The following is a 72,089-nucleotide window of genomic DNA, read 5'->3' on the forward strand; positions in this document are numbered from 1 at the left end:
CACTCATGCACTCTTTTCAAAAAAATTTTTTAAAATAAAGGCAGGGGTGATCTAGGCAGCCAAAGAATGACAAAGACCTAAAGGCAAAAATTGAGCTTTGTACCCTCTTTAGGAAAATGGTCAACATGTTCTGTCATAAGCCAGGAATCTGGTTTCATTACTGCCTTTACGTCAAGATGAAGTGTGGTTTAAAGAGATGTTCACAGGTGCCAAACACACAAGCGGGCGTCGACTGTAATGTGTTCACTTGGTCAGATGACACACATTACAAACGCTTCCACTGGCTATTTCCACTCAGAGTGTGCCACAGGAGGTTTCCAGAGACTGAAGGGCATGGCAGAAGAGGAGCCATCGCCATTTTGTAGCTCACACACATTGTTTCTGGTCTGCTAATTCACCTGTTGGCCAGAGTCAGCAGCTGGCCCTGCCATGTCTCGACTTTATCCTGGATTCTCCCTCAGTTTCTCTATCTCATGGATGTTTCTGTTTAGCCCCATGAGGCTGGGCCCTGTATTCTGCAGATACCCTTGTTACCAAGGTCAGAGGCAACAAGAATGGTAATGCATTTGTTTGTTCCTTTGGGGTTCCAGATCAAGTTTGTGGGTTTTAGTCCATGAGTTTTCCCCCCACCAGAGTTGAGGTGACAGCACCCTTTTAGAGACATCTTAACCACATTCCACAATTGGATAAATAAGACCAATTTTTTGTACCAGCATCACCAGCAACAACAACATATTCATCCCCTACTTTTTCTGCATCTCTAGTTGACTGATACAGACAGGAGGATGACTAGATCTTTTTTTTTTTTTTTTTTTAGATTTTATCTATTTATTTGACAGAGATCACAAGTAGGCAGAGAGGCAGGCGGCAAAGAGGGGTGGAGCAAGCTCCCTGTGGAGCAGAGAGCCTAATGCTGGGTTTGATCCCAGGACCCTGGGATCCTGACCTGAGCCAAAGGCAGAGGCTTTAACCCACTGAGCCACCCAGGCATCCCTCAGGATGACTAAATCTTATTAAGCCTCCTTATATCACTGGCTTCTAGAGTCTGGTAGTCTTCCCTATGCTGATATTTTGTAGATAGAAGCACCTTTGAATTTCATCTTTTACAATTTGTTGTTCAGTTCAACGTTTCAAATCCAGCATAAACAAATACCATTACTGATTGGCAATGTCTTATTTCAAGTGGCTATAACATGATACCACAGACATGGTGGCTTAAAAACAACATAAATTTATTTCTTGCAGTTCTGGAAGGTGCCAGTCTGAGATCTAGGTGCCAGCATGATTACTCCAGGTTGCAGACTGCTCAATTCTCATTATGTCCTCATGCAACAGAAAGAGCACAAGAGAGCTCTCTGGGGTCTCTTTTATTAAAAATTTAATCCCATTCAGGAGGGCCTCACCCCCATGACTTAGTCACCCCCCCAAAGGCCTGACCTCCTAATCCCACAACCCCACAATGCACAGCCTCCCCTACTATGAGCATCCCCCTCCAGAGTGGGACTTGTGTTACAATTGATGGACCTGCAATGGCGCATCAGTACCACCCAAAGTCCAGAGTTTATGTTAGGGTTCAGTCTTGGTGTGGCACATTCTTTGGGTTTGGGTAAATGTATAATAACATGTACCCACCCTTATAGTATCACACAGAGTATTTTCACTACCTTAAAAGTCCTCTGTGCTGGGGCGCCTGGGTGGCACAGTCAGTTAAGCATCTGAGGCTTGGCTTTGGCTCAAGTCATGATATCGAGGTTGTGAGATGCAGCCTTACATCATGCTCCCCACTCAATGTGGAGTCTGCTTGGGACTCGTTATCTCCCTCTCCCTCTTCCCCTGCCCCCATGCTCTCTCTCTCTCCATATTAAATAAATAAATAATTCTTTTTAAAAATCCTCTGTGCTTGGTCCATTCATTTCTCCTCAATCTCTCCAACCTCGGGCAACCACTATCCATTTTATTGTCTCCAGAGTTTTGCCTTTTCTAAAACGGAGGATAGCGGGAATCATGCAGTAAATGCACTTTTCATATTGGCTGCTTTCACTTATTAATACGCATTTAAGTTTTCTCGATGTATTTTCATACCATGATAGATCATTTCTTTTTAGCACTGATATTCCATTGTGTGAAGGTAGCAGTTTATTTACCCCCTTCACCTACTGAAGGACAATGGTTGCTTCCAAGTTCGGGCAATTAAGAGTAAAACTGCAATAAACACTGACTGAGGTGCAAGTTTTTGTGTGGCCGTAAGCTTTAAACTACTTTGGATAAATACCAAAGGAGAGTGATTACAAGATGGTATGGCAAGAGCGTGTTTAGTTTTGTAGGAAACTGACAAACTGTCTTCCAAAGTGACTGTACCATTTTGTGTTCCCACAAGCAATGAGTGAGAGTTTCTGTTGCTCCACATCCTTGCCAGCATTTGGTCCAGGTGTCGGTGCTCTGGATTTTGACCTTTCTAGTAGGAGCATAGCAGTATCTCATAGTTGTTTTCATTTGCAATTTTCTAATGACATAGGACATGAATCATCTTTTCATATACTTATTTGCTACCTGTATATCATCTTTGGTGAAATGTCTGTTATCTCTGGCCCATTTTTTTTTTTAGTTAGGTTCTATTGTTTTCTTATAATTTTAAGAGTTCTTTTAATGTTTTCAAGAAAAGCCCTTTATCGGGATGCCTGGGTGGCTCAGTGGATTAAGCCTCTGCCTTCAGCTCAGGTCATGATCTCCGGGTCCTGGGATCGAGCACTGCATCGGGCTCTCTGCTTGGCAGGGAGCCTACTTCCTCCTCTCTAATTCTCTGCCTGCCTCTCTGCCTGCTTGTGATCTCTGTCTGTCAAATAAATAAATAAAATCTTTTTAAAAATTTGAGAGAAGTCCTTTATCACATATATCTTTTGCAAATCTTTTCTCCCGGTTTGTGGCTTGACTTCCCAATCTCACGACATTGTCTTTCACAGGGAAGAAGTTTTTTTTTTTTTTTTTTTTTTTTTTAGGGAAGAAGCTTTTAATTTTAATGATGTCCAGCTTGTCAATTTTTCTTTCATTAATAGTGCCTTTGGTACTATATCTAGAAAGTCATCATCACACCCAGAGTCTTCTAGATTTTCTTCTATGTAATCTTCTAGTTTAGTCTATGGTCTATGATCCATTTTGTGTTAATTTTTGTGAAGGATCTGCATCTAAATTTGTTTGGTTTTGTTTGGTTTTATCTGTGGACGTCTAGCTGTTCCAGCACCATTTGTTGAAGAAGAGACTGTCTCGGCCCCACTGTATTGCCTTTACTCCTTTGTCAAAGATCAGTTGACTATTCTTTATGGGCCTATTTCCAAGTTCTCTATTATGTTCCATTTATCTATTTGCCTATTCTTTTGCCAATACCACTGTCTCGATTATTGCAGTTTCATAGTAAGTCTTGAAGTCAGATAAGGTCAGTCCTCCAACTTTCTTCTTTTCCTTCAATATTGTGTTGCCTCTTCTGGATCCTTTGCTTCTCCATATAAATCTTAGAATCAGTTTGTCAATATCCAGAAGATAACTTGTTAGGATTTTTACTGGTTTTGCATTGAATCTATAGATCAAGTTGGGAAGAACTGACATCTTGACCATCAAAGACTGGAGTTTTTAATTCTCAGACATGTTCACACTAAGCACCCAACAATTTGTTGATTATAGTTCGGGATTTTCTACCCCAACCTTCATCCTCATGGTGGTTTCCTGTCATTAATCTCTGCTCCAATAAACCATGACACCGTTATTTGCCTGTCTCTCCAATCTTGAGGGCACTGGTCTTCCCTGTGTCTTCCCCTCACTTACAGATCCAAGGAGAGTTGTTGCTTTTCAGACTGTTCAGGTTTTCACTTGTTAGGATGGAGTGATGCCTTCCAAGCTCTTTACATGCAGGACCAGAGACCAGAAGTCAAGGATTTTTTTAATGTTATACATCTCTCAAAAAATCAAAAATAGAATTACCGAAGGATCCAGTAATTCTACTACTGAGTATGTATCCAAAGAAAACAAAAACACTAATTTAAAAAGATATATACACTCCTCTAATTACTGCATTATTAAAATACCCAAGATATGGAAGCAAGCCAAGCATCCATCAATAAATGAATGAAGATGAAGGTGTGTGTGTGTGTGTGTGTGTGTGTGTGTGTAATGAAATATTACTCAGCCATAAAAAGAATGAAATCTTGACATTTTGCAATGACATGCATGGGTGGAGCTAGAAGGTATAATGTAAGTGAAATAAGCCAGTCAGAGAAACACAAATACCATATGATTTCACTCATATGTGGAATTTAAGAAACAAACCAAATGAACAAAAACAAAAACAGAGACAAACAAAACGACAGACACTTAAATTTAGAGAACAAACTGGTGGTTGCCAGAAGGAAGGTGGAAGGGAGGGTCAAGTAGGGAAAGAGGATTAAGAGCTCGTGATGAGCACTGAGTAATGTAAAGAAGTGTTGAATCACTGTATTGTACGACTGAAACTAATTTAACACTATGTTAATTATGTTGGAATTTTAAAAACACATAATTACATCTCATAATTTTGTATGTCAGGAATTTGAGCAGGGTTGAGATAGCACTCATTCTACTCCATATGGCATCAAGTGGAATCAGATGGCAGCTGGACTGCTCTGGAACATTTTGTTGTTGTTGCAAACTACACATAAAATCTACCATTTTAAAAGGTACGGTTCAATGGCATAAAGTTTGTGCACCATGTTGTGTAACCATCACAGAACTATCTGGTTCTAGAACTTTCTTACTATCCCAAAAGGAAACTACACTAGCAGTCATTCCCCCATTTCCACCTCTCCCCAGTCCCTCAGTGCTCGTTATGTATTTTCTGTCTCTATGGATTGGCCAGTTCTTGGTATTTCGTGTAAATGGAATCATACACATATGCCCTATCTTGTCTCATTTGCCTTCTTTCACTTACCATAATGCTTGCAAGTTCACCCATGTTGTAGATGTGTTGGTATTTTATTCCCAGCAATGTATGAGGGTTCCAGTTTCTCTACATCCTCAACACTTGTTCTGTTTCTTTTTTATTATAATCGTCCTGGTAGGTGTGAAGTGTTATCTTATTGTGGGTTTGATTTGCAGGTCCCTAATGACTAGTAATGTTGAGTATCTTTCCATGTGCTTGTTGGTGCTTTGTGTATGTTCTTTGAAGATACTTTTTTTTCCAAAAAATTTTGGCCTCTTTTTCCTTAGACTGCTTCTTTACTGTTGAGTTGAAAGAATTCTTTTTATATTATGGACATTATATACATGCTTTGCAAATATTTTAAAATACTCCCAGCCTATGGGTTATCTTTTCACTCTCTTGATAGTCCTTTGATGCACAGAAGCTTTTAATTTTGCTAAGATCAAATTATCTATATTTTCTTTTGTTGTTTGTGCTTTTGGTGCCATGTTTAAGAAACCACTGCCAAATCCAAGGTCATGAAAATTAGCTCCAAAATTTCCTTCTAAGAGTTGTATGGCTTTAGCTCTTATTGACTTTAATTTTAAAGTTAATTTTTGTATATAGCATGAAGTGGGTATACAACTTCTGTTACTGATTTCTAGTTTGATTCTATTATGGCAAAGAGAATACTTTATAGGGGCTCCTGGATGGCTCAGTCAGTTAAGCATCCAGCCTTTTGATTTTGGCTCAGGTCATGATCTCAGGATCATGGGGTCGAGCCCTGAGTCAGGCTCTGTGCTCACTGGGGAGTCTGCATGAGATTCCCTCTCCTTCTGCTCCCTCCCCACCACTTGCATGAACTCTCTCTCTCTCTCGCTCAACAAATAAATAAAATCTTTTTTTAAAAGATGCATGGGGCGCCTGGGTGGCTCAGTGGGTTAAAAAGCCTCTGCCTTCGGCTCAGGTCATGATCCCAGGGTCCTGGGATAGAGCCCCGCATCCGCATTGGGCTCTCTGCTCAGCAGGGAGCCTGCTTCCTCCTCTCTCTCTCTCTCTGCCTGCCTCTCTGCCTATTTGTGATCTCTGTCTGTCAAATAAATAAATAAAATCTTTTAAAAAAAAGATACTTTGCATGATTTCAATCTTTTAAAATTCACTGAGACTTGTTTTATGGCCCGACATGTGGACAACCCTGGAGAGTACTTTGTGAGCACTTGAGAATATGAACTCTGCTCTCTAAGTGTCTGTTAGACCTAATTGATTTACAGTGTTGTTCAAGTGCTCCATTTCCTTACTGATCCTCTAACTCGTCATTCTATCCTCTATCGTTCTGAGCCTAATGCTTAACCAGAGGTGAAATCTTATGGTCCTCTCAGGCCTTTTCTGACTCTGAGCCCTGCCCCGGGCATGCACATGGTTTTCTAGATACCCAGGTGCACACGGGAACACGTCAAAGGCCTTATTCTCCAAAGTAACTCATTCCCCAGTGTTTCCTTCCCAGAGGTGGGCCAAACAGAAGCAGTCCTTCTGGGAGCCCCCAGACAGGTTCAAACAGACAAACACAATTCCTTGGGACTAAGGTCCAATCCCCTCCCTCCAGAACCAGGAACCCACACTTAGAATGCAAGCTGCCATCCTCAAGACCAGGGAGGGAGTTGGGCAAGAATACGTTCAAATCCCCCAATACTCTCTTATCATGTCTCGATGGCTTTTTTCCTGATTCAGCATTTGCTTGGTTGCTGTAAATCTTTGACTATCTTCCAGAGTCCTTCATTCCCACAGATTTTTCAGTGTGTCTGGACAGGGATTGACCCCCCAGAGTATACTCCTCTGGCATTTTCCCCAACATCACTGGGTTCTGTGAGTGATGTTTTAAGGCTTAAATCCTAGCATTAACATCTTCATTTAACAATATGCACTGTTTCCTGAAAGGAATAACACATCACAGAAAAGATAAAACTAGAAATTTCTTGGGGAAACTGGGTGGCTCAGTTGGTTAAGTGCCTTCCTTCAGTGCAGGTCATGATCCCAGAGTCCTGGGATTGAGCTCTGCCTCAGACTTCCTGCTCAGGGGGGAGCCTGCATCTCCCTCTGCCCCTCCCCCAACTTGTGTGCTCTCTCTCTCTCTCTCTCAAATAAATAAAATCTTTTTAAAAAACTAAAAAATTCTCTAGTATTACCAAACTTGTGAAAATCCATAAAATGATTTATTTTATATATGCAAACTCAAAATATCTTTGTACACTTAAATTTTTGCAAATTAATACAGACATCACAATACTGCTCCATATAAACCTTTGTATAAACATTAAAGGAACTATATACATGATTTTTTTTCTTTTAGTGCTTTCAAAGCACAGAATGTCCAAGTCCACCTGAAGACTTTCTGGCGTTACATGCAAGAACAAATGTCGGGGTTGGGGTAGCCTCAGGTGCACTTGGTGATGTCTCTAGACAAAATAGAAGAGAGTTGGAGGTAGATCGTTTGTGACTCTTCCTGCCCCCTCCCACAGAGAAATAAGTTACCCGAATAGCAGCTTTCTTACTCTTTGATTCAAACTGTCCTGAATATTGCATGGTTTAAAAGGCACAACTAGGAATTGTTGAAAACTTTGTTCGGCACGCACAAGATGACCAGTTGGCTTCTGAACACCTATTCTTTTCTGGAGGACGTAGTAAGGGCACCAAACAGTGCTCCATTTACAGGGGGCCCTTAGTCACTCTGGAAACACCCAGAACAACAAAGTTCCAAGGAGGAAACCCTTATCACATCTAGTAGGGGAGACAGTGTTTACTGAAATAAACCTGCAAAATTAACAATATCACCTTCCTCAACTGGGAAAAGAAACAACAAAACAACAAACTAATACTTTCAAGGAAAACTCTTAGGGCAAGAGCCACCTTTTACTTCCAGAGACTCATAAAATTAAAAATAATATAATAATAATAATAATAATAATAATAATAAAAGCTTCATGGCTTTTTCTTAGCTTCAGGAAGGCAATTCCCTTGGCCAAAACATTCTAGGAAGCTTTAACAATATTCTGTTCCATCCTACAGCACGGAGAACTTGCCCTTTTTTCTCCTTGGTCTTTGTATTAACACGATGATCGGCTGTTGATATGATTAACATTGTTGAGGTGGTGGTGGGAGTCTATTTTTTCTAGGACCTTCTCCAGGTACTGGATTAAGACTCGTCTTTTAAACCTAAAAATAAAGAGAAATTTTATTCACCAAAAGATAATAAAAGCACTTCCGACATAGGAGCGACAAAGTGGAAGGCGGGGGACAAAGTGGGGCTGGTGATCTCCACGAGGATCGAAAATGCATCCTCATGTAAAGATCCGGCTTAGCAAATACGAACAGTGCCAACTCAGGGAGGGCCCAAGTCTGCCTCAGACTGTGGTGCTCCCAGAAGATTCCATAGAGTTGGATGAACGAGTTGGACTCAGATACTATCGATCCAAATACCTCTGGAGACAGCATTAGCTATGAGTGAGGGCCAGGGCTGGAGAAAAGCCAGGCAGGGCTTATTCCTCCCCCGGCCCTGCACTGGGCCCTACTATTTCAAAAAAAAAAAAAAATTAAAAAATGAAGGTCTCCTCTTTACACCCACCTTGAGGCTTCCTTGATGGTAAATTCAACAAATTGTTTCTTGACTGCAAGAGGCCCTTGCACTTCTTCAAGCAAAATGAAAATCCTTTCGTACTCTGAAGATATATATATTTAAAAAAAGACACTTCAGTATTAAAAAAAAACATGAATGGGAAATAAAATTCAATCTTTATATATCCTCGGGAGTTATTCTTCATGGGTGGAAAGTTAGATATAATTTGTATTTTAAATAGTCAAATCAAAACATCCGCCCTTTAGCTCCTAAGGAAACTCATAAATACTGCACAGATGTGGCCCCCAACGTTGTCTGCCCCTCAATTCCCAGAACCTGTAAATACGTTATCCGATATGGCAGAAGGGACTTGACTTAACACATGGGATTAAGTTACGGATCTTGAGATGGGGAGGCTCTTTGTGTTTATACGTCAGCGTAGTCACAAACATCCAAATAAGAGGGAGGCCTTAGAGTTGGCATCAGAGAGGAAAGATGTCAGGAGGGGAGAAGAGGCAGGAGAGAAGGTGCGAACGAGACAGGCTCAAAGACAGAGGAAGAGGCCAGGAGCTAAGGAGGGCCGGCAGCCCGTGGAAGCTGGAAAGAGCAAGGAGACAGATTCTCTCTAGAATCTCCAGAAGGAGCTCTGGCCAGCCAGCACCTTCCTTCCAGTTCAGCGAAAACAATTTCAGGATTCCGACTTCCATGACTCTAAGAGAAAGGTGTACTGGGTCCCTTTAGTTAAAGCAAGAGGAATCGCTTTAAATGATGTGAAAACCCAATACTCCCCCAAAAATGTACCTCAAGAGAGAGCATGAATCATACCCCAAGTCACAGAATGAAGACCTTCCATTATATTATTGACGCATGTTCTTTCACTACTTACTTCGTCCAAATTTCCGAACTTCCTTCATTAACTGATGTTTTATATCAGCATTGATTCCTTGCGCCATGGCAGGAGTTATCTGCAAAGCGTTTGCTACAGTTCCCAAAGCAGATGTTCCTGAGACTTTCCGATCCTCTACAGAGACACTGCCACTTTTGCTTCCCCCCAGGATTGCGTTAGTCCCAGGTTTATGAATCAGGCCATCCTTCCTCAGACAAGCAAAGTCATCAGACAGAGAATCCAACTGGTTGTGTGGAATGCCGTCTCCTGCCGTATTCATAAGCTCTGGCAGAGCAGGTTTTGACAGGAAGCCATCAGGTGTGAGCTGACCATTTTCCATCTTCTCCTCGTGGACCTCAGGAATGACCGTAACGTCTGGAAACCAAGTGAAGAAGTTAAGCTGTGAGGTAGGTGTGTTCCAGCCACCCCACAGGTAGATCCTGGTGCTCCTCAGTTATGAGGAAATTCTTTGTTTCAGAGAGCAAGAAGATGTGCAGATGGAGTCTGAGAGCCCTCCAACTGAGCTCAAGGAGATAATACCACAAACCGTTTGCTTCTCGTCCTGGTGCTCCAAATACACATGGAAATCAAGTCATACACTACAACTAATAAACATTCTCTGATCCCTGGCAGCCATGGCCTAACGCTGCCTGTGTTTTACAAGCTGAAAAGCAGCAAGTCTCACATGATGTCATGATTCCTGTCACTGACATACGGGTTAAAGCCTCTGCCTTCAGCTCAGGTCATGATCCCAGAGTCCTAGGATCGAGCCCCGCTATGGGCTCTCTGCTCAGCAGGGAGCCTGCTTCCTCTTCTCTCTGCCTGCCTCTCTGCCTACTTGTGATCTCTGTCTGTCAAATAAATAAATAAAATCTTAAAAAAAAACACCATGCCTCACTGAGTTTGGTGCCACACTACGTGGGCCCCCTGCAACCTCTCTTTTCTACCTCAAAAGTTCTGAGGAAAACAGAGGTGGCCATTAGGTCTCAAGGCTCTATATGGACTCCATCACCAAAAACCTTTGTCTGTATATGATTCTCATCATTCCCTTCTGTGACAAAGAAGTGGGTTTCCTTTTCCTCCCAAGTCTGATCCCTGTACTTCATACGCTCAGCTTCCCCAGGCCAGGCACTGAGTCAAAGCCCGGGGATCAGCAGGGAATGAGACAGACGGAAGCAATCCGTACCCTTATGGAACTTACATCCTCACGGAGAAGGCAGACAGTAAGTGCACAATGGGCAAAGGGAATAACACACTTTGACTTTGTGTTGGGAAGGAAGGAAGCAGGGATGTGAGTGAGAACAGGATGGAAGCCTCCACGAGGCGAGGTCAGGCAGGGCGCTCCGAGGAGGGGACCCCTGGGCAGAGCCAGGAGCAGGAGACAGAGCCGGCCCGTGCACACACACAGAGGCGGCAGTCTGGTTGCCATGAGGGCCGTGCACAGCCCCTATTGGGGGACAAGCCGGGGCCATGGAGCAAAAGTCAGAGGCAGAGAGAGCAAGGAAGACATGGAAAGGACACGTGATGGTAGGAGAGGCTGGCAGGGCCAGGTCGTGCACGGCATGGAGACCAGTCTCAGGATCGCAGACTCTGTTCTGAGTGCAAGGGGAGGGGACGATGGGTTTCGGGATGGATGTGGCACGATCTGGTTTCTGTGCGGACAGGGTCACTCCGGCCACAGGGCAGGGTATGGGTTAGACAGGGCCGAGAATGGGAAGCAGGGAAATCAGATGAGAAACTGCTGTAGTAGTTTGGGGACAGATGGTGGCAGCATACACTAGAGGGATGGAGACAAAGGGGGCAAGACAGGGATTCCATCGGGTGTCAGGTTGCCCAGATTTGCTAAGAGACGGAAGTGAGAGAAGAACTGAGAGAAATCATGGTGACTCCAACGGTTTTCACCTGAACCCCTGGGGAAATAACAGTGCCAGGGCTGGCCAGGGGCTGGTGCCCACCTGCTCGTTGAGAAGGGATTGCGCCCGGCTCCTCCTGGCCTGGCTCAGTGACCTCACGCCCAGGGCCTGACCTCAAGAATGCTGGCATTATTTACACTGCAGAAACCTGCAGACACTGTAATCCAGGGTTTCACTCTCCCAGCCCCCACACCCTCCAACGGCCGGCCGGCTGTCACACAGAGCTTTAGCAGCACACACTGCCAAATGGTGTCACTTAAGATTAAGCGTCATGCCCTGGGGACAGCTGTGGGGAGAGCTGTTATGGAGACAGCAGAGGTGGGGCTTTCCCAAGAACCACGTGAAGCCCACTGAGTTTTGTCTGCCTATCGGACATCTCAGTGGAGATACCATGTCCATCGACAAATTCAAGTCTAGTTTTTGGAGCAAGCTGTAGTCCAGAGAGGTAAATACGTGAGTTGTTGACACGTGTATCTCTTGGAGAGCCCAAGACTTTACGGGATCACCTAGGGAGGGGAGAGGGGCCAGGATGGAGCCTCGGGATAGAGGCTGTACACTATTTACAGCCTCTATTTACAGAGAGAAGGGCAGGTACCACAAAGAGAGGATCAAGAGGAGCTGCCATAAAAGGGCAAAGAAAACCAGGGGCTGTAGTGTCTAGGAACTGGAGAAAGTTTCCATGGGGAAGGGAGCAAAAAACCACGTCAGATGACACGAAGGAGCAATGGCCACGGGTGGCAGACATGGGGGACCCTGATGATGCCCGTGGCAACGGAAAGGCAAGGCAGATCTGGACTGCACTAGGTGAGAGCAGGATGGGTACATGAGGCCACAAAGGCAGCCCAGACCCAGCCGCGGTCTTCTTGAGCCTGTTCGCTCCTGCTGCTTCAGAAACCTGCTGCCTCTTTCTGATTCACGCAGCAGACCTGCTCCCACCACCACAAGCAGGACCTCCGCTCCCCCACGGGGCACCTTGGGTTTAATAACAATTTACTTAACGACCGAAAAGCACATGCGAAAGACATGAGTACAAAGGAAACGGAAAGTTGCTTAGGGTCTTAGTCCTCTAGGAGCCATAAGGAAAGCACAACCACTACTCTATACCTGTATGGACAAGGGTGGGTTTTAGGAGGTTTGGATAAGATGGTAACCACGAGGCTGAGGGTGGTCCCTTGCCGCCCACGTGGTTAGTTACAGTAGGTGGTGTTTGTGGTCTCGCCAACAGCAGGGACATACTCCGCCTTCTCTTAGATGACAGAGGACTGCTGGCTTCTCCCGGGCGCTTCACTTTGTTTTGTGGCCCTGCTACGAACTCATCTGCTTCATCAATCATCATTCCCTAGAAGACATCAACGAACGCGTTCCATTAAAGACCACATGTCCCACCCCCAACACAGGCCTTGCCACTCTGCTCCAGCAGAACGGGGCGCCAAGGTCAGACACAGTACAGTCATGATCACACAGAAAGCTTGAGGAATGAGCGACTCGCATCAGCTGAAATGACCTTTCTGCGGAAGGACGAACCATTCAGAACCAACCTTGGATAAAGGAAACAATTCCCTTTTGTGTGCTTTTGCACTTTAAACGCATCATTAGGAAATATTGATTATCCCTGTACAGAATGCTGCATGGAGATGGTGCGCGGCAGGCAGATGGAAAATGTCATTCCCCTGACATGCTCACAGAGATTCAAATATGTCCACCGTGGGGGCTTTTCACTCTTGGGGGGTACAGGATGAGAGCAGACATGTAAAAGGGTAGCTAAAAGCTGTTCTCATCCAAGGATAACCCAAGAATATGAAAGTATTTTCATAAAATCATGAATGATATTTCCAAGGCACTTTCCAAAGCAAGACTACATGCCAGGTCGTGTTGGAAAATGGTATTACATGCACTCACTCAACACTCCACAGGGCTTTGTTAGTTAAGCATAACAAGCAGCCCCAGCGCTACAGAGGAAGAGACCAAGGCACAAAAAGATTAAGAAAAACTCCAATTAATTGAGGATAGGGTGAAGTGGAATGCCTTCCAGTCTTGTTTTGTTACAAGAGAGATTACTGTATGGTCTGTACCTTAATACCAATTGTCTTCTCCATGTGTGCAGATATAATCCCCATGAGTCCTCATCCTGAAATGGTCAAGTCAGCATCTCTCCCTCCCTCTCCCACCCCCACCACACTCCACATTAAGATTCCAGTGGGACAATCCAAATAAAGCAACATCACCTAGTACTTCCTATTTCAAAAGGAACAGTTAGTTCATCACGGTCTAGATAGAGCATTAGCGATCTGAGTCATGGAAATAGGAAATAAATGGCAATCTCAATATTAAAGGAATTGGTGTGTAAAGGTGGGAATGCATATAGGCTCAAAGCTGGAAAGATGTGAGTTCAAATCCTGACTTTCATCAGCCGTGTTAGTTGACTGTTGTGAGTCTTGATTTCTTCTTATTAAAGGGCAGATGGGAACGCTCATCTACACTGCGAGCACAAGATGCGATCATTTGAAACGCCAGCTCCTACTTGGTACCTAATTAAGGCCTATTATTTTCTTCAAGCAACACACCTTCACATCCATTCACAAAGAGCCCTAGAGTCCTATTTTATTTTTTAAACAGAGGGATAAGCTCTGATTTATATTCATCTTGCCCAAAAGAAAGGAAATGTAGCAAGGATATCACAAGGTAGGCAAACCTAGAAATCGGCATCTTACCTTCTTATCTTGTTTGAATGGGTTGCCAAAAGTATGCAGTCTTTTTGGTTGATCAGGATCAATCTCTCGAAGGGGGGAAGCCAATGTCTTTAGATACTCCTGATAGTTACCCATTTGTGCCACTGGAACGCTATGAAGGGAATCTGTAACATCACAGGAAGAGACAGAGATGCTCTACAGTGCCAATGCCCTGTTTTGAGAAGACACGATCCTAGCTGGCTTTAACAATGTGGACCTTGGCATCCAAAGCCTAAAATCTCAAATCCAAAGATCCAAAAGCATCTCTCTTCATCCCACTCAATACTCGGGGTACCATCACTACTGCCTACAAGCTCCAATCACTAGGATGACCACAACTCCCTTCTCCATCCAACTGGGTTTGAAAATGGGCTGACATTTAATATGCCACCACCCAACCTGGGGTGCCATGTTTGTTCTGCATTTCAAAGAGCCTAGGCTCCATGGTTCTCTCTCATCATCCAGAGAACCTTGGATAGTAGGCCTTATGTTCTTGGGAGAATGTAATTAAATCTACAGGCTCTCTTCCTAGTGAGTCTTTCTCCTCGCCACAAAACTTGGTGTATGATTGCAAGAGATGGGCTGACTAAGATTTGCTCAGTTTAATGGACAAATGACTCCTTTTAAAATGAACAAAAGGGAGTAAAGGGGAATTGTACACCATCACCAATTATCCTAGACACTCTCCGGTTCATTCTTTTCATCTAAATGAGGAATTCTGGATCGAATTCATCATGGCAGGCCAGGTTGTACAATTTCCAAAATATGACAGACCTAGCTCCTGCCACTTTCCAACTCACGAAACCTGGACTTAGCTATTAAAATGCTCGTAAGATGGAGAGAGAGAGAGAGTCAAAGCAAGAAACACATTCCTAACCATAGTGAACAAACTGATGGTTACCAGAGGGGAGAGGGTTGGGGGGATGGGTGAATCAGGTAACAGGGATTAAGGAGGGCACTTGTGATGAGCTCCCACTCTTTGGATGTAAGTGCTGAATCACTAAATTGTACACCTGAAACTAATATTACACTGTATGTTAACTAGACTGGAATTAAAACAAAAACTTCAAAAAAAAAAAAGATGCTCACTCTCAGTTTCCATGTCCATAAAATGGGCATAAAAGCAGTATCTCTCTCATGGGACTGTTTTGACGCTTCAAGAGCTGAAGCCTGCAGGCCGATTAATGCACACCTCCCCTAAAACCTGAGGACAAGCAACTTGTGCCTGGGGAGTGTAGGGATTTAGCAAAAATGGGCATTCTAAGCCTTTAAAGATTACAAAATAAACCTACCAGTTATGCAGTAAGTGCCTTCATGTAAGTCAGGCTTGACGTTTTCCTAATCAATAAAAAATACTGCTTTGTTCATTTACCTTCATCTTGTCCCACAATAAACTTGTGCATCTTCAGGAGATTGGATCTCATTCTCGTTAACTGGTCTAACAGACCTCTACGCGGAATATCATAAGCATTTCTATATGTCTGAGGTTTCAAATCCTATTTGAAAGGGAACAAATAATTTCAGTCACTCCTGAGGCTTTTGGTGTAGAAGTGTCATTCTTAACTCTCTTAAAATCTTGGGGAAGAGAGAGAGAGTCAATGTAATTAACTTATGGTAGAACTAGGCTGGTGGCCAATTAGACTTTGATGGCCTTGTTCTGAATTCCAATATACCCACACAGTATTCAAAGCACTGGGAATATCCTTTTCCAAGTATGTCAGCTGGCCTGGCCAGTTCTACCCAACATGGACCTTGTCTATGGGAAATCGTGGGTCCAGGGGTCCGGGCAAGGCTGGCCCAGACTCTCACTGGTGCTCTGCTGCCCGAGTCTCTTCATACCTGATCCTCTTCCTTGTCCTCTCCTCTCACAGGGGCTAGATCAGCAGTCCAGCCTGAAGGCTCTCCCTGCCCACTTCTGTCCTCTCTTCCCTTTATCCTTGACAGACATTACCCACCCCACCCCCTCTGGAATGCATCTTGTGCATTTCATGCCATATCGGCATCTGCTGGCAGGACAATTCCTAGACTGGTCCGTACGGATAACCATGAAGTCCAAAACAGGATCGTAATCATTTCAAAACGAAAATAATACGACATAAACGTATCAGACAAGTTCAAACAAACACAAATGATTTATGTCACGGTTTACCTTGTTTAAGAGCCCTAACTGGAAGCCAGCAAATTCTTTGGTATTCAACTCTGTCAGTCTTGGTGCACTTTCCCCTATGATTTCTTTCAATAGTTTTCTAAAATTTTTACTGTGCGTCAAGGACACGCCAACTCCAGAATGGTTTTTCACTCTGATTCCAATTTCCTGGGGAGGTTTCTTCCCCACGGATGCTAGTATTCGTTCTGACTCTAGTTTGGTCTAAAATGAAAGTACATAATATGTTAAGAAAAGATCTACATTATCACAGTAGTTTTGACTACTTAAGAAAGGTAATACTTTAAGAACCCCACAGAACAACTTTTCAATCATAAATCACAGAAAAACTGATAATTAAACATTTCCCTGTGCTTCTCTGTGCTAGCACAGCAAACAGGGAGGGTAGAAAGGTAAATAACTTACTACATTTTTTTCTCTTGTCTAGTGTCAAAATTTGATTGAATCATGGACAGAATGGAAACTGTGGCTAAGATTTCCGTTCATAGACATTTAAAATCACATTTTGTTGTTATAGAATCTAGTCTAAGTCAACATATTTATTTCAGATCCAGACATAAAGGTTTAAGACTCTGAATGTATAAATGTAAACTAGTGCTAAAATTTGGATTACATAGATTGGCATTACATCTGGAAAAATTAAACTGTTTGTTTCTAATATCGGACTGCCCCCAGAAAAGTAACGCTTAATTTAACAAACATTACCATGTAAATAATATGGAATGTATATACTCAGTAATCTTCTAGCTAATTGGCAAAAAACACCCCTCTTACTAGACACTGTTAAACCACATTGATAAATATTGCTTGACAGCGTATTATAGGAATATATTGGGCATATTTTGGGATTTACATACATCTGAGATGGTTCAAGGAACACTGGCAACATAGTTATTAAATTAGTAATTAAATTAGTAATTGGAGTAATTATAAATTAGTAATAATCTTTTTCTTTTTCTCTAAAAGAAGGAATCCTGCCAATGACCAGTAAGCCCAAAAGAATTTTGAGTTTCTTATGATTAGGTCAGAGATACCCACTAATTCTCACTATGCTTGGAATTAAGTACATGTATTATCTTTTGCAAAAAATTAAGTTATGAAATAAGGGAGAAGAGCAAATGAAGGGTCTGTTTCCAGAAATGGTCCCCAAATCCCATTCGGAAAACTACACAAGCAACGTGTCTCAGAAGGTCCCAGAACTTGCATGAGTTTCAACTCTGCTCACTATTCTTCCTTGTGGCCATACCCTGCTGACACAGCCTTAAAGGCCTAAGGTAGACATCAAATAAAAAATATATATAAATCAACAGGTCAATCAATCAATAACCAAAACAAAACATTAACAACAACAACAAAAATCTATTAGCAGAGAGGAAAGGGGCTCGTGGGGACACTCAGTAAACCAGAAATCTAGGTTTGCCTTTACTGTCTCTTGCATTTATGAGCATGCTGGCCGGTCAAGAGCTGGTAAGCCCCAGGCCGTCCTTCTGTCTAGGACAGGTCCTCGCCAGGAGTGTCAGTATCCCCAACTGTGGAGTCATTTGGGTTCTTTAGTGAAATCTGACACTCTTTTGCTTACTACTGTCTGTCTCCTACAGGCCCAGCTTCCAAACATGTCTGACTTAAAGCCTGACAGCCACTACAAATGCTAGCTAGTACTGGTCCCTACCTGGGAAAACCCTTGTGCAGAAGAAGAAAGTAAAAAGGCAAAAAGGCTGCATCACCTTGTCATATAACGTAACACATTTGTATGGCAGTAAAGCTCTAACTCAGTAGTTCTCAAATATTTCCATCCTGCAAGAATGGGCTAGGTAGAGGTGAGAAGTATGATAAGTAGGGGTGAGTGGAGAATGAGGTACTAATAGAGGTGAATAATGGTAAATGAGGTTGGGGGGGATAAAGGAACAGATGGAGGGCAAGAAGAGGGGAGGCTGAACTCCACTCTTCAGGTTCCTTTGGGGCCCGTCACCCTCCAGTGCAAGGAACACTGGTCTCATCTCCCCGTCTCCAAGAAAAGGCATCTGCGTATTTATTGCCTAAATACGAATGTCAGGCAAGACGCTGAATCACACCATGCCTCCGAGGGCTGACCTAAAGAAGGTGGGGAGGGTGCTCTAGCCCAATGTGACTTGAGGAGAAATTAGGTTTAGGACAGACAAAATGTGACCCATGAAATAATTTGACTAAGCCTCTGCCCCTCTTAGGCCACAAGGTTATCAACCAGCTTGTGGGCAGCACAAACCGGCGAGCAAAAGGAGAAATGGCACAGTATCCAATGACACTGACAGACCCTTAACCGTAGTTTAATGGTGAAGCTAGAAGCCATAGAGAATCACATTATTACTAATCCATAAAGTGGAGAAATAGATACACATTTAATCTGAAAAAAGTACAATTACACTAAAGAATAAGGAAATGCACTTCTGAGGGCAAAGGATTTTTGTTTGTTTATTTTTACCAATACTACCTGTTGGCTGAGTTTTTTAAGGTAAGAGATAACACTGTAACTAAGTCCACAATCTAAATTATCTGATATCAGATTTGGAGCTCCCATCATCCTTAGTGCTTTCTTTAATGGCTATAAGGAAACAAAATACACAACAGTAAGAATAGAATAAATCTTAAAATACTCAAAGTTCAGTTATAAGGGGCAAAGGGACACGATTCATTTCTTAGAAGTCAAGGTGCTGCACATAAAACCAAACATGGAACATTAAAAAGTGGCAATGAATACAGCAGAGGAGTAAGAAGCAGAAAGTAACAAAATCAGAAGACAGTGGGATAAGAAGAGCAAGAAACAGCAAATTCAAACAGGTAAATTGCTTTCAGACTTAAGTCCCGAGTCATAAAATCATTTTCATATTGCATTTTATCGTGCACCCCGTTCCTGCCATGGTAAATACTAACACACCCCAATTTCTCCTCCCAGTGATACCAATGGTACCCTTTAAGATTCTGCCTTTTCACCTCTAGAAACTTGGCTCAAAGTTTGCCATATCCGCCTCTGAAATGATTTTGATCATCTTGATTTCGATTATACAACCAGTTCAAAATCATGACTGTTTTTTCCCAAATTGTAGAAACCCAAATGAGGCCAAGTAGCTTTTTGTTCTTTTTGGATTCCCCTCCCCCAACCAGCACCCTTGCCTCGTGCTGTGTCTTGGACACATTTAACAGGCAGAACGTCCATATCCAGCCTTCCGAGTTGTTTTTCAGAGGGAAACCCCATACTGAAAATTTCTAGAGTTAAAAAGGGAAGTTGATATCATACATGAATCCAGACCTATTTTTCTTAAATCCCCAAATTCCACTTTCATAAGGTTACTTTTCATAAGAGAAACACAGATAGACGTGTTGTTATTAAAAAAAAAAATGGCAGTTAAAGGCAATAAAATAAAGAAACAATTCTCTTACACATAACTTGAGAAGACAGTGGCGATACAAATATTTAGCAATAAAAATATTGAGCTTATTTCAAGGGTCCAGTGTTTGGTTCACTGACATTTCTGGTGACAAGAATCATCACTGATACAGCTAATACATATATATACACATAAATACATACTAATAAGTAGTACGGAGGCAGAGTTTTTAAGTAGCTGTCAAAAGCCTGTCGCCACTTCAGATTTGCCTTAAGCTTGTGAACTTTAAACAAGTCATCTGTAAGAGAAAAACCAAAGCATTACGTGATTCCAGTCCTAAATTCCAAGATCGAAACCAAGCAACCTGTATCCGTTATATCGTTTTCTAGACATCTCAAGTTTTATATACATTAGCTGAACATTCATTGATCTGATTGTCTTTTTTGGTACTATTTACCAAAATTATATAGAGTATTTTTCTAGAAAAAAAAAATCTCAGGTTAGATATTCCTCTGCCATCTGTGAAGCTACTTAAATCATATTTAATCATATTAAAGCCGACTCCGATCCACGTGAACTTTCTGACCTGTTACATTTTGGTAACACGGCTGTACTGATTTCCCGTGAGGGGGACTCCATGGTCACTGGCTGATAAAATATTTCTTTTATGCGAATGGAGGGTGGAAAGGCAACAACAAAACCCCGAACTCAGAGAGGCAGAGAACAGCTCACTGGTGGCCAGAGGCCAGGCAGGGGCAGGGTAGATGAAACGGCCAAAAGCTGTCGAATGGTACAAACTTCCTGTTACAAAATAAGTAAGTCCTGGAGGTGTACTGCACAGCACGGTGACTCTAGCTAATGATCCTGTATTGCCTATTTGTAAAGCTGCTAAGAGAGTAGAGCTTCAAAGTTCTCATTGCAAGAAATTTGTGGTCGTGTGTGGTGATGGATGTTAACTAGTGTTTGCAGTGTTCTTTTCACAGTATGCACAAATTTTGACTCATTATGTCGTGCATGGGAAACTAATGTTATGTGTCAATTATATGTCAATAATTAATGCATACATAAATGGAGGGTGTTGTAAAGAAACTTTACAAAGTATATGAGAACAAAAGCGAAGCCTCTAACTTCCAGGCAAGAACAGTGAGCTCTAAATTATGCTTTGGATTCACTTTTTTCCTATTCCACACCCAACCCCCACCCTTCATTTCTTCCATTTCAAGCCAAACATTGGGTCTGTCAAATGTTAGTTAACAATTAGGTCATGGCACTAGTACATGCTAGTGGAGACGTTAGGTTGAAGTTGGAAACTCTGTACAACTAAGTATGTTTCTTGAATACCATGCGCATTAATACCCCTAAAGATACTGTCCTTAAATAAGCAGACATCCCTTACCTTTCTCAAACTTAAATTTAATTGTTTTAAGAATCTAAATGCATAAACTACAGAAAAATTTCCAAACCATGTCATTATCTCCTTCCAAGGGTACGAAAAATGTATTTTTATATATTAATTCAAAATTGATATCGTCAGACATCAACAGAAACCTGCCACACTTAATACAAATGCCAAAGTTATTTTGAATTCATCTTCTATTTTGTTTCTTCAGGTTTCATTGGCTCTTATCCAAAAAAATCCAAATGCTTTACTTCCAAGAACAAAAGCATCCCTATGCCATATGCATAATTTCTCTACAAATAGGCCTATTCTTTGAAATGCTGAATTACTTTAGTTAAGAAAAGCAACTACACATTTTCTTCCTTTTACTGCTATAATAAATTATTCACCCCTGCCGAAACTAATTTAAATGAATTTACAAAGTCATAAAATGTGGGTCTTTTGTTCTTTTGGCGCAGGGTAGAAAGAACAAAGAAAAACAGATCTGAAGAGATTTCTGGCCCATTGTAACATGCAGGTCCTTTAAAGACCATTCATATCTAGATAGAAAGCAACGCGAGACGGTGGAAATATGCTGTTATACTTGGGTCTTTATGTGGAGTCTGTTGGGAATTAAGCAGATTTTTAGAAACTGACAAATTGAAATACAAGACTGGGGAGACATTTAGATATAAATAGATTAGATAATGAGAGTCAAGAATAGTCTTAGAATTTCAAACAATGCCAATTGCAATGATTCCACCAATTAGTCTAACTGAGTCTAATTATTTCTTGCTGGAGTTTTTGAAATGGGGGAGGAAGAAAGAAAATGTTCCGCAGCCTAGATTAAGGGTAGAGAGCTACGGGGTAAGGGCCACTTGAGTCACATTCTCCATGGGGCAGGAAATGATGTTCATGGCGTTGTATGAGGATGGGCCCATGAAGACGTCATAAACACTCAGCTAGTCAACATTTGAAAGACAAAGACATCAGAGTGTAGGAGAGTGAAGTGATACTGCCCACACCTCAAAAACTAGTAACATTTTCCCTTCCATTCATTTCTCCCCATTTCCTGCTGAAAAAAAAAAAAAAAAAAAAGAGGGGGTGGAGGAGGTGGGTTTGAGTTCCAGGCTCAGCCACACACTTAGCAGAGTGAGCTTAGAGAAACCACTGGCCGTGTTGAGCCTCCATTTCTTTTTGTTCTCCTGATAGAAACTGGTCTTAATATGGAGCTGAATTTTATTTTTTTTTTTTACACAAATCCCAGTTCTTAATTAAAAAAAAAAAAATAGGGGCGCCTGGGTGGCACGGTCAGTTGAGCATCCGACTTTTGGTTTTGGCTCAGGAGGTGATCTCAGGGTCATGAGACTGAGCCCCACATAGGGCTCAGTGCTCAGTGGGGAGTCTGCTGGGATTTCTCTCTCCCTCTCCCTCTGCCCCCCGCCTCCATACTCTCTCTGTCTCTCCAAAATAAAAAATCAAATAAATAATTAAAAAAAAACAGGTGAACTGACTGTGGTAGAGTTAAGAAAAAAAGTTGTTACAAATGCCTTAATTTCTGTAGTTACTGGCCCTCGATAGAAAAAAAATACTCCTTATTGAGAGATAATCTTGCTATGATACTGACATGATTCTCATGATGGCTCATTGATCCAATTAAGCCTCACTTATCCATTCCAGGTAAGTTTTAGTGCTTAAATAATTAAAGCTCTGTTAACTACTTCTGATGGAAATCCTGAATCGATAAAGAAAAAAAAATAAGGGTGACCTTTATGGACAGTTATCATACTATGCAGTAATATAGTGATGTTTCTGGGCATTAGGAAGTGTACATGCCTTCCCTTGCCTTTTTACTAAATATCCTGCCCACCAAACTGCAAAAGTATCCTACATCTTTATATAATGTCCTTCATATGGAATAGCAGTGCCTTTAAGAGCTATTAAAATAACACAGGTTTCAGGACGCCTGGGTGGCTCAGTGGGTTAAGCAGCTGCCTCCAGCTCAGGTCATGATCCCAGAATCCTGGGATCGAGTCCCACATCAGGCTCCTTGCTTGGCAGGGAGCCTGCTTCTCCCTCTGCCTCTGCCTGCCACTCTGCCTGTGCTCACTCTCGCTCCTCTCTCTCTGATAAATAAATAAATAAAATCTTTAAAAAAAAATAACACAGGTATCAATGATGACAGCAGTAATGACAATGCTAATAGCATAAATGAACAGTTACTATTGGCAATTTAACTGCATTAATTCATTTAATCCCAACTAAATGCTTTTGGGATATGTACTATCATTATGCCCATTTTACAGATGAAGTAAGTAAGGCACAAAGAAACTATGTATCTTATCCAAGCTCACAAAGCCAGCAAATGGCAAAGCCAGGATCCACATGAGGGCAGCTATGCTCTACAGTCCACAGTCTTTTCTTTTTTAAGATTTATTTGTTTGTTTACTTGAGAGGGGGGAAGGGGCAGAGGGAGAGTGGGAGAGAGAGAATCACAAGCAGACTCCCCACTGAGTGGGGCACCTGACACGGGGCTTGATCCCATAACCCTGAGACCATGACCTGAGCTGAAATCACGAGTTGGACACTCAACTGACTGAGTCACCCAGGCTCCCCTCACAGTCCATACTCTTAACAATATGGGACTACACAACCCAGAAAGCGAAGTAATGGCGGAAATGTCGAGAGCGTCTAGTTCAGAACTCAACACAAAACCCAAGTTTGGGATTCAGGGGCACAAGGACCTCCAGCCTCTAAGGGTATGAAAAACCCCATGCTCCCTGGGAAGACAAAGGTTACAGAAAAGCCCGGAAATGGGTATTTAAGGCCAAAGGACAGAATAGGAACTGAGTCGAGGACAGACTGACCCTCAAATGGATGCGTGGCATTGGGGAAGGGGAAGGATTCAAAGATGAGTCTGGGGTTCCTGGTTTGAGATGTTTGCAGAGGGACGGTGATGTTCTAGGCAGGGCTGGATCCTTGGTGTCAGAGGTTAAGGAGGACCAGGGACAGATGTGACTGTGACACATGTACCTCTTGCGATGGAAGACACTGCAGGGAGAAGGGGAACTTGGCATTTGGGGAAGAGGCAGACTAATGGGTGACAAGCAGCCGGTGCTGGGAGTTGACCTTACCTAGTACTGGGGAGTGCAAGAGTGGGCAACATGTGGCTACTTAGGCACAGCAGGTTTAGACAAAGGAAGGACTCGATGTCTCCTCTTCACCTCTATTACCCGCAAGACCAGCAAAGCCCATGCTTAGAGAGCAGTTCTCGTTATGGTGAAGAGCTGCTCATCTCAATCTCTACCGGGAGACAAGCTACCATGGTTAGGGGCACTTTCACATAATAATTTGGAAGGCAGGCTGAGTTGAGACCAAAGATGAGATCCCAGAATTCAGCCCCTAATAGTTCTACAGAAATTTTCCACTGCCCTGTGGTAATAAGGCCACCCCCGCCCCCGCGGTGTCATTGAAGACTATGTGGGGAGGAGTATCGAGGAACTCCTACTTCTCCCAGCCAGGGAGGTATCATTCTAGTGAGGATGCAGAACCCCCGCCCAGCCCCCAACAGCAGTAACGAGCAGCCCCCCTCCCTAAGAGTGTCAACAGAGGCCAAGTGGGGAATCTGGACTTCTACCTGCTCCTGGCACTAACAAGGCAGTACCTTGCAATCTCTGCCAGGAGGGTGAGAGGAAGCTGAACCAGGAAGCTTAAATAAGATCGAGACTCAGAACCCAATACTGAAAAGGCACAGGATTCAATGGAAAATCACTCGTCTCACCAAGAACCAGAAAGATCTCAAAACACATTCAAAAGACCATCAAGAGATGCCAACACCGAAGTGACAGAGACATTAAAAATATCCAGTAAAGATGTAAAAGGAGCCAGCATAAAAAAATGTTTCAACAAGCAATTTTAAACAGGCATGACACAAATGAGAAAACAGAAAGCCTCATCAAAGAAAGAGAAAGGAAAAAGCTGAAGATGTAAAGAAGAACCCAGTGGAAATTTAGAACTGAAAAATACAAAAACCAAAATAACAAACTCAATGGAGGGGCTCAAAAGCACAATGGAGGGGACCAAGTAAATCATCAGTAATCTGGAAAAGATAACACAAGAAATCACCCAGTCTGAAAACAGCGCACACACACACACACACACACACACACACCCCACCACCACCACCACCAAAATGACCAGATCCATAATTTGAAAATCTTTCCCTGTTCCGTAGCTTGCCTTTTCACTCTGCTGATTACAGCCTTTGCTGCACGAAAGTTTCTAAGTTTGATGGATCCCCATGTGTTTATTTTTGATTCTGTTGCTTGTGCTTTTGGTGTCATGTCTCTATAATTTTTTTTTAATTTCAAGTTTTTATTTTAATTCCAGTTAATGAAATACAGTGTTATTATATTCATTCCAGGTATAAAATTTAGTGATTCGGCACCTGCATACAACACCCAGTGCTCATCACAACAAGTGCCCTCCTTAATGCCCACCCCCGGTTCCCCCCACTCCTCCCCTCTGGTAACCAGCAGTGTGTTTTCTATGGTTAAGAGTTTGTTTCTTGGCTTGCCTCTCCATCTTTTTCTCCCTTTGCTCATTTGTTTTGCTCTTTAAATTCCACATAGGTGTGAAGTCATATGGTATTTGCCTTTCTCTGACTTATGTCACTTAGTATTATACTCTCCAGGTCCAACCACATAGTTGCAAATGGCAAGATTTCATTTTTAATGGATGAGTAATATTCCATTATGTATATATACCACCTCTTCTTTATCCATTCACCTACCGATGGACACCCGGGCTGCTTCCATCATTTGGCTATTATAAATAATGCTGCTATAAATATGAGGTGCATGTATCCCTTTGAATTAGCATTCCTGTAATCTTTAGGTAAATACCTAATAGTACAATTACTAGATCACAGAGTAGTTCTATTTTTAACTCTTTTTTCTTTCTTTTAAAAATTTTTTAGGAATCTCCATACTGTCTTCCCAGTGTTATTATTTCTTTTTTTTTATACTATGTGGTCTTTTTTTTTTAGGATTTTATTTATTTATTTGACAGACAGAGATCACAAGTAGCCAGAGAGGCAGGCAGAGAGAGAGGGGGAAGCAGGCTCCTCGCTGAGCAGAGAGCCCGATGCGGGGCTCGATCCCAGGACCTGGGATCATGACCTGAGCCGAAGGCAGGGGCTTTAACACACTGAGCCACCCAGGTGCCCCCGTGTTATTATTTCTTACAATTGCATGTGACTCTACAAGTATCTGAAAATAAAAAGTAGTCTTAAAAACAGAAAAATAACACCATTAACACCATTAGTCTAAGTGGAGGTTATCTAGTCTAATCCGACACTTTACAGTCAGCAAAACTGAAAGCCATAAACGATGAAACTGTGCCATTTGTGTACAGCTAAGTGCAAAAAGTTGGACAGAGAAAGGGGGAAATGTATGACTTCACTCATATGTGGAATCTAAAAACACAAAAGAAATGAATAAACAAACAAAAAGCAGAATCAGACCTGTAAGTCCAGAGACTGAACGGATGGAGGGACGGGGGGTGGGGGGATGGGTGAAACGGGTGAAGGGGAGCGGGAGGTGCAGGCTTCCAGTTACGGAATGACTACGTCACGGGAATAAAAGGCACAGTATAAGGAATGTAGCCAGTGGTATTATAACAGTGCTGTGTGGGGACAGATGGCAGCCACACTTGTGGGGAACACAGCAGAACATACAGACTTGTCCAGTCACCATGTCATACACCTGAAACTGTGTGACATTGTGTGTCAACCACACTCATGTAAAAATATTTTTACGAAGTCATTAATAACTAATAAATTTATTTGAATTTATAAATAATTTAAACAAATCCACAAAATATAGGTACCTTCTATCAGTACCCTTATGAAGCTCAAAGACATAACCTACATTTTATATCAGTAACAATCACCTTCGAGAGGACATTTCTAGACTGGACTAAGAAATAAAGTAGGTAGACTATATACAAAACAATCATATGCTAATCTATTTAGGATGACCCATTCTTAACCTGCTTAACTTGCAACATTTGAAGGAACTGCTTTTTCAGTATACTTAGTATAAACACTATTTATAGCACTAAAAATCTTATGCTTTTAATGACTTGATTAAAACACAAAGGTTGAAACTTTTGGCAAAAATTAAGAAGCCCCATCAAATAAAAATGATCCCAATTTTACAACTAGAAGGGTACCACGTGGTACGACTATATTGCTCCAAACAGATGTGGCTCTTTCAATGAGAAAAAAAAAATCTCTACACACATTTTCAGTGATATCTCGGTAGCACCTCCTAGAGTTGCTCCTTGTAGAATTTTACCATGGAAACGACAGCTTCTATGACTACAGTGATCGCAGAATTGACTCTGTACCTTGTTCCTTAACTTGCCTAACACCAATGCCTCCAGAGAACTTAAGATTCTTTTATGGGGGAATGAGTGGGAGCCAGTAACCCCCACAGAAGCCCTATTTTTTGGAGAAAACCATCAGATTCTTGGAACATTAACCCCAATAATGGAATTTTTGGTCCCAAATTAGTCTACAGAAAAGCCAAGTCTCTTGAAATGAGGCTGGGGGGATGGAATGGCAGCTCTGGTTCTCGAAGTCTGAGGAGCAGCAGGAGCTCTTTTTAGGAGAGAGGCTGTGTCTCTTTGCTCTGATTAAAAAAAAGCAAAAACAAAACAAAACAAAACAAAAAAACAGAAAACACAAAAAACAACAGCAACAAAGCGAACAGAACAGAAAACAATGTGCAAATTCTATCCTTCCAAACCCATGTTTAGCCTTTTCTATATCCCTATGTCAATTACTCTTTGACTACATTTTAAATGCTTAGCCCATTCTCCTCTTTTTCATTTCTGTTGCGTTTTAAAGACGAGGAAGTGGCACATAACTTTACTTACCTAAAAGAGGGAGTAAAACCGGGTAGTTGTACGGCATCACAAAGAGGTTTACACAAGTTAAAGTCGTACTGGCTTTTAAATAACCGAATGGATAGCCAAGTTCATTGTATTTTCCACTGCTAGTAACAAATACCTAGGAACATGAAGTCAGACACAGTCATGACAATGAGGATTTTATGTGAAACCAAACTCCCAGCAACATTTCAGAATGACATCTAACGCATAGCTTAACTATAATGTAAAAATGGCAATAGTGTTTTTAACCTGGGGTTATACCCACATAGACCATACTCAATAAAAATGTTCAGATTGTAATTCTTTTTACATTATATTAAAAACTGAACCCAGGGTGCCTGGGTGGCTCAGTGGGTTAAGCTGCTGCCTTTGGCTCAGTTCATGATCTCAGGGTCCTGGGATTGAGTCCCACACTGGGCTCTCTGCTCAGCAGGGAGCCTCCTCCCCCTCCACCCCACCTGCTTCTCTGCCTACTTGTGATCTCTGTTAAATAAATAAATAAAATCTTGGGGCGCCTGGGTGGCTCAGTGGGTTAAGCCTCTGCCTTCGGCTCAGGTCATGATCTCAGGGTCCTGAGATAGAGTCCCGCATCGGGCTCTCTGCTCAGCAGGGAGTCTGCTTCCTCCTCTCTCTCTCTCTGCCTGCCTCTCTGCCTACTTGTGATCTCTCTCTGTCAAATAAATAAATAAAATCTTTAAAAATAAAATAAATAAATAAATAAATAAATAAAATCTTTTAAAAAAAAAAACTGAACCCAGACTCTGCAGTCATCATTCGGAGACCACGGGCTCCATCAACAATTTCCAAATATTTACTTGGTTAGCACAATGGCAAACGAGGCTGAAACACCACTAAGTGATACCAGCCATGAAAACAAACAATGGACTTTAAATGGGCTTTGCTTCCTTTGGTGCCCCCATTCCCCTACCCGTTCACTCATTTTTCATCCACTAAATACTTGTCAAGTAGCCTATTACGAGCCAGACACTGGTGCTAATTATTAAGAGGCAGCAAAGAGATGCTTTGGTTCAATCTAGAAGGCATTTTCTCTTCTAAAGGATGCTGGCAGAGCAAACATTCAGTAGAGATTAAAACATTAATCTTGGGGCACCTGGGTGGCTCAGTCAGTTAAGCATCTGCCTTCAGTTCAGGTCATGATCCCAGGGTCCTGGGATCCAGTCCTTCATCGGACTCCCTTGCTCGGCGGAGAGCCTGCTTCTCCCTCTCCCTCTGCCTACTTGTGCTTTCTATCTCTCTGTCAAATAAATAATTAAAATCTTTTAAAAAGATGATTAAAAAACATTAATCTTTATTCTATGTGACTACCCCCTTATTCCTCGCTGATGATTCCTGGTTCAATATACATTATACAGTCAAGTCCCGTACACTCAATAGGCTGGGCTGAAGTTCTCTGGCTACCATGCTTTCTCTCTATTCCTTGTTTCCTCTTTGGCCCAAGTTAGGGCACCGGTATAGACTTCTAGGGACCTACATCGCTGCCTTTTCCCAACTCCTTCAGCAGGCTCACTGAAGACAAAAGTCAAACCCTGATGGCGAACAGAATCCATTCACCTTGTTAATTCCTGGTACCAGCCATATCTCCTACCAGTTGACTAAACTCTTGCAATATTTAGTCATAGCTAAGAATAAATCTTTTCTGTGTCACTTCGACCCCACAAAACAATAAGTCATGTCGGTGCTATAGAACAGGACTTACCTACTAGATTTCATGTCATTATCTGAACCACAACAGAAACAAAGAAGTGTAGTAACACAGGGTGGATTTCCCCCCTTTTCCTAAGTATGTATAACAGAAGAGAGGGGAAATCATCATAAACAATTAAAAATATTACACACAGCCATCAGGGGTCAGACCTAGGAGCCCCAGGAGAGGAGAAACACTGTTTTTTGTTCCTCTCTCTGCCTTTCTCTCTTTCTTCCCTCCTCCCTTACTTCCCCCTTCCTTCCTTCTCATAAGCCCCCTGAGTTTTTCCAAATTCCTTATCACCTGCAGATTCACAGAATTCGGGGGGCAGGTTTCAAAGGGATCATTAGAGACCATCTCATCTAGAGAAAGTATCTGCCCCAGGACCACGTAACTGGTGGCAGACCTAGGGACCTAGGGTTGGAATCCAGGCGCCACTATGATTTAGCCAAATTTTCTGGCTCCTGGTTCATCTTACTCCTTTTCACTCCCACTAATTCCTTGCCTTTACACTAAACCAAAGTCATAGAAGTTACAAGACCACAGGCATATGGCATATTTGAGGGGTGGCACAGGAACAAGGGCAGGATGTCTTACGTGTCTTGGGAGAAGCTTTACAAGAAATGTGCTATACAGAAAAATGGGCTTCTTTTTTAGGGAAAAGGTATGATTTGTAACTGTATTTGCTTTTATGGCAAAATTGGTGTCAATCCATGAAGTCAACCTCCTACCGTGGTTTTGAGTTAACATTCTATCTCTACATTGTATCTCTATATTCCTAGCGCATTTCTGGGGTATTATACTGTAATATAAACATATATTCAGAAAAGTGTGTGAGTGGAAGCACATGTGTCATCAGCACCCAAATCAAGAAATAGAACACGACCAGAAGCCCCCTGCCGGGTGTCCCTTGCAGGCCACTATTCTGCACCCCCAAGAGAAACCACCAACCCAAATTCTGATAGAGTCAGCCCACTTTGCCTCTCTTTGAGCGTAGATAAAATAGAATCATAGGATGTGGGATCCTTGATGTCTGGCTTCTTCTGCTCAATATTATATTTATGAGATTGGTCTATTTCTTACACTTCTACATTCCTGCTTCAAGTGTGTTCCTTTTCTCCTACCCAGTTTTAGCATCTTTGGAGAATTTAAGTAGCTTAAAGACAACTAGTAGCAATAATCTCACATTTTAGGATGAAACAGATGGCAGTCTAAAAGTGTTTCTTGCGTAAATAGAACCTAACAATTACTGATTGCTCTATGGTGCTGGCGTCTAGGGATAGAACAAACATACTTCCAGCATAGGACTTCCTTATTATATCCAAATAAAAGGGCTGTGTGACTGCCATGTCTGGATTTTTACAAACTAATATCTGAAGGTGAATCTATTAATAAATCAGCAAGCCCTTCCGGCTGAAGTGTAACACTTGGAAGAGCCGGTTAACACGTGTATTTGCCGCATCCAAGTGAAATCCATGTTATGTACACCGATGTGCTTTGTACAGGAAGAGAAGTTTGGTTACATGACGCTAACACAAAAACTAGTTTCAGGGCTTATGGGGTTTTTGTGTCAAAACGATCTTGTACACCTGATACTAATAATTACACTGTGCTGTTAACTATCTGGAATTTAAAGAAAAACATTTTAAAAATTGTTCTTGTACTTCTAATCTGTCAAGGTCATGTGAAGCTTCAGCTGCTGAAGCCACCGCTGAAACTTCCTGAAACAAATCCCAGATCCCAGAACGGTTACAGACATTTGGCCGACAGGTAAGGATCAGTACCTGCCAGCAGGTATGGGGAGACTTTCGTTCCAGGATGTACTGAGTTAAGGGTGAAGGTTCAAGTTCATATTTGTCAAAAGGAAGTTTGTCTATTACCATTGGCTCACAATCCACACAGGAGAACCTCACAACAGGATGAGATGTTCGTGGAGGCTAAAAGACAAGAGGGGAAAATACGGTGCGTGATCAAGGTGAGCTTAACATTTCTGACAAACCCAGAACCCCTTTTGTGTTTTGTGAAACCATTGTTGAGATATACACCAGTGCTTTGAAAAAGAGGGCATTGCCAACAGCATCCATCCAGGCAAGGCACACGGATTCTTTGGCTCTACCATCTACTTGGCATTGGGAGGAGGAAAAGTAAACTAGAACACTCGTAACTGTAATTTCAGTGAAGCAAAGATGATAAGTGCTTTGAATACGGTTAGGAAATCACTAATGATCCAAAAGGTGAACTCCAACTTTCAGATCCACTTTGCAATCCCCAAGCATGATCTGCCCTTCATTCCTTGGTACCGGGAGGTTACACACAGTCCAGATGCTGCCAGGGAAGAAGAAACCCATGAAGCTGTCTAATGAGCAAATAAGAGGGCTAGAGCCACTAATGAGCAAAGCAGAAAAACTGTAAAGCCGTGGGAAGGGCAAGACAGATACCAAAAATGAGCCAGTCCCAACACCCAGGACCACTGGAAATTTCCTTTCAAGCTGATTTTTTACAGCACTTTGCACACCCGCACACTTGCCTCTGAACAGCTGAGGGCCAAGGCTGCTCTGGGCTGGGCTGCACAGGCCCACATGCCTGGGGCACCAGAGCGGAGGGGTGGAGGGGCCATTTTATTAACAGGTTTAGTCTGTGGGGATGGAGAGCGCCAGGGAGAGAAATGGGGGCAGCAAGAGATCTTTCGGTCTAACAAGAATATGACAAAACATCTCTGTTTCCCTTATAAAGGGGGAAACCATGCTCCTTGGTCTTTGTGGTTTACACACCTACAAGATCTGTCCTGGGAGCTGAAGGAAGGAAACAGCCATCAAAGTGCTTTTAAAGCTGAAGGGATGTTAACGGGGGTGATGTCTGAGCTGGAAATTCTTTCGTTCCAATTTTTCCTGATTTCCATGTTTTTCAAAGATTTTATTTATTTATTTGAGAGACAGAGAGGGAGAGAGAGGGTGCAAGCAGGGGGGGGAGGGGCAGAAGGAGAGGGAGAAGGACAAGCAGACTCGGCACTGAGCGTGGCGTCCTGTCATGGGACTCCATCCCATGATCCTGAGATCACGACCTGAGCTGGAATCAAGAGTCAGTCGCTTAATCAACCAAGCCTTCCAGGCGCCCCCTTGATTTTCATCTAAATTAAACTTGAGAAATATTTCTGGCTTCTTAAATTTAAGCCAATTTTTAAAAAGCCATAAAGACACAAGCGAAGCCCTGTCACTAGCAATAATGACATAAATTCATAACTGAAACATTCACTCTGGGGTTTGGAGCTAAGAGCAACTGGGAGCTGAAATCCGACCAGTGTGTACCTCGGAGCCCTGAGGGAAGGCGGAAGAGATATACCCTCACCCACAGCAGGGGCAGAAGTGGCTTCAGTCCTATGTCCTCATGGCCTCTCCTAAAAGAAGGAGCCTAGAAAGGATAATCCACGGGGCACCTGGGTGGCCCAGTTGGTGAAGCGTCTGCCTTTTGCTCAAGTCATGATCCCAGGGTCCTGGGATTGAGCCCCGGGTTTTGGCTCCCTGCTCCGCAGGGAAGCCTGCTTCTCTCTCTCCCACTTCCCCTGCTTGTGTTGCCTCTCTCACTGTGTCTCTCTCTGTCAAATAAATAAATAAATTTTTTTTTAAAGAGAGAAAGAAAGGAAAGAAGGAGTAATCCAGAAGAAAATACAGTTCATGACAGAAATTTCTAAAACATACACAGAATGCAGAGTGGCTGACTGGAAAGGTGCTGAACTGAAGGCGCAGTGATCATTTTTTGTGCCTCTCCCCCCACACAAGAAGGATCGCTCTGGCCTTTGTGCAGAGGCTGGGGGAGGAAGATGAAGGCAGAGTGGGTTTCATATGCTTTCCCTCATTATCAGACAGCCCTCTCCCCCAAAAAGCCAATTCATTGTACTAGGAGCAACTACAATGTCAAACCCTCCTCTCCCAATGCAGTGAACACAAAGAAAAGCCCTCACATAGAGATCATTTTTAAAATATTGCTTAATTATCCATCATTGAAAGCTACACTGCCAAGGGAACAAGTCGATGGAGTACAAAAAGATGAAAAGCAGATCCACGAAGGTCCACTGTATGTCTAATGACTCCCTGGGAGGAAGAAGAAGAGCTTCTGTTTTTAATGTGTTTCTAGAACCTATGCGAGGTGCAAGCTAAGTTTTCATTTCCTGAGGATGTGCGCGAAAAACAATGCTAGCCCTCTTTGGACATGGCATTTCCCATGTCAATCAAGTCAGCCGCGGGGAAATAAAAACCCAGCCACAGACTGTGACGCCGTCAAAAATAATTATGCTTTGCTTTACCATCCAAAGTGGGCAGATCAAGTGGCGAAAGGCAATGAAAAGAAAGAATGCCAAAAGAGCAAGGAAGTCCTCTCTTGCTTTTTTAGGTACAAGCTTAGACTTCCAGCCAGAGATAAAAGGTGTAGCTTAAAAGCCTCAAAGCAATTTTACAAAGGTCACTGTAATCAGCAAACTGAAAATCCAAACGATGTTTACCTTTTTGTTTTATGACACTTACTAGTGAAGGTAAATTCTGATCTGGCCAAAAAGATTCTGGAATTGGCCAATGTCCAACAGGAACACCAGTCTTAGAGTTAGGTCGTACATAAATGAGCTTATGACAACTATGCCATGGTTGAGCAGCAAATGAATTGCTTGGCCTGGCTGAATCCATAAGTCCATCTAAAAGGCAAAACAACAAAGACAAAACAAGCTAAAACGGTCATTCGTGAAAAATGAAAGAACTAAAAGACTCTACTGGGATTTCTGAATGTTCTCTCTAGCATTTTTTTCATCTAATCCGTCCCTCTAATCCAACACCCCACCCCCCATCCTTAAATATGCCCGCAACATCTAGTTATATGGAAAACTATTATAAAATTAGTTTTCGGGGCGCCTGGGTGGCTCAGTGGGTTGAAGCCTCTGCCTTCGGCTCAGGTCATGATCCAAGGGTCCTGGGATAGAGCCCCACATCGGGCTCTCTGCTCAGCAGGGAGCCTGCTTCCTCCTCTCTCTCTCTGCCTGCCTCTCTGCCTACTTGTGATTTCTCTGTCAGATAAATAAATAAAATCTTCAAAAAAAATAAATAAAATTAGTTTTCAATTTTCTAAATTTGGACACATATATTACACACACCAAACCACTAGTTATTTTTCCAAATTAGGCAAATGAAATCGCTCATCCCCTGGTACAGTTTTTATATTTGGGGGATCTGACAAAAATAGGTCATAAATTCCATTTAGATTTTCTTTCTATTCCCAATTAGATTATTTTTTTTAAAAAAAGTATACCTTATTAAACAGACCCAATGACCACAAAGGCAAAATTAAAACAATCCAGATTCACTCAAAGATAGAAGGAATGCTGACAGTACAACCCATCTATAAAGTTTGGGGAAGGGAACATAGAGCAAAGGCATCAAGGGACTAATTCATGACAGTTTCCCATTGCACCATTAAAAGTCCATGGAAACTGGGCATTGTATAATGCTGAACAATGTATCCTGAATGTATTTTAATTATTTAAACTAGCATATTTCATTTGTCCCCCCAAAAGAAGACAAGGCAGAATTATATAAACTTTAATGCAATGATTCAATGGTCTATATTTGTAAAAGAAACGTTTTAATTATTTGAGTTATATTTCTTAAATTACAGGTCATTTGATTTACTTATTTAAGCATTACTTTAAACAAGTAATTACTTTACACCATAAGATTTACTAGGGTCCCCGATCTCTAGGAAATAAATGTACAAGTTTCAGGGGACCAAGAGACAACCCCTGAAGTTGAGCTCACAATTCTGGGGATGTGCCTTTTTCTGAGAGAGTTCTTAGCTTTCGTGAGAATCTCTAAGGCTAAGATCTCTGGAAAGAAAATCTGAGCTATTTACAGGACACCAAATCCAACCGGCTTTCTGTAGGGCACTTCCCAGTTCACCTTAAGGTAACGAACACAAAAGTATGGACGGAGCCATCAATCATTAGCAAGAGAACAAACATGTCCTTCCTCAATTAATTACATGAATCTCAAATAGGCTGTGAGGCTTCAGTCTTCTGTGATGGGTGTTTTTAAAGTGGAGTTCGAGAAACCCTAGAATTAAATACCAATTTGTATTTTGTGTGGCTTATGTCCATTATTCTAGGGAGAGAGGTCTCGGTTTCCAACAGCTTCTTAAAGGGTTCTGGGAACTAAACATGAAAACGGTCAGGAACCACAGGATCCATGGCTTCAGACAGAAACGTGTGTCTTTCTGAGCAGCCACCACTGACTGTGGCCACGCAGTGACAATGTATGCATCAGGTCAGACAAGCACCATGGTAATGAGGTGTGTGAGCGCACAGGCACGAGGAGAAGCAGCAGCCTTGCACAGGGCTCCCAGAAAGCCTTGCAGTGAGGGATCACATGAGGGAGAAGACCCTCCCCTTATACAAAAGTACTTCTGTGCTCACCTCTTTTGAGATGTTGAACTTTCTGTAAAATGTCACTCGAAAAGTTTCGGCCATTAAAAAGTGGCCGGGAAACTCCCAGTGTAGGATCTTACAGGATATTAGCAGTTTCTGGACAAACTTTCACAGTCTCTTGCTGACATGCAGTGACAAACACAGATTTCGTAAAGGTGACTTGACACATTTGGGGCTCACATGACCAACACTAGGTTACTGGTTGAGTGGCATTCCAAAGTGATTCTCCACATATCTCGTGAATCAAGAGATGAATAACACAGTACATCCCCAGACTGGGACCAGGGGATATGAAAAAGGTAGGGAATGGAAGGAATTATTCTAAGAAGATCTGACACTGAATTAAAGTTGTTAGAATCTGACCACCCAGCTAGTGAGTGAATAGCAGTTGTTTGGATGAATATTTGCAACCCCATGAATGTGTGCAGATAGTAAAGACCACGTCTATTATGAGTTTAATGTCCTCTCTGTCTCAGATCATTCTCCAGGGTAAAAAAAAAAAAAAAAATTATGTACTGTACCTTCTCCGACAGGAAGTGGATCTGGTCCCGTTTTTTCAAAGTTAATAACTACGCCGCTCTGAATTTTCTGAACTAGAGATTCTAAACACTGATTCAACATCCTTTGTGTTCTCACACAGTAGGAGCGACCTATACCAGAAGGAAGAACAAACAGTGTAAGTTGAATCCAATAAAATATGATTTAACAATATAAGTATATGAAATCCCACAATAGATCTTGGACTGAATCTTGGACTGATCATAACTACATTGGAAGCAGACCTCACACTCATGACAAGCAGAAGGAGCAGCGCTAAAAGATCCTGAAGGAAAGCAAGACAAGACAGAATATGGTGCTTAAGAGAAACCATACCCTGCCGTTCTGGATTCTTCCTTTAGAAATATGAGATATTGCCAATACCTCCTGTGACTTCACACATCTGTGTGATGGCGGACTCATCAGTTGGTACACTCCCTACTTGCTCTGGTTCCATGGAAGCCAATCCAGGCAAACGCAACACCAGGGCAAATAACCTTTGATCCCAACGAAAAGGTTCTTTGGTTAGTTCACTTCCGGGCAGAGGAGAATTCAAAGGGAGATGAAGCTGATAAGGGAAAAGTTGAGAAGTTTCATCATAAGAACCCATGCAACAGAAGAAAGAGTTAAAAGGGTCACTTTTCTTTCATGGACTCAGTAATCTTTCAGGGCTCACGAAGATGGAAGGTTTGATCAAACTTATTCTTTAACTGGCAACGCGGGCCTGCCACAGAAATAGCGGCATGTTCTTTGCCATTTAAACGAAACTCAAAAAAAAAAAAAAAAAGAAAGAAAGAAATCTCACCTCTTCTTGAACACCAGCAGTACTTGTTAACTTGTTTCCATCTGTGATGGTAATTAAAATAGATGGTTCTAAAAAAAATGGATTTCTCCCCTAAAATACATTTAAAAAGTATTAGAACCATATAAAGTAATAAAATTGTATTTAAACTTTTTTTTTTTTTAACATTTGCCTTGCCAGGGATGTCTCAAGTGTGTGATAAAATTTGCCTGGATAAGTAAGAAGGAAAAAATTAGGGACTGAAGTGGGTGGGACTCCAAATAAGGATCCCTGCTGAGGTAACATTCCGAATAAACTGAGGAATTCACATCATTCAGGAGCTCCCCAAACTATAACATCCAAATACTCCTTTCCAGGTAATCATAAAAGAAAGATAAAGAGATTATAAGGGCAGCAGCCTTCACACCCGTGAATCCATTCGCCTGAGTCAAAATTCTGGCACGGATTGGGGGACCATAGTGACTTATTATGCTCTGGGATGAGGACAGTGACTCTGGGTTATCGTGCACAGAGTTTTCTAGAGTAAGGACAGCAGGAGCACCAGATGCTATCTTGCCTTTCTCTTATTCTAGGGCTTTTCCATTGAATTGGGAAGAGATGAGGGGCTTCAGGACACTGAAAATTTCGCTTTAATGGCCTCATTCCAATATTTCTCAGCAATTTGTTCATCCCATTCTCAGATATCTGATGATATGATGGGGAGGCAATTTTCACAACATATGTTATGATCAAGCCACATAGAAGGACCCCCCCAACCCCGAAAGAGGGATCTTTTTTAAAGCAGATATTTAAAAGATACGGACTTCCTTTCGGCAGTTGTGAAAAGTAACAGAAAACTCCATAACCACGCCCAATTTTAACTCTTGCCCCAAGTCACCAAAATAAATTAGCTATACTCACTCAAAGTTTTTTTTACCTGTCCATAATTGTCTATTCCAGATATTAATCTATTGAGATTTAACAAATCAAATGAGGATCTTAGAGCCTGACCAAGAGTAGTCAGTCCAGAAGCCTGAAGATTTTTTAGTTCACTCATGAATGTTGCGTGATTTTCCTTCCAACCAGCCTGAAACCAAACATTTACAAAGAAATTCCCGATTATACAATGAACAATATATAAACTGCAAGTATCAAACCTCTAACAAATTAATAGTTCCTTGATCTAATTCTATCCTATGTCTTGACTGACCAAGTGGAACTAAAGCAAGCAATCAGTTTCAGAAAGATCTGTCAGCATTAATGACCAACAGCAAAGATGCAAACGTGCATTCGTCCGATCTTCTGTTCGGGTCCAATTGAACCTACCCAAACACCTCAGTATTTATAATACTTTGACAAGGATGATGAGCATGTCCTTGACAGAGACAACTCGCTCTTTGAGTGTCTGATCTCCTTGAACTTTTCTAACCAAGACTTCCTCTCAAACAATATTTTCACTTTAAATAAGAGCCAAGGGGCAATTCTAAGAATAGAGCCACAACTCTTTGGACACAACCCTTCTGGCATCTTCAAACATTCAGAAAGCCCCAAATCTAGAAAAATGGGGAGAAAGAAATTTTACGTGTCTTGGCAAAGAAGCAGCAACCCCTGGTACCCAGCCAAGAACCAAAGACCCAAGGTCAGCAGCCAACATGCTGTGACTGAATGGCTGGTAGAAGAGAAGGGAATGATCACGGTGACTGGTCGGTCACGGCCATAAAAGCAAAGCAGCACCAAATGCTAAGAAGAAAAGCCAAATGAAGACTTGGCAGCTAAGACCAGGTCAGAGAGGAGGAGGCCAGCCAGGGAGAGAGCAAATAGCACAGCTCGGCCACTTGGTGGGAGGAATGGCTCCTTGAGTCTTAGTAACCCCGCAGGCATCAGTGTGAGATGCTGAAGGCTGAAGTCATGCCAATTGCGCCAGAACAGCTGGAAGTGGAAGCAAAAGCAAATAATAAGCGATAAAGTAAAGCATTTAAATGTCATGTTTAGCTGGAGGCATCCTGTCCATGAGCCACACAACTACAGCAAACGCTAGATCTTCTTCGCTAGTTTCCCCAGTCTCCAGAAGCAGTCTCGGTCAGGATGAGTGGGAGACAGCAAGGGGGCAGGGTCTGCATGACCCGCAGCGAAACCGTTGGCTCTGAGGACCTAAATTGTATTTTCTGCAAATGAAGAGGGTTAGGCAAGCAGGGACACTGTGGGAGGCTGCGCAAAACACAACCAGAGGGAGGACTCATTCCCATTCCGATCTGTGAGAATGGTGCCCCTTGTGTCCAAACAGTCCAGAACCTGGTTATGATCCAGTCCAGTCCAATAGTCTGGGAGTCTGTGAAATTAAAGATGAGCTTAGCTGTTTTTTTTTTTTAAAGACTCCTAACAAATCCTCTAGAGCAAAGGATCTAGAGGTAAAACTTTTCTACGTGTCCTTTGGCCACACTGTAGCTATGACTTCCAGCGCCCAGGGAATAGAGCCCAAGAATAATTCCTTATGGCCCCAAGAAAATCTTACCGGCTTAGACAAACTCAACTTGACTTAAAAGAAGGCCTGTGGTGCAAACTGCCCTCACCAAATACCTACGAATAACAGCAGGTTACAAATCACACTGAATTCAAAAATAAGCTTTCTTCTTCATGGCGGAAGAGAAAGGTTCTGCAGTCAGGAGGGACAACCCCAATTCTGTCCTTCAGTCAGCACATTTGCACAGGCCCCATACGTGCTGAGGATATGCAAAGGGCTCAGCTCTTGAGGGGCTTCTGCACAGAGGAATGAGAAATGCAGTTCTGGAGGCTGAAGGGACAAGTGGCCAGAAAGGCGGGGGAGGGTTTCTCCCCAACATGGGGCATCTGCAGAAGAGCATGGGGCGTCTCGCCCTGACGGTGGGAATGGAGGGGCACACCAAGGAGAACTGAGCATCCACAAAAGGCTTGGGCTTCATGGGGAACTGCAAGTACTTTGATTACCATTGTTCTGGGTACACGACAGGAGGCAAGGCTGATAAGCAGGGCCCTGACTGTTCGGTGCTTTGTACATTGTGCTGGGTAGTTTGGATTTTATCTGTTGGCTCTGGGAATGACTTGAGGTTTTTAATTAGGGGAGTGGCACGATCAGATCTGGATTTTAGTAAGATCGTTTCGCTGGGGAACTGAAGAATAAATTGGGGAGTGGAGGGGAGACTGAAGCTCAAAGCAGGGAAACTGGTTTGGAAACTGCTGCAATAATTTATGGGAAGAGTGATGAAAGCCTGAACAAGAGCGGGGGGGCGGGGAGAGGAGGCTGCCAAGGAATGAAGTATTTCAGAGGAGGAGTCCTAAGGTCTTAGGAGCTAATCAGAAGGGCGGGGTGAGGGAGAAAGGTTGTCCATTGGGTTGAGCTTTGTGGCCTGGGCAAACCTGAGAATGGTCCGCCACTCACCCAGTCACTTTATAAAGCTGACTTCTTTTCTGGAGTTAATTTCACTGAGCAATCTTCCTTCCACACCGTAAACCCGGCATGACATCTACAGCGAGCCTTGAACTTCTGGGAGCCACAAAGCAGTTCAAGGCATGACCAGAAAAATTAATAGACACTTGATTTGGGAAAGGGCTGGGATAAGACATGGGTACCACTTAAGCAAGCACACTATAACTCATCTAAATGTAAAATAATGTATCCTGATTGTTCATCGTCTTACGAATCAATCTGTCGGAATAACTGCCCTTTGAGTTTCCCTTCATACTATGGATTGAAAGCATTTTACTAATTGTTTCTGCACCTGAATCACTGGCATTGTTTTTAGGTCAATTCCAAATCTTTGCAGTGAATAATACACAATTTCTTTGCAGTACAAGAAATCTGGATGCTCCTCCCATCTTGGAACCACAAAGTGTGGGGGCCACATATACTCTCCAAAGCAATAACCATCTTGGGAGCAGTCTAGCTCCTTCAAGAGAAAAACCAAATGTCCCCAAACGCATTCCTCACAATGCTGAAGGGGAAAAAGCCAACGAGTTAATCTCAATATTTACAGAACTTTATTCATGTGACAAATCTCTTCCCAAAAGGTAATTATAAAGAGCTAGTGGCAGAAAGTAGATGTTTATATTCCTCATTCTCATTCTCATTTTATTCTTCATTGTTTGGAGTTGACTTTTTGTAATAATTGAATTCAGGACAGCCCATTTACCTTCTTTTTTTTTTTTTAAGATTTTATTTCGGCGTCATCTCTACATCCAATGTAGAATCGAACTCAAAACCCTGAGATCAAGAGTCGCACACTCCCCTGACTGAGCCAGCCAGGCACCCCACACTGCCATTTACCTTCTTAATACAGTCTTTCAACTTACTCCAAAGGTATCCTACTCTCCTGTCCATAAAGCCTTGACTCATGATGATGAGTTCCATACACTCTTATGGAGCTTTGCAGCTTGCCAAGCACTTTCCCATTTCCCATTTGTGTAGGGCAACCCTACAAATTAGGCATGGTATTACCATCACTCTTTTGTTTTCCTAAACCAGGAAGAAGACGTAAGTAGGTCTTGTTGGGGGGGTACTGGCAGGGAGTCACACTCTGGAGTTACACTTATTTGAATATTCACAGTTAAATAAAATGCATTACTAAAAGTTTCACCTGTTTCTTTCTACTTCTTAAGATGGCTACTAGAAAACGTTACATTTTGTGTATGGCTGGCATTATATGTCTGTTGGCTAGAGAAAGATGTTCTAGAAGGACCTGGAAGTCAGGCAAGAGAGCAGAGATGCGACAGACGCATTACAGACTGCAAGGCAGGGGGAGACGGGATCAAAGCAGGGGGGTCTCAGGCAGGTCGGTCTGGCAATGACATAGAGGAAAGATTGGGGAAGGAGAAACTGTGGTCAGGAAAAAGAAACTATGGGGCTTGAATTAGTAATCTAGGCCTGAGGGCATCAGGGCCCTAATTAGGATGGGAATGAAGAGGTTAACTACGAAACATTTCAAACCAACAAGATAGGACCTGGTGACAGACAGACCATGCATGGGCCTCAGGAGAGAGAGCAGCAGAAGGTGATGACAAAACTTCAAGTCCAGGGCACGGAAGGAACAGAGGTTGGGACAAAGAGATAAGCTGGGATGAATGAAATCCTAAAGAGTTTAGGGTCTTCACAGGTCAAGTTGTAAAAGTCTCCCAGAAGTCAAATGATGATGGTGATGACGACGATGGTGGTGCTGAATGATAACGACAGGTAAATGTGTGTCTGGGCCAACATGTCAGGACCTCACTTAGGCTAAGGACCTCACTCGGGCTAAGCACAGTACCCTCCCGGTCCAGGCGCTGCCACCACCCCTGCTCTTATTTCTATTTTACAGATAAACATGCTGAGGCTCGGAGAGGATAAGCAACTCATCCAGATCCAACAACTAGTAAATGACACGGCTAGGATTTGAACTCAAGTAGCCTAAGGTTAGAGACCACCCGTTTAAACCGCCATACTAGAGAATCTTCTCGCATTCCACACATTCCACACATTCACCTCGTAGACAAGCCTTGCTATAGCAGCTTAAAAGTTCACACATTTAATGGAACTTTCAGAGTTCATTTCACTGAAGCCTCCTTTCCCTGTGTCTAAATGTAGACCAGTCAGGTGTGCGGAGCAGTGACCTAGGACTTAGAAGACCCTGGTCTATCCTAGCTGTAACGAACTAGCGAAGCAACTGGTCCAGAGGAAGTCAGTGACCCCTTACTGGGGCTGTTGCCTCATCCAAGCAGTGAAAGGGCTGAAAAACCAATTCTAAGGTCCCTTTGAGTTTTCATATCTTCTAATTCCATACCGTTATATAAATCTCACAGAAAGGAAACACCTCACATCTTAATAAATATTTTAATTCAGGTCTGGTTGAAATTTGTATAGTCAACTGAAAACGTCTTTGAATATCAACAGAGAAAGAATGGGCCTTTTGGTCTATCAGTGCCTTGGGTTCTAGCCCAGCTCTACTGACTAGCTACTAGCTATTTCTTTCCCCTCCTCAGATCACCACAGAAAGGAGAGAATATCCTCTCCCTTCCCCAGAAGGGCCAAGCCTAAAAGAAATACTCTCCGCTCTCCTCTGCCGCCTCCTTCCATCTTCTTATCTGACCGCTGGGTTTGGCAACAGGAAACTGGCATGCTCCCTACAGGCCTGTTGCTGAAACTCCTTCTAATTTTCTGGTATGTTCCGACATATGTTGCTTAAGGGGTAAGCTCTGCCCCTACAACAGACCTATAGGGGAGGTCTAGCAAAGTGTGAACACTTTGGGGAAACTTTTGGGAACACACGCCTAGGCTATGTCCTCCAGTCCAGCCTTTGTCAGGAAAATGGCCACTATTTAGAGCTCTGGCTGGCTCCTGTGTCTTACTTCGTCATTGGTTTCAATGGAGGAGGGAAAGGAGGGGGTGTCATTTAGCTGCTCCCCGACATGTCCCCATCCGAACACTAGTCCTTCCTGAACTTCATCTCATTTTGGCCAGACCATTCTCTGATTCATTGATTTTTATTTATTTTTACTTTTTTTTTTTTTTTTTTTTTAAACAAGAGAACCCTTCCCTCCCTCGAAATCATGCCAGGAAGTATAAACAAGTCACAAAGATAAAAGCAGATCAACTGTCCTTGAAGGGGATGTGGGAGTGGCACTAGAGCCCTTCAGGAAAAGTCCTGCACCATCTTTAAAGGGCACTCGTAAGCCTTTTCCAAAATATAAATGACCTTGTTAGACTTAGCCTCACGTGCAAACTTAATGAACAGGCTGTTATTCTCCCTCTCAAAGGTAACTGAAAAACATACTTAGGACAGCTGCAGCTAACCTTCCACAAGACAAGAGCCCCCCTAAAAACTATGTAAATGGAATACTTATCAATCAAGAAATAGGGGCGCCTGGGTGGCTCAGTGGGTTAAGCCGCTGCCTTTGGCTCAGGCCATGATCTCAGGGTCCTGGGATCGAGCCCCGCATCCGGCTCTCTGCTCAGCGGGGAGCCTGCTTCCCTCTCTCTCTCTGCCTGCCTCTCTGCCTACTTGTGATCTCTGTCTCTCTCTCTCTATATCTATCAAATAAATTTAAAAAAAGAAAGAAATGAGTAATTCCAATTCTCTAGGGTGAGAGCTATGGAAAGGGAATAGTGGGGAATCGTCTCAAAGAGCAGAACTATAGCTTGTCACAAGCTGAGCTCTCTCACTGGAAGGGCATGATGGCTGTGTCCCTCTGCCTTCCTGCCGAGCCACTGCACCGACCCATTTTGGACACACACACCTGAAAGCCTACTTGGACATTCCCCTGAAAAGTAATAGTTCTGCTCTGCCCAAGTCTATGTAGCTTGTTAGTAAGCCTTTCGTGATGAATAAAAAGGAGACAATATGCATTACTTCCCTCTCCTTGACAAGACTTTTTTTTTTTAATCTTTTATTAAAGGAAATGAAATCAGCGTGGTAATATTTGCCCTTCATAATCCCATACAGAGGGCCATCCTGGACTTTGGGCTCTTCTTCGAGGTGGTTACAAAGCAGATGATTAATGGATTTGAGTATTTCCCCAGATGTCGCAAGTTAAAGCCAAAGGGTTTAAATTTAGCAGGGCCACCATTTCTCCCGTTGAAAGATAAACTGTTTTCCCTTTTTCCATCTGCTCTCCTCCGCAAGTTGCGGGCAAACTGGGTGTGCAGTGACTCCGACAATCGGACTAAATCAATTTCCACCGCGTTCTTTAACCAACTTACTCTCTTCTCCCATCTGACGTTCTATCAACTTTGTCATCGCATACCGTTCTCGCGTTGGTAAACGGACAGCGAGACGGAATGACATGGAGAGTAGGAAGCCCTGCTTTTCCAATCAACTCTGTTTCTTGAGGAGACAGATGACTTTTCCCTTGGTCTTTGCCCTTAGCCTTATATGGAATATCTACACGAGTTAAAACTTTTAAACTTTTGCAGTTTTCTTCTCACAACGAAAACAGACTCTAATTCTGAGAGAGAGAAGACAAGGTCTTCTTGCCCTCCTATTTAAACAGACCCCTGTGATAGCCAAACCACCTTAAAACATTCAAACTTCTTTTTAAATTGTATTTACAGGCCACACACTTAGAAACGAGCTTGTTAAAATGCTGAACTACATACACACTAGGAAGACACCGCACCATTAAAAGAGTGAAATTGTCTTGCCTCTTGCATGTCCTTTAAAACTTTCTCCTGGTATTATTTTTTCTAACCCTGACATCTTTTCCCCCTTAAAACTCACGATTTAGACTGACTTCACTTTCGGGGGACTGAAGGTACTGATAGACTTTCAGGTCCAAAAGAGGTGGTCTATCATTCTGCATTACTAATATAGCCTTTTCTTATAAAATTACTGGTTTTAAGAATATTCAGTTCTCTTGGATTCCTAATTGTCAAAGTCTCTTCCCCAGAGGCATGTAATGTCCAGAACTTGCTAAAAGGCTCAAAGTGTGTTTATTTGACTAAATCAGTTCTCTCCCTGAGAACTCTGAATGCTACCATTCTATGTTTCGGTCCACCAATTAATTTCCATCCACGTGCTTCAGGAAATACTACCAGTCATGACCACACAAAAATTCTGGCTTATTTGAGTCCTCTACTTGTTAAAAAAAAAAAAATTCTTACGAAATTGCCCCCCTGGTACACTGCAGAAAAATATTTGACAGTCTGTAGCCTACAGGACTGTTTTTCCAGCAGACGGCTAAGGCCCTAATGAGTGTCTATTTTGTTAAAAGATTGTATGTATTTATTTGAGAGAGACAGAGACAGAGAGAGCACGAGCACGGGGAGGGGCAGGAGAGGGAGAATCCTCAAGCAGTCTCCCCACTAGGCACAGAGCCTGATGTGGGGCCTAATCCTGAGCCAAAGTCAGACATTTAACCCACTTTAACCCACTGAGCCACCCAGGTGCCACCATGAACACCTATTTTTAAGTAAACTGGGCAAAGATATAATTCACAGTTTGAGTCTACTGACACAAAATTCATGATTTTGTGTCACCTATCTCTTTAGAAGTATGAGGTTGGTTTGTTTTTTTTTAGCAGGTAGGATTTTAGTAGGATTTTTTAGTGGATAGGATTGTTATCCTAAAGACTAGTCTAAAATATCTGCAAAATGCATTTATGAGTTTTCAATTCTTACCCCAGAGAATCAGGATGAAATTATGAAGTAGCACACCCCTCACCTGAAAGCATATGATCAAAAGAAATTTGATCTTTGCCAGAGGATGCGAACACATAAAAACCAAACTTTAGTAACTTTTCTCTGAGAGTCAACTACCCTGTTACGAAAGGAAAAAAAAATACTTGGAGTAGCAAAGAATTTGCCAAACTCGGTCAGATATAGTGTTAAATGCTACCTCTCTCACTTACAGACCATTTCAACTGTAGCTATTGACCTATTATCAGAAAAAAAAAAAGTCCACTGTGCAGATCACGTGTTCAAATGTTTAGATTTTGTGTTTCGATAGGAGACACGTTTATGAACACATACACAAAATACAGATTAACAAAGGTGGCCTTGGAAAAACACAAGGACCGAGTGAGCCTAAGCCACCCACGCACTACAGAATGAATTGAACAGAGGAGACTGTAGAATGGCCACTCATGACTTAAAAAGATCACATAACATCTCTTTCCTCCAGACTAATTTTTTAAAGAGAATTTATTTATTTGAGAGAGAGAGAGAGAGAGAAGACAGCACACAAGTAGGGGTAGGGTGGGGGGAGCAGAGGGAGACAGAGTAGCACTAACCCTACTGAGCACAGAGCCCCCATACTGAGATCATGACCTGAGCCAAAACCAAGAGTCACCAAGGCACCCCTAGACTTTTTTAAAAATTATTTTGTCAAAAAATTTTATGAGCAGTTTTTGTTTTGTTTTGTTTTGTTTTTACACTATATAAGTTACCTATATTCATTGTTGAAAATCCCAACAGAAAGGAGCTTTCATGGCTCAGTCAGTTAAGTGTCTGCCTTCAGCTCAGGTCATGATTCCAGGGTCCTGGGATGGAGCCCCGTATCCGGCTCTCTGCTCAGCGGAAAGCCTGCTTCTCCCTCTCCCTCTGCCGCCACCCGCCCCGAGCCACCCTGGCTCACGCCGTGTGTGCGTGCGCCCGTACTCTCTATCTCTCTCAAATAAATAAATAAAAATCTAAAAAAGAAAAAAAGAAACACAAGGTCAGTTCCATACTCTTCAGACATAACCATTGCTGAGAATCACTGATCTGTTAGCAGCAAACAGAAATGACACCAAGATGGAGTGATATTTACCACTAAAATGGAGTGACATTCCCTGATGTAAGGAGTCAGTGTGTAAGAAAGCACATTAGGCATGGACAGGAACCATTTTTTCTTAAAATTTAAAGCAATTTTGAAATCACCCTGAATTCCATGCCTCAATTATTCCCCTGCATGCCTTTCAGTTATACAGTCTGACCTGTACTTTTTCCGGAAAGAACAGTGGAAATAATCTAGTCTAATCCCTTTATTTTACAGATAAGAAAATTGACTCTACAAAAGGGAAGTGACTTGCCCAGGGTCATGAATCTATCTAATCAGTGGCAGACTGTGGCTACGTCCTAAACTGACATCCCTAGCCTCAGGTAGGTGACGGGGCGTGGGGGGGGGGGGACACCACCAGACAGGATGTACCATGACCACTTTTTAGAAACTGATTTTTGTAAAAAGGACCTAGACTTAACCAGACTTCTAACACACAGCTCAGAAGCATCACTGTGAGGTAGAGATCCCAACGTTGACACAGATGGGTGAACTTTTAAGAAAAATAAAGACCTTTGCCCCGCCCACTCTCAGCTTTCACCTGCAAGAAATAAACCAGGACAGACCCTCACTTTCCAATGCCATGGATGTTTGAAAGCCTAGATATTCTCCCCCACAATCCTGCTGTCTACTGTCTAGTTCTGCGGGCTCCCTGGGACACAGACAAACGCTAAGAGAGACAGGGCTTCTGAGGACACAGCCATGCCTCCAGGCAACTGCAGGCCAATTTAAATCACATCTTGGTCTAGTTAGGCTAATCAACCTCCAAAGGTCATACTCTACCTCCCCCCCCTTCCTTTTGCAAATTGTCATCTTTATAATAAAGCACCTTCTGTCACATCCACCCCCTCATGTCACAGCCTTATTGGAATGCTGCCAGTTCACTTTCTCTCCGCCCCCCAATGACGTCCCCAGCCTCCAGCTATCTGGGCTCTGTGTTTCCCCCCCCCCCGCCTTTGGTTAATTGATGCTCTAAGGGCTGGCATCAGGAATGGGGAGACCCAACTCAGGGGTAGAAGAGACAGGTGTGGCTGAAGCACAGGGCTCCTGTGGGGAAATGATGCGGAATAAGTTTTATACTCACGGCATGAAGCAGATCCCAGTGGGCCTAGGATGGCATCCATAGACGTGGGGAGTCTTTGAAAGCTTGGGCGGGGAAAGGGATCAATATGATGAAACGAGCTGTTTTTAGAAAGTCAGCAGTCAGTGGGGGAAGAGTAGGAATTTGGGAGGCACTGGGGAGACCACAGTGGTCAAAGCTTAAAAGGTCAAGCAAGACCCAGCTTCAAGTGATGGCAGCAGAAATTGAGTTGAAGGAACATATGTAAGACATTTCAAAGGGATGATGGACAGGTCTTAGAAGAAATGGAAGGACAAGGTCAAAGCTGAATAGTGCCTGGCTTTCAACCCTGGGTGACCGAAGGCTGGGAAATGTGGAAGAGGGGATAGATTTGGGGCTATAGGGTCTTCCTGATGTGCTTACTATGAGCTGATGGCAGGACAGACAGCCAAGTGGAGATGCCCTGTAGTCAGCTACAGGTGCCTGGGTAAGAAGCTGAAGATGGAGAGGCATCTGTGTGGGAAGAATATTGGAAGCCATAAAGGAGGTCAGATGCGTTGACCAAGGGAGCAGATTTGGAAGACAGAGAAAGAATACAGAAGAGACAGCTTCTGGAAGGAAGGAGTATTAACAGTTCCAAACGTAGTCAAGGGCCAAGAGAATAAACATGAGTAAATTGGCCCAAGTAGCTATATAGTGAATCCTAAGACCTTGAAAAATCATATTTACTTTCCTCGCTAGTACTGTTCCTCACTTGTACCAACATAAATGGTTTCAGTCTTTTGTTCATTAGCATTTAAGTCCAGAGCTTGGTTCTTGGTACTAAGTTTACTGAACTATTCAACCTACAGGGCAGGACATAGATAATGAGAGAACAAATGCCATTAATGACAGGTATTTTCAGGCAAACACTGTTTAAGAAATGGCACTCCATTTTTCCTCCCAATGTCGGACACATCAGCACGAAAATCTTCATACACCTTTTCTCTGGTTAAGACCCCAGCGACTGAGTGGGGTGGGGGCAGGGGGCATCTCCATTCCTTCTCTGAAATCCACCTCTCCCAACCTAACTAAGCAAGAAGAAATAAAAGCTACCTGGGTATGGCAGGGGTTGGGGGTCGGGGAGACTGGGCGATGGGAAGGGAATGAAAAAGGTACCATTCGGTAAGGCCCAGGCTGATGCATAAAACAGGGCAAAGGTGGTTCTGGAGCCTTCAGATCAGATTCTGGAAGCCAATAGCTGGGCGAAGACAAGCCCATTGCTTTTTCAGGCCTACAGGTCTTCCTAGAGGGTGGACTCAGCCCGGAGGACAGGCCCTCGACTCCACCCCCAACAAAGAGCCACTATCTCCATGATCTCCACCAGCTCCACACACCGTCCTAGGTAAAGGCAGAACCCGGGGAACATCAAAACCCAAACCATTTCACAAATGAGAGCACCACAATATTCACCTAGAAACAGTCAGGAAAAAAAATAAATAAATAAAACTAGTAACTCTGGCAGTAATAATTTTCATTCATTGAGTGCTCGCTCAACTATAAATAAGAGCATGATAATTCTGTCTAAAAAACATGGCTCCAGCACGTACATCATAATGAGAAAATACCAGTGGGAAGTTATTAAAAGGAAAGCTCTCCCATGACTGGAGGAAAAGCAAAGTGGCTCATTTACTGAAGACTTGAATACAGACAGACCCGGGTTACTATTCAGCTGCATTATAAGCAAGCTCTGGCCCCGGGTTTCTCTGAGTTAGGCTGGTTGGGAAGAGAAATGGAGTTATGTGCTCTACAGTCATTGGCACATTGCCCTGTACATAGGCTAATTTACTCAAGAAATGTCAGCTGCCATTATTAGAAAGCGACTGTATTACTGTCCACGACTATAAGAGAGTAGTTATAAAGGCCAATCATATCTGTAAAAAGCACTTTCTTCCAGACTCAGATTTGAACATTGCTATTTCTTCCATAAAGGGGAGTCTTTACAGTGGCAAAAAATAATAATAACCCACATCAGGAGGACCGAGGTTAGAGAGAGGAATAATCATGGGAGTTCTCCTATCATGTGGACCTGGACGTCCCCCAACCTTTTAATGCTTCTGATGACACCCCATGATATAAGACGAGGGCTTTGCTAGGAAACACGGAGAATGCCTTCAGTAAGAGCAGGGATACAAACCCCCTTTGTTTCTTGGGTTTTATACTATGCCAAGCTGGAGAATTTATCCTTTATCCTACTTTTCTTGATGAATGCTGTTCCTAAGGATTCTTGGGCCAAGAAGCTCTATAAATCGAATCAGGGCTATGTCACATATTTCTAATACACTAAAAGCATGCAACATGTAGGGCCACTGGCAAGCACATATTACAAACAGAATTCTGCATTCCTGTGCTTACATTAGGCGTTCACACATATATTCTATTGTACTGAGCCCAGGAAAGCACTTCTAACCCAACCAGTTGGATCACCAACTGTATCCAAAAGTGTAAGCTACCGAACTGGCTTTCAATTCAAACAAGAATGGGATGCTTTCATATTTTGCTCCAAGGCCAAGGGTTATCAACCCATCGACTCTGAACTGTATGATAACCTTTCATGCACAAATGAGTCCATTATGGTGTTAATTTTAAACAGAACTTCAAGAGAAAAGAGCCTCCTTAGCAAATAGTTTCTAGGACATGAACGTCATAAATATCTTAAGAAAGAAGATACACTAACACTGCTAACAGAAATATAGTCAAGCCACATATGTCCTTTTATATTTTTAAGTAGCCACATTTAAAAAAAAAACAGAAATAGGTGAAAGTGATAGTATATTTTACTTAACCCAATATACGAAGAGTATGACTGCTTAAACTTATAATCGACCCAAAAATTGTTAATGAGATATTTTATATATCTTTGTACTGAGTCTTCAAAACCAAGTATTTAATTTACACTTACAGCACATGTTGATTCAGACTAGCCACCGTTCAAGGGCTCGACTGCCACACGTGCCCAGAGGGTACTGTACTGAATGTGTAAATATGGCTGATCTAAAATGTTAATGGGCACCTGGAGGGCTCAGTTGGTTAAACGTCCGACTCCTCATTTCAGCTCAAGTCAGGATCTCAGGGTCATGAGATCGAGCCCCGGTTGGGCATGGAGACTGCTCAGGTTCTCTCTCTCCCTCTCCCTCTCCTCTCCCTCCCTCTCTCTCTCTCCCTCTCTAAAATGTGTGTGTGTGTGTGTGTGTGTGTATGTGTGTGTGTGTAATAAATGAATTAAAAAGACTAAAAAATAATAAAACATGAATGGTATGTTTGAAAAGCTATGCCTACCCTCACTGCCACCTCAGTCCTTAACCCTCCTTACTGGAGCCCTGAGAGTGTCCCCACCACTCCCCTGGTCCACTAGCCACCAGGAGTTGTGAGGAAGAGGGGAAGGATGTGTTTTTAACAAAACCGCCCTGGAAACCCAAATCCATTTCCCCATAGAAACAATAACAAACACAATAGCTCCCTGATTAAGCAACATTAAGGGTTAAAAAGGCTTTCCTGAGAAGGAAGATCTGGGAACCTAATCACCCTTTAGAACATTGTATCCTGGAGAGAGTGTGTTCTGACCTTCCAGAACACACACAAAGGGACTGCCTGGATCTCTCATTTATGCTCTCTGCAAAAGGGAACGGGAGGCCATGTTTACAAAGAGGTTTTCACTGAAGGACTTAAATCAGCGGGGTCCTGTCTTCAGACCGGTCATACAGAGGGTCCCCCATAGGGAGGGTCCTTGAATCCTGCCCTTCTCTGGGAAGCAGCCATGTCTGCGCACTCTGGGAAGCGAAGAGCTCTGCCCCAGAAATGGTTCTAATTCTCTTCCTGAAGCACCAGCAGGCTGAGGAGGACAGGATTTGCCCTTTCCCTCCATGTGCCCTGCCCTTCTGCCGTCCCTCCCACCCCAACCCCAACCTCAAGGCCGAGAGCTCTCAAGTGGTCAGCACTAATGCAAAACGAGGCAATTTCTCCCACAGCTCCTGGGTTCCCTCCCCCCAGGGGATTATTTGGAATAATCACCACATAAGCACACACAGACAAACCCGGCACCATTGCTCTTCAACTGTCTTCTGTTTCTTCATCCCAGGAAAAATGCACACACTCTAGCTTGGAGGATTCAGAGCCCCTTCGGGATCCAGTCACAGCTCGTTACAATCCTGACTGGAGAAACTGATTCTCGCCATAGCTTGCCGACCCGCGCCCCCTCACCTCCAAGCTGTTGGCTAAGAGGCCCCTGTTCTTGACCCACCCCATCCCTCATTCACATTCTCCAGTCACCTTTTTTCCAAGGACCATCCTCATGACTCTTGATGACTTAGGACCGTGACTTTTCCCCTTCTGCAACCCCTCCCCCCCGGCCAGATCTTTCAGGGCTAGATCACAGGCCCCTAGACAGTGCTAGCAATCCACTGTCTGACTTCTCTTTTGGAAGCACCATTTTGATCCTATGACCCCAGTGGTGACAAAAGTCAGACCGCCGTTACCTGCAGGGGAGGAAGGGATTGCAGGAAGCTGCAAGAAGCTTCTTCGGGGAGTGATGGAAACATTCTGTAGCTGAGCCTGGGGCGGTGGTTACACGAACGGAGAAAGGTTTAAAACTGTATCTGGTCGTTAAGATTGATGTATCTCAGGATATAAGTTATACTCCAACCAACAAAAGAAACGAGAATGCACATACATCGGTCTTGTCAAAGACACAATTCTCCCAAATTATAAACCTGAACCTAAGTGAAAACACTAGCTGTAATCAACAATAAACACGTCAAACCATTAATAGAGATCACTCTCTTTAGGAAGAGTAGCAGAAACCAGAGTGGGGACTGGGGAGCTGTCTCACTTATGTACTACTTGAAGTCTCTTTCTCCCATTTCTTGAGTACCTGCCAAAATCTAGGCACTCCCTGCGGAGCTCGGGGCACAGAGAGAAAGAAGTTCAAATATGGGGTCTTAAGGAGCTCACATTAGCGAAGCCAGCATGAGCACTGAGAATCACCATATGACATGCTGATTGCCACAGTGGAGGTCTGCACAGTGTTGGGGGACCAGAGTGGAAGCTGTTACGCCCTTCGGAGTAGACGTGGGGCAGAGGGGCAGGGTGACTCTGGAGAATACAGAATGAAGACCCAGAATGTACAGAATGTCAGGCCAAGTTTGTCCCAGGCAGAGGGAACAACAAGAGGCAGAGTGAGTCTGGAGAAGACAGCCAGCCTACTTTGTCACTTTGGCTGGAGCCTGAGGTCCAGGAGAAGGCACAGCTAGGAATTCAAGCCAGATCATGAAGGCCTTGGAGAAGTCCAGATTCTACTCCGAAATGTACTGGGGAGCCACTGAAGGATTTTAGTAGGGGGATGACTTTATTTTATTTTATTTTTATTTGAGAATGACCAATTTAGTGGCAAGGAGGGGGAGAAATCGGTAGGGAGCAAGACCAGAAGTAGGGAGACCAGCCGAGTGGCTCCCCACCCAGTGGGGAGTCGGTTCGTCCCTTTCCCTCTGCCCCCTACCCCGCTCGTGTGCATACACTCTCTCTGAGAAATACACAAAATCTTTTTAAAAAGAGAAATTCTTTCCAGTAAACTACATTTAATTGATAGGTTGGACAAAAGTCTGTAAGCATTTACTTCACATGTATGTATATATAACTGATACATAATTATATTAGTTTCAGGTATACAACGTATTGATTTCATATTTGTATATACTACAAAATGATCATCACAATAATTCTGGTTAACACCCATCACCATACACAGTTACAAAATTTTCTTTTTTCTTATGGTAAGAACTTTCAAGATTTACTCTCTAAACAACTTTCAAATGTGCAATACAGTATTATTAACTATAATCACCATGCCATATATTACATCGCCATGACTTATTTATTTTATAACCAGAAGTCCGTACCTTTTGACCCCTTCACCCATTTTGCCCACCTCCCAACTCCCACCTCTGACAACCACTGATCTGTTTTCTGTATCTATGAGCTTGGTGTTTGTTTGTTTGTTTGTTTGTTTTGGCTTCCACATATAAGTGAGATCACAGGGTATTTGTCTTTCTCTGCCTGACTTATTTCACTGAACATAATCCATGTCTTGCAAATGTCACGATTTCCTTCTTTTGTATAGCTGAATAATACATGTATCACCATCTCTTTATCCTTCATCCATGGATGTACACTTAGGCTACTTCCATTTCTTCAGTTATTATAAAAAATGCTTCAATAAACCTAGGGGACTGGGAGTGCAGGTGTCTTTTGAGTCATTGTTTTTATTGTCTACAGATAAATACCCAGAAGCAGATCATAGGGTATTTCTATTTTTAATTTCTTGAAGAACCTCCATACTGTTTTCCAGAGCGGCTGCACCAGTCTGCATTCCCACCCACAGCGCACAAGGTTCCCTTTTCTCCACATCCCTGCCAACTCTTGTTATCTTTTGTCTTTTTGATAACAGTCATTAACACATGGGAGGTGATATCTCACTGTGGTTTTGATTTGCATTTCCCTGATGCTGAAGGATATTGAGCATCTTTTCGTGTACCTGTTGGCCATCTGGATGTCTTCTTTGGAGAAACATCAATTCAGATCCTCTGCCCATTTTTTAAGGATTTTATTTATTAATGGACAGAGGAAGAGTACAAGAGAGCACAAGCAGGAGGAGCAGCAGAGGGAAGAGGGAGAAGCAGGCCACCATTGAGCCAGAAGCCTGATACTATGGGACCCTGGGATGATGACTTAAGCCAAAGGCAGACGCTTAACTGACCGAGCCACCCACGTGCCCCTCCTCTGCCCATTTTTAACTCAGATGATTGCTTTTTTGCTATTGAGTTGGATGAGTTCTTTATAGATGTCGGACACTAATGCCTTATCTCAATATATGATTTGCAAATATTTTCTCCCCATTCAGAAGGTTGCCTTTTCACTTTGTGAAAAGCTCCTCTCCCCTTATTTCAAAATGCCCACCACCACATGCTTGCAATGGCCAATGAAAGCTGAAAAGGAAGCAAGGTCCGGGGAGACACAGTTGATCATAGAAGTTGGTGCACCCCCTTCGTGGCATTTTGAGATTCGAGTGCACCTTCTTGTCTCAGGTTGCTCTCACAGGCCCTGTTGCTACCAGTTCACCCAAAAGTACTTCCTTAGCTTCCAACCACAGTGAAAGGCTCCCCTCTAAGTCACTCTTTTGTCCAAATAAGGCCCATCACATATAGTGGGTGGGGGAGGGGGCAGGCATAGGAAAAAGGGATGTTAAAATACCAACACATGTTTGGAACACAGATCATTTAAAAAGCATTAATTTTACTTCCTAAGTCTGTAAGCCAAACTGCTGCCTTTGCTGACACATGTGGACTCGGGCATGCAGATACCAGGGAACAAAACTAGCTACAGGATGTGAAAAAGCAACACTCAAGGGGAAATTTCACTTTTTCAAGTGCTCTGTATTTTCAGATTACAGACTTGGGATAGTTCTTTGAAACATGTCTTCCTACTTATAAAAAAAACAAAACAAACAAACAACTTCTGCCCACTATTTATACATGTGTTTCAGCTATTTCTAGAAAAGTGACTCAGTCTGATGTTCAAAAAGCATTTCCTTCAACAAAAAAGAAATCATTTTAAGAAAGTAGTTTCAAACATCAAACTATTCTGAATATGTATTATATCCCCTAGTCTCATGGCTCAACTTTCTTCACTGAATAAAAGGAAATTATGATTCATAGCAAAACAAAACATACAAGACAGCAGAACCTCAGCCAAAACTATTAAGAACCAGTAAGCAAAACAAGCCCCACTTTTTAAAAACCATGTATTAGTCTTATATGATTACACTAGAAACGTCAAATATTAAACGGGGATTTTCATCCTAGCTGTGTACACTAAAGATACCATTTTGTAAAAGTAGTGTTAACACTCGTGACACTGTGTATTAAACTTGTCGACAAAGCAGTGCTTGAAACAGATGTAGCACAAAATGCTTACATTCCATATGCTTTTTATGCAGTCCCCCAATCAAACCTCATTCCGTCCCTGCCAGCCAACTGCAAGTAACAGGTATGACTAATTTTTAAAAAAGAGCACACAGCCATTCTAGGGGATGTGCAGTAAGAAGCTACTGAGTCCCAGGTGAAACACTATATTCATGTACTCAACAGTATACATGGGGGGAAAATGCGAGCCACTGTAACTTTTCACAAGATTTACTGTGAGAGCCTGTAAGTGGATATACTGGGAATAGTTCCACGCCTATTAGGAAAAAAAAACCTCCCAACCAAATGCACAACTCCTGCCTGTTACACCACCAAAAGAACTGAATCTTATGGTAGAAAAAAAAATTCTCTCTGCAGTGTTTGGAGCTGTATATAACCAACACCTGAGAAATAAGCGGTTATTTTGAGAAGAGATAATCAATGATCCTCCAACTGTAAAGCGACTGGGAAATATCAGTACACAGTGTTCTGCAGAAAAATCAGCTACCGATAAAACCCTATAATGGAACATCCCTTGGCTGACGGTGGCCCAGGCTCTTAATGAAGAGTGAGGCTGTGAGTAGGAACTCAGATGCCCACTGACAATCAAAGAACCTTTTGGTAATCTGTGTGACAGAAAACAGACCTTTCTGGCTCCCAGCTATTAGCTAATGAAAGACTCAACTAAATTTTAAGAAAAATTCACCAGATGTTCTAAAATTTCAGGCCTTCCCAAATGCCTAGATCCTAAAAGCCAAAGAACAAATAGTTACCACATGCTGAGGGGTGGGGGGAAGACAGGAGGGAGTGGCTAAGGAGACTCAGAAAAAGAAAATGCTACCAAAGATGCCTTTCTTTAGTGATTCAGGTACACACAGCAACGTGACAGAAACATCTGTGAGATCATTAACCATGAGCCATTTTCTAGCACATGGAGTTATCATGTGAGATGAAAATGAAAAACCTGAGCGAACCTTGGAAAAGCATCAAGCCTAAATAAGAAGGCAACTAATGATGGGTAATTAAAAGCATTACACAAAGTGCTTTCCCATACCTGACCTACGGGAGAAAACAGGATCAAAGTTAACTTGGAAGGACTTTTTTTTTTCCTTAAGGGGAAAAAATGTGATCTATAAAATGGCAGGATAAAATGAGCTAACAGATGAAACTTCCACTAAAAACAAGATCCAACTTTTCCCCTCTGTTCCCAGAACTATCTGGAGCCTCCAAAATACCATGGATAAGTTACGCAGCCGCTAAAAATTTTAAGTATGAAGACTATGTGGCAAGCCGAAATAATTCATGGGACAAAATAGGTGGGGAAAGAAAGAACAGAAAGTAATATGTATACGGTGGTTAAGATGCATGATGGTTGTTAAGGGGGAAGGGGTGAGACTTTCCTTTTCCTTTTCAAAGATTCTGTAAATATTGTCATGAAATGTTTCTAGAGCAAAAACGTTCAATAAGTTATCCTTTCAAGGAAAAAAAAAAAGCCACACTGCTTTGTGGCTTATACTTTTTACTACTTCAAATTAAGGAGAATTTCCAATGGCCACACTACAGATGGTGGGTTCTTATCTGCATTAGTACTCAAAGGGTGTAGACTTTCAGACTTAGGACGGACAAACATCTGCTTTTCTCTATGGAAGAAAAATGGTCACACCCTTTTGGGAAACTGACATTTTTTAAAAGCTTATGGCATTTTGAAAGTGACTGTCTACTCGCTGCAGTTTTTAATACAGGTAAATGGAAAACTGAAAACAAAGCTTCCAAACCAGAAGAGTTTGGAGGGAACCCACTAATCGAACTGTTAACCCAAACTACGAGTTAACAAGATTAAAGCCTCCCTTTGGTTTTATTTCTGAAGGCACACTCTCTGGCCAACTACTCGGTTTGGTAGGTTCCGTTCTTTTAAACACTTCCCTCGCCTGAAAACGGTTTACAACACTTAAGACTGCTGCTCTCCAGCACTACTAAGATAATTCTGAGAAAGGAGGCGTCTAGCAAAAGACGTCAAGGATTATGGTAATAATACATTTTTGAAATTTCAACATGCAAGCAGGAGTCTTATGCAGGTTGATTTCAAAGTCTGCGTTCTAGTTTATCGGGCCACTGCAGGCAAGGCAGTTCTTTATCTGCTCTCTATTCGGAACATAAATTAACCACCCCACGGAGGTTAAATCCTCCCTACTTTTCGCCTGTAGGTCAGAATGCCATGGATCAGATCATCGAATTTGGCTACTGCAGCCTCGCGCAGTCGAGTCCTCTCCACCCCTTCCCTCTTTTCTCTGCCCGGGACAAACCCCTCCGTGGCTAACAGCAACCTAATTTAGGATGTGAATAGGTAGGCCAGGTCCCTAAAAAGCTCGGGCCCCCTGTGAGTTCCGATCAGCACGTCTCCGCCCTGGCCCGTCCAGGCTCCGGAGGAGTCCGCAAAGAAACACTAACAGTAGCAGAGGTGCCTACAGGCGGGCGGGAGCGGACCGATCCCGGGGGGGGGGGGGGGGGGCCGATTGAAAAGATAAGTTTCTCCAGGTCTGGGGCTGGGGAGGCTCGCTCCGCGGGCAGATCGGCCATCGGGCGGGGTGGGGTAGAGTCCACAGGCATGCACAGGCTCCGTCTCCTATCCGAGGGCCGGTGGCTGGCTCTGCCACGCTCTCAGCAGGAAGGGGAGGGCAGCAGGAGGAAGAGCGGGAGGCGCGGTGCGGGAGGAGAGGGGAGGGGAGGAGGGGAGGAGGAGGAGGAGGCAGGGCCAGAGGAGGAGCCGGCGCCGGGAGAGCCCGCGCGCCCGGCCCGCAGCACCTCTGGGCGGAGTCGCTCGGCCCGCCCGGCCCGACCGCCGCCGCCACCGCCGCCGCCGCCGCCGCGCCCGGTGCGCCCCGAGGGGGCGGGCCCACCCCGCGGCCTCCCTCCGGGTCTCGAGCCCTCCTTCCCCTCCCCTCCCTCCCCTCCCTCCCTTCCATCTCAGCAGCGCCCTCAGTCTCCCTCTCTGGCTCATACAAAAGCAAAATGTCCGCCATGTTCCGAGGCCGCTGCAGTCGGCGCCGCCACCGGCTCGGCGGCCCCCCCCCTCCAGCCGTTTGCCCTGCGGCCGCCCCTCCCGCGTCCCCCAGCCCCGGCCCCGGGCGCCGCCGCTGCTCCGCCAGCCCTCCGCGCGCCCCCGCCCGGCCCGCGCGCCCCGCCGGGCACCGCAGCACCGCCTCGGGCGGGGGCAGGGGGCGGCAGCCCCGGGCGCCTGGCTCCCACTTCCCGCCCGCCCACGCCCTCGATGGCCCCTTTACCTTGATGCAGTACGGAGGTTCGTCGTAGGTGACCAGCATGTACCTGTCTCCGCGGCTGGCCGGGTCCCGGGCGCGCAGCTGCGTGACGAGGGATGACGGAGGGGGGCGCGAAGGGAAGGAGGGAGGAGGGGGCGATACGAACGTTACAGAAGCACCTAGCTCCACCACCACCCCCATCCCTCAGGAGCTCTCCCCAGCTCTCCCCTCCCCTCCCTTTACCTTCAAGAATAACTCCACAGCGCCTTTGGCAATGTCCAAATAGGAGGTGCCCAAGTCAGTGCGCTGGTTCATAGAGGCGGACGTGTCTATGAGGAACAGCAGGATGGGCATCTTCCCCCGCACCCCTGGCTCCGCTGCCCACTCTCCTGACCCTCTTGCCCTCACTGCCACGGACTACCACCCGAACCCTCAACTCTAGCAGAGCCAGGGTGCAGGGAGCAAGAGGAAAAGGGGGAGACGGGACGGGACGGATGGAACTGCTCCTGGCCTCCTCTTTCTGCAGCCCCACCTCCTCTCCCTCCAAGGGAACTTCAAAGTGTGAGCGTGTGTAGCCCTCGGGGCCCTCCCCCTTCCCCTCCCCTGCCACCACTACTGCCGCCGCCGCCGCAGGGACTACTGCCCAAGCATCCGTCCACGCTCACTCAAGCGCTCGCCCCAGACTGAGAGCTGTCTCTGTTCACCCACACACAACTTCTGTCCGCTCACCTACCATGGGCACCATGTGACCAGAACCCACGCCATTGGCTGCCAATTATGTGGTATTTGCATATTCATTAGATGACAGGGCAAGGGGAGGGACTTGGGCGAACCCTGGGAGTTGAAGTTTGAACCCAGGCAGGGGGTAAAGGGGGAAATGTTAAGGACCCTCCTTTAAAGGACTTGAAAGCTGTCAGGATACTTGGGTGGTTTGAAGGGATTTTCGCTGGCTCTTCAGAGATGACGATTCGAAAGGGAGAGTGAATTTGAGCAACAGTTGCTCAACACTACAGAAGCAGATGCTTGGACAGGCTGCCCAGAAGACGCTCTAACTGCAATCGATCAATCCTGCCAGTGGCTAAGACCAAAACATTTCAGAAGCACAAACTTCTTTCCTGGCAAGTCCTACTCGCATTCCTTCCAATGCCTCCCCACTCTTGATCCGTATTTGTAAGGCGGTTGCTGGCCTTGCGTTCCACGTATATCCACTCAGAAAGAAAACTAAAGCTTAAACACAGTTACCTAAACCGGCCTTTTGAATGCGCAAGCTTCTTCGGTTTCACGGAGTTTTTTTAAGTATTGCCCTGCCAGTGATAATTCCACCCATGCTTACGTCTGCACAGCCTTTACACATGGGAGGTTTGCCAACCTACATTGTGATTCAGTTCACGTTTATTGAGCACCTATGAAGTGCCAGGTACCTACATTAGCTTTATTTAATCTTTGAAACAATTATGGTAGATGGCATTATATTCGATTTTCAATAAGGGAAAGTGCAGCTTGCCGGAATTAGGGCAACGATGAGGAATATTTCCTTTTAAAAGGGGATGGGGCGCCTGGGGGGATCGGTCAGTTAAGCATCTTCCTTTGGCTCAGGTCATGATCTCAGGGTCCTGGGACCCAGCCCCCCCCCCCCCGCTTCTGCACTGGGCTCTCTGCTAGGTGGGGAGTCTGTTTCTCCCTCTCCCTCTGCCTCTCCCCCCTGCTTGTGTGCTCACTCTTTCTCAAATAAATAAATAAAAATCTTTTTAAAAATAAAATAAGGGTGCTTGGGTGGCTCAAATGGTTAAGTGTCTGCCTGTGACTCAGGTCAGGATCCCAGGGTCCTGGGATTGAGCCCCGCAATGGGCTCCCTGCTCAGCAAGGAGGGGAGCCTGCTTCTCCCTCTCCCTCTGCCATCCACCCCCCAACCCCCACTTGTGTTCTCTGGCTCTCTCTGTCAAATAAATAAATAAAATATTTTTAAAAATGAATATTCTCAGGTCTGGCTCTGTGGAGAGGCTCAGGAGGGGCCAACCACGCTTGGCTGTCTACTTCACGTAACACAACTTTTAAATTTGGAGGTGTGATTCCCAGCAGTGTGTTATAAACAACGTGGAATCCTTGATCTTCCATGAGCTTACCATTTCATATGTTCTTTGTAGTATATATAGTGTGTGTACACACACACACACACACACATACATATACCTATGTATACACTCAATAACATTTTCAGAAAAATAAGATTTCAGAAGAAGCCACGTGGCAGTATTTGAACCAGGGACAAACAAGCAATGCAAGTAAAAAGTGCAACAGAGACAATGGTCCAGTGGTCTAGAAGTTCAGAAGGTTTCATGGATGGGGCACAGAGACAGAAGGGCTGGATTCCGGGTCGGAAGGAATAGTGTGAACAAAAATTGAGCCAGTGATAGTAATATGCTTGGGCATTTCAGGCCAGTGTGGTGGGATACCCCCAGTGGGAATTAATGAGGAAATCAGGATGAAAAGGGCACTAGAAGTTTCCATTTCCATTCTGACACAAATATGGTTGGACAAGGGCAGTGTCTACATGAGCCAGGGAACTAAAAGCACAGCACCGGCTGGGGCATTGTAACAAATCTCCACAGAGTCAGCAGCGACGAACAACATGTGTGTTTATTACCTGACACTGGCCATGACTCAGAGATCTCTGCTCAATCTCAAAGACCACAATCAAGATGTGGGCCAGGCTAGGTTTTCATCTGGAGATTTGACTGGGAAAGAATCTGCTTCTAAACTCAATCAGAAGGAGGGTCTTGGGGGTCATCTATGAATTCTGCCTAACATTAGATGGGGGGGGTTATTATCCAGAAACAAACACTGCCTAGCTCACAGTTTGGGTTAGAGTCAACTCCAAGTAATAATATGCCACTTTCAGCCCATGAAATCAATGCATGGGATCGACTGGTTGCTTAGACTATGCTTTGGTTGAAGAATACAAGATTCTCCACTAAGGGGGCGCCTGACCATCAGACTGTTGATTTCAGTTTATGTTCTCAGCGTGGTGAGATAGAGCCCTGAGCCAGGGTCTGTGATCAGTGGAGAGTCTGCTCAAGACTCTCTGTCCCTCTCCCTCTGTCCCTCCCTGACTCACATACACACATTCTCTCTCTCTCTAAAGCAAATAATAAGTCTTTTAAAACAATATTTCCTATTAGGAGTTTATATCATATATATAATGTATTTTGTATTATACAGCTTAATATATTTTATAATAAATTGATATAATATATAAATGTCATTTGTGAATTGAGGCATATCATACTCCTTATCTATGATGCCACGTTTCACCAGATACCACCTTATACCAGTTAGAATGGCTAAAATTAACAAGACAGGAAACAACAAATGTTGGCGAGGATGTGTAGAAAGGGGAATTCTCTTACACTGTTGGTGGGAATGCAACAGTATGGGAAAACAGTATGGAGGTTACTCAAGAAGTCAAAATAGAGCTACCCTTCGGCCCAGCGATTGCACTACTGGGTATTTACTCCAAAGATACAAATGTAGCGAAAAGTAGGGACACATGCACCCCAACGTTCAGAGCAGCAATGTCCACAATAGCCAAACTGTGGAAGGAGCCTAGATGTCCTTCAACAGATGAATGGATAAAGAAGACAAGGTACATATACACAATGGAATATTACTCAGCCATCGGAAATGAATACCCAACTTTTGCATCGACATGGATGGGACTGGAGGAGATTATGCTGAGTGAAATAAGTCAAGCAGAGAAAGACAGTTATATGGTTTCACTCATATGTGGAATAAAAGAAATAGCATAGAGGATCACAGGGAAGGGAGGGAAACTTGAATGGAAAGAAATCAGAGGCGGAGACAAACCATGAGAGACACTTGACTCTGGAAAACAAACTGAGGGTTACAGAAGGGGGAGGTGGGTGGGCGGATAGGGTAGTTGGGTGATGGACATTAAGGAGGGCATGTGATGTGATGAGCACTGAGTGTTATATGCAACTGATGAACCACTGAACACTGTATCTGAATGAATTTAAATTTAAATTTTTAAAAAAGAAAAAAATGTAAAAAGTTAAAAAAATAAAAAGATTTCCTATTAGGAGTTTATATCCTATATATAATATATTTGTATATATAAATATATATATTTATATCCTATATATAATATCTTTTATATTATACATTTTAATATATTTTATAATATACTGATATAATATATAAATAGCATTTATTAATTGGGGCATATCACACTCCTTATTTATACATTTGTATCTATATGAAAACAGTTATCTATAGTAATAAATATAATAAATAAATTTAATTATAAAAATGTATATTATTTATAATTATTTATATTTATATTTATATTATTATATTATATATAATAAGTAGGTAGATAGACAGATAGAGCTATGTCCCAGCTCACCAATGGCATTTTGAGATGACACAAAAAAATCTTTTTGCTTTCCCCCCAAGTTTTCTACAATGAGTGTACCCTACTTGTACCATCAGGCAAGAGATTACCTTACAAAATGACATACAAAGTGGGCGTGGGGATGGGGTACCCGGGTGACAGATACTGAGGAGGACAGGTGATGTGATGAGCACTGGGTGTTATATGCAAATAATGAATCATTGAACACGGCATGAGAAACTAATGATGTACTTACTATATGTTGGCTAACTGAACATAATAATAAAAAATAAATAAAATATTTTTTTAAATGACATACAAACTCTTCACAAACAATCCCCCCAGGTGGATTAGCCCTCAGCATGAAACCTCTCTTCCTGCTCCCTGGAGGAAAATAACCGCCGTGTCATGTTTGAGCCTGCGTAGACACCTTTATTGCATTTCTTTGGCACACATCAACCCTAAATCCCGCCGCACAAGACCTTTCTCCCGTTTTTTCCTCTCCGGACCATCAGCCCACTCAGGTTATAGGTTAATGTGTGCCTTGGCTTTGCCTCCTTCTGGAATGTCAAGTCCTGGGGAGCAGCCAGAGCCTATAACCAATGACAGGTACAGAGCACAGGTTCAGCAAATGGTTGTTGAAAGAAATTACTGGCTGTCCCTTCTTTTGTTGTCTTCGTAGGCCTGAGTTACCGGCCTCTGCCTGCCACCCTCCACTGAAGCAGGACAGCTCCCTGTCCCTTGGGGTTTGGGCACCAGTGAGCCCTTTTTGGGCAAAGCCCTTGAGCTGATGATCCTCACCCTGCCTGAAAACCAACCAACCAATCAACCAACAACCCTGCCAGAAAACCAACCAACCAACCAAAAACCCTGCGGCTTCCCTGTGGTTCTACTCGAGCTTCCTTCTGCAATGATTCTTCCTTGAGCCACTGCTCACTCTCTGCTTCCCTCAGTCAAATCCTCTCCCTGCCTACTTGCCAGTCTCAGGCCCATTTTTGCCGCCAGGCCTCTGGCCAGGTAACAGGATGCTTTGTTCATGGCAGCCCTATGACCTGCACTAACCATCCTGTCTTCTTTTGGCTTTTCTCATGTTTTTGAACTCACTAGCTCTTGAAAATAGTTTCCGCTTCCCTCTTCATGTCTCTGCCCTTTATCTGCTTTTCATTCACCAGAAGCCTCTAAATCAATTCACTTTAATGCCTCACCATACTCCCCCGTTCCAGACCTTTCTACCTCATGTCTGGGGTTACCAAACAGCTCTCGGATAAAAGTTCCTCCAAACACTGCCCTCCTGGCCTTCACTCCCTCCACACCAACTGTTAGCACGCTTTGTCCCATGTTTATATTTCCTGGCATTGGCAACGGTATGGCGATGCAGTCCACCTTTGTTTTGGGGATAGCTGGTCTGACTTCTCGCTTTCCAAAGATTTGTTACCTCTTGCCTTTAAGCGGGCCCTAATCACCTTGGCATCTTGACAAAAAGACCTTGCTTAACCTGATTACACCCCGTTCCTGAGTTCTGCTGGTCATGGCTCAGAGGGGAGTAAGATCTGTCGGGCTGCTCCCACTCCCGCTTCCTCCTTGGCTGGACCATGCAGTCTGCTTTCTCTCCCCGGCACTCTTGGGAAACTGCCCCAAAGTCCCCAGGGGCCAGCTCCTGGCCAGATCTAACAGTCTGTTCTATATTTTCCTTTGTCCACTACGGAGCTATCTGTCACCTGCCTTTCTGAGCTCCCCCTCCCAGGCCAGCATTTCTTTCATCACCTGCCACTTCTATCAGCGTCTTCCTTACCCCTTGGACGACTTGCTTTCAAACTCTTGAGACTCCTAAACTCCCTGGCTGTCTCAGTCTGAGGCTACCTCTTTTCCCTCCCCCCACAGCCCCACAGAAGACTTGGCTATTTCCCCTGTTGGTGCTCATGCATTCTTTCTTTTTTCCAAATATTTCTTGGTCATGCGTGCTATATGACAGGTAACATGAATCCCTTGGTGAACAAGGGAAATGGTCTATTGCACGAGCTCAGAGCTTAGATCTGGGGGTTCGAATCCCAGCTCTGCCGTTGGCTATCTCTGTGACCCTGGGCAAGCTACTTGACCTCTCTCTGCCTCAGCTTTGTTGTCTGGAAAATGGTAATAAGAGTTGTGCTTCGTATGACTGTTACAAGGAGCAAATGAATGAATATCTGTAAAGAGTTTCTAGAAGGGCTTAGCACAGGGTAAGCTCTAGGTAGGTGTTAAACCAAAGCAACAATAGGTAGAGTCCATGCCCATGCAGAGGACATTCTAGTGGGGAAAATGATCAGAAGAGAGGATGCAGTGTTTAGGAAGTGCTGGGAGAGAGGCAAAGCATGGTGTCATGGGCCCATGCGAAGGCACATACGCTCTAGAGGGCATGGGGAGGTCAGGGGGACACACAGAGAAGGCTTCCTGAGGAGCTGACTTTGAAGCTGACATACAAGAAACAAAGTAGCTTGGAGGAGGGTGAGTGAAGGTGAGGCACGGTACAAGGGGGCTAGGGAGAGTGTTCTCGTCAGGGAACAGTGATCAGGGAACGGTGAGGTGAGCAAGATGGCGAGTGACATTAAAAGAGCCCCAGTAGGAAAAAAAAAAAAGTGGGGGGGGGGAGTTGTGTATTAAAGGGGAAGGAGGGAGGGAAAGCAGGATGGAGACAGTTGTGGCTGGAAATGGGCCTGCAGACGTGAGCAAGAGCCAGAATGCGTGGGGTCTGGTGGAGCCTGGTAGACCCTGCGGGGGGAGTCGGACTTTCATTCTGGGAGCAGTGAAGCACCACTGAAGGACTGCATTTGGGTATCATCGTTCTGTCTTCAGCTTGAAGGATGGGTCAGATGAGGTCAAATATGGAATCCAGGCCAGCACCTCAGGCCAGCAGTCTTGCGAGGGGAGGCCTATTCAAAGCATGGTGCCGGGGTAGGAAACCGCAGGCCCTCAGCTGGTCAGCTGTTGGAGCCCAGAGCCCGAGCGCTCCTTCCCGACTCTGCAGGGACAAGAGGGGATGAGACGGGATGAGCAGAGGGCGGGAGAGAGGAAGGTGTGAGCCATCCACCTGCCCCGGGCAGCACCACCGGCCTGGAGACTGGCCGCTCACCCCCGAAAGCCTGGCCTGTGAGAACCCATCCTATGAGGTCGTGGCTTTGCTGTGATCTGCCTCCTGCTGCCTGCTGATTTCCCCGGGGCTCCGGGAACCTTCTTTGTGAAAAACCTGATGGCAGGAGGGCAGTGAGGTAAGCCGGGGGCGTCTGTGATCCAGGCCTCTGCCAATCCAGGCCAGCGGGTGGCCTGGCGCAGGGGCCTGGCACAGTCCTTGTCAGCAGCTCCCTTCTGCCCTGGGCTCAGACGCAGCAAGTCGGTCGGACATTTATAGACCCGATAACTCTGAGAGGTGGCGGAAGCTAAAAGTAAAAATAGCCGGTGATGAAATTTGGCCCAGGGCAGCCCCCAGACAAGCTCCCCAGCGGGTTTTGCCACTTGGGTAACTTCCTGTCACCAGTCAGGGCATTAGGAGCCTCTGGGGTTGAGGTCCTGGGATCTTCTGCGGTGTTCCCCTCCTTCTACGTCACCGCCCTGGGGCCACCACCCCATTCCCCCATCGTATGGAACCTCAGTCAGAAACTCGCAAGGCCAGAGCATCCCCAGCCACGGGGAGCCCAAGCCCAACAGCAGGGAAGCCAGCCCCACCCCCCCCACCCCTGCCCCCAGCAATGCGGAGACCTCCCCCTCTGCCCTTCCTCATATCCCCCAAGCCACTGAGTCCCAGGGAGCTTTTACCTTATAGACATTACTCAGGTTCATTTCCCTCCTTATCCCTCCATTTGGGCCCTTGGCATCTAAGGAGCCAATACTACTGGCATACCTTTAGTTTCCTTTTTGACCTCTGGGGGGGCGGGAATTAAGGCTGTAACAAATTCTTCAACGGCTTACACCAGCCATATCCACTTAAAGAAACTGCCTCTTTTCCTGCTAAAGCAGAGATGTCATCATTTTTCCCTTCTCATCATAACACTTTTTTAAAAGATTTTATTTATTTATTTGGGAGAGAGTGAGTGAGAGAGAGACAGCACGAGCGTGGGGAGCAACAGGCAGAGGGAGAGGGAGAAGTTGACTCCCCCGCTGCTGAGCAGGGAGCACAACATGGGGGTTCGATCCCAGGACCCCAGGATCATGACCTGGGCCGAAGGCAGACACTTAACTGACTGAGCCACCCAGATGCCTCCCACAATTTTTTTTAAATCAATAATATCTAAACCATGTTAGAACATATTCCTCAAAATGCACCAGTAGTAGGACAGTATTTGTGCTTAGATGGAGGGAGAAGTCCTACACCACTTTGTCTTAAATCACTTAATTTTTCACAAATATATTAACTAGATTTCCCATTTTCCCTCCTACTACTGGGGACAGAAGAACTCTTGACAGCAGAGCTGCGCTACCCCCTTCGGAAGTCACTTACCTGGTGCTTAGTTCACCAGATACTTATTGAGGCCGGCTCTGCGGGGCACTCTGCAGGGCACTCTGCCTGGGGCAAAAAGATGAACAGGACATGGTTCCTGTCTTGGTAAGTGGCTACTCCGTGGGAGAGGCTGGTCACACAAGCAGACACTTTCAGCACAACGTGGTAAATGCTAAGCTACGGGGAGAGTAGCATAAGATTCTCTGCGAGCATGGAAGGGTAGGGGGTGGCCAGCCAGTTACCACGGAAAACCTCCTGGAGGAGGTGATATTCGTTATGCAAAAAAGAGGCAGTTGTATCCCAGGATAAAGGACTAGTATGGGGGCCCCTGGGTGGCTCGGTGGGTTGAGCCACTGCCTTTGGCTCGGGTCGTGATCTCAGGGTCCTGGGATCGAGTCCCGCATCGGGCTCTTTGCTCAGCGGGAGGCCTGCTTCCCTCTCTCTCTCTCTCTGCCTGCCTCTCCATCTACTTGTGATTTCTCTCTGTCAAATAAATAAATAAATAAATAAATAAAAGGACTAGTACGAGCCAGGGTCTGAGGTCTTGAAACAGATTAATGGGCATGATGGCCCTTGACGTGGCCGGTGCACCCTTCCCACAGCTGCTGTGACCATGGGCTGCTAAAGGCTCTCAGCCTCTCTCCCTTCTCTGGAAAATTACCCTGAGGGGTGAGAGCCACGTTGGCCCGGAGGTTAGGCACCATGCCACGTGGGCAGCCTTCCCACCTCCCCTCCTCCAACCTGCAGCCAACGACGGACGGACACGGTCTCCTTGCCTTAGAATGGGATCACCTCGTGGTGTCATTCGCACTTCACAGCGATCTGGGATCTGGCCAGAGCCAGACTCCAAATGAGACCACATCCTTGCTTAGCGCCATTCCCCGCTCCATGGTGTTTCCCTCATTCTCTTTCTTCTGAGATCTTTCCCACAGTAAATTATAATCACCCCGATCCTTGTTTCACTCAGGCTCTGCTTCTGGGGAACCCAACCCAAGATAGTATGTTTGATGAACTTCTAGAAATTTGGCATGCCTTGTATTTAGGGGGTGAGTCTAGGAATAATTGGAATATTAAACCCAAGAATTGGGCAAGGGCCAGATCATAGAGAACCTTCTGTGCCATGTTCAAGACCTGTGAGTCTTTTTTATTTTTATATTAAGCCTTTTCTATTAGACTCAATCACTCTTCCTCAATCATGCCTCCCACATTTAATGAGGAAGCCTTCCCACGTTTAGTGACTTATTTATTTAGGTCAAGGCATGGGGGACTACTGGGGTCTGTAGTTAAATACAGATCTCTCTGAAAGTAATAATCCATTGAGACATTAATAGTCTAATTCACCTCAAGGTATGATGTAGGTGTGAGAGATTGTGTTTTCCAAAGATAGCCACACGTATGGCTCTCACCCAAGTGCTCTTATAACATGGCTAATATTCTTCCCACTGGAGCTGAGGTCTATGCTCTCTGCCTTTGAATCCAGGGATGTGGGTTTGTGGCTGCACTGGCCAATGGCATGCAGTAGTGCTGTAAGATGTTCAAGGCAAGGTCATAAGGCAGTATGTCTTCCACCTGGACCTCTCCCACACACTCACGCTCACACACTCTCTCTCTCTCATTCTGTCAGAATGCTCATTCTTGGAACTCAGTCACCATGTTGTGAGGAAGCCAGGCCACACAAAGAGGCCACACGTTGGCATTCTGGCAGAAAGTCCCAGCTAGGGCCCAGCCGACACCAGCGTCGATCTTCAGACACATGAGTGAGAAAAGCCATCAGATGATTCCAGCTCCTGGCTTCTGGATCTTCCAGCTGAGGGCGCAAACATCATGAGGTAGAAACAAGTTTCCCTTACTATGCCTCGTCTGAATTTCCCACTCACAGAAACCATACAGATGATACATGATTATTGTTAAGTTAAGCCACTAAATTTTGGAAGAACTTATTTTGCTTCAACAGATAACTGACACATCTACCTAGATGCTTTCCCCTTCAAAATTACTCACCTAGTAGGGCACCTGGCTGGCTCAGTTGGTAGAGCACATAACTCTTAATCTCAAGATTCTAATGTTGAGTATGGAGCTTACTTTAAAAAAATAATAATAAAATAAAATAAAATTTTAAAAATTCCTCCTCTGGGTTCTCTATGTGGGCAATTAGTATCCCCAGCTTCTTTCAGTGACTGAGCTCTCTCCATTTGCATACAATGAGTTATTATTAGGTCCTATAGATTTTCCTTTCTAGGGTGTCTCTGCCATTTGTCCTTTCCCTTGGTTCTTGTCTCCCCAGATGAAACTAAAGCCAAGCCGGAATCATGTTCGAACTCCTCAAAAACTGCCAACTTTCACAAAAGCACAGCTTCCAGATGGAATTATACAATTCCAGCTGCAGTTTATATATTCCAAATAGACATATATTCTGAATATATACATATACTTACAGAAATTATGCTTTGCTTTTTCGCTGTAATAAATTCAGATTTGTTATAATACAATACAATACCAAAAAAAGTGAACTTATCGCTCAACAAAGGAAACTACTGTGAACATTTGCTGTTATATTCCAGACATTTTTCTAGGGGTACATGCATGTGTGTGTGTGTGTGTGTGTGTGTGTATGTGTGTGTATTCTAGGTATGTGTGTATTCTGCCTATTCTAGATATGTAAAAATATATACACACATACACATGTTATATACACATATATGTATATGTTATATACACATGTTATATACACATATACAGTAGATATGTTCAAGAAACATTTTTTTTTACAAAATTAGGATCACAACACACACCATGTCCCATAATTTTGCTTTTTTTTTCTTTTTGCCATTTTACTTTTTTACCTAACATTGCTTCCTGGTTATCCTTCCATGATAGCACATACAGATCTAATTCATTCATTTTAAGAGTTACAAAGCAGGGGGATCTGGGTGGCTCAGTCAGTTGAACATCTGCCTTTGGCTCAGGTCATGATCTCAGGGTCCTGGCATCAGGTCACATGTCAGTCTCCCTGCACTGTGGGGAGACTACTTTTCCCTCTGCTTGTACTCTATCTCTCTTTCTCTGGCAAATAAATAAATAAAATCTTAAAAAAAAAAGAGTTATACAGTATATTACACCATCACTTATTTAACCATTTCCCTATCAAAAAACATCTGATTGTTTCTACATTTTGCTACCAAGTAGTGCCACAAGGAGTACTGTTGTGCAAATGTCTTGATGTACTTGTGCCAT

The 72,089-nt window shown here is 43.8% G+C and overlaps 1 protein-coding gene and 1 pseudogene across 6 annotated transcripts; both read right to left on the minus strand.

Moving 5' to 3' along the window:
- LOC106004288 overlaps positions 1-4,978 on the minus strand; it is a 15,524-nt pseudogene extending 10,546 nt beyond the window's left edge.
- Positions 4,979-7,112: 2,134 nt separating this feature from the next.
- INTS6L (integrator complex subunit 6 like) lies at positions 7,113-60,687 on the minus strand. Of its 6 annotated transcripts, XM_013048917.2 has the most exons (19): positions 60,642-60,675; positions 60,220-60,305; positions 60,001-60,078; positions 38,344-38,493; positions 37,431-37,520; positions 37,010-37,193; positions 36,610-36,738; positions 34,146-34,309; positions 31,413-31,565; positions 27,909-28,041; positions 19,792-19,886; positions 18,694-18,804; positions 16,212-16,430; positions 15,435-15,558; positions 14,045-14,187; positions 12,438-12,672; positions 9,421-9,795; positions 8,544-8,637; positions 7,113-8,134 (listed from the first exon to the last, which is right to left on the minus strand). In XM_013048917.2, exons 2-19 carry the CDS (start codon positions 60,289-60,291, stop codon positions 8,026-8,028), a joined length of 2,658 nt encoding a protein of 885 aa, XP_012904371.1. In that variant the 5' UTR covers positions 60,292-60,305; positions 60,642-60,675; the 3' UTR covers positions 7,113-8,025. The 6 variants fall into 6 exon arrangements, with proteins under 6 accessions (XP_012904371.1, XP_004778451.1, XP_004778449.1 ...); XM_004778394.3 differs by having other exon boundaries at positions 12,570-12,672; positions 60,220-60,684; XM_004778392.3 differs by having other exon boundaries at positions 60,220-60,684.
- Between the last annotated feature and the right edge of the window lie 11,402 nt (positions 60,688-72,089).

Source organism: Mustela putorius, unplaced genomic scaffold (genome assembly GCF_011764305.1).
Source record: "Mustela putorius furo isolate JIRA1106 unplaced genomic scaffold, ASM1176430v1.1 tig00003899_pilon_pilon_pilon, whole genome shotgun sequence".
Classification (NCBI taxonomy): domain Eukaryota; kingdom Metazoa; phylum Chordata; class Mammalia; order Carnivora; family Mustelidae; genus Mustela; species Mustela putorius.

What these genes read in the sequence shown, in the direction of transcription:
- INTS6L (XM_004778392.3), bottom strand. Translation starts at nt 60,330, where the DNA reads ATGCCCATCCTGCTGTTCCTCATAGACACGTCCGCCTCTATGAACCAG. An exon ending in CTGTGGAGTTATTCTTGAAG is followed by an intron (nt 60,079 to 60,219) that starts GTAAAGGGAGGG and finishes CTCGTCACGCAG; the next exon opens with CTGCGCGCCCGGGACCCGGC. An exon ending in AGTTAGGGCTCTTAAACAAG is followed by an intron (nt 15,559 to 16,211) that starts GTAAACCGTGAC and finishes CCTTTCAAATAG; the next exon opens with GATTTGAAACCTCAGACATA.